The sequence below is a fragment of the Chionomys nivalis genome, chromosome 2, assembly GCF_950005125.1.
Source record: "Chionomys nivalis chromosome 2, mChiNiv1.1, whole genome shotgun sequence".
NCBI lineage: Eukaryota > Metazoa > Chordata > Mammalia > Rodentia > Cricetidae > Chionomys > Chionomys nivalis.
This window is the reverse complement of record NC_080087.1, coordinates 86,448,111-86,502,681: the sequence shown is the minus strand read 5'-3', so window position 1 is coordinate 86,502,681 and position 54,571 is coordinate 86,448,111. Positions and strand designations below refer to the sequence as shown.

The 54,571-nt window shown below is 47.6% G+C and overlaps 1 protein-coding gene and 1 non-coding gene across 2 annotated transcripts; both read left to right on the top strand.

The window, feature by feature from the left end:
- Positions 1–650: 650 nt before the first annotated feature.
- Positions 651–34,313, top strand: Wdr88 (WD repeat domain 88). The gene is made up of 12 exons (XM_057761233.1): positions 651–812; positions 894–1,244; positions 6,231–6,341; positions 9,865–9,953; positions 12,733–12,796; positions 16,730–16,868; positions 18,298–18,427; positions 23,053–23,240; positions 24,782–24,864; positions 26,991–27,059; positions 32,074–32,166; positions 34,023–34,313. Exons 1-12 carry the CDS (start codon positions 651–653, stop codon positions 34,167–34,169), a joined length of 1,626 nt encoding a protein of 541 aa, XP_057617216.1. The 3' UTR covers positions 34,170–34,313.
- Positions 34,314–35,633: 1,320 nt separating this feature from the next.
- On the top strand, positions 35,634–35,707 carry Trnat-agu (transfer RNA threonine (anticodon AGU)). The gene has a single exon. It is a non-coding gene; the product is annotated as a tRNA-Thr (tRNA).
- The last annotated feature ends 18,864 nt before the right edge of the window (positions 35,708–54,571 follow it).

Here is a 54,571-nt window from a genome sequence, read left to right as displayed (position 1 = left end):
AGGACTTTACACAGTGAAACAGAGCAACTTCCAAAGAAGCGAGAAAATCCATGCTTTGTTTAACTACATGAGAATTCTCTCTCTCTCTCTCTCTCTCTCTCTCTCTCTCTCTCTCTGCCTGTAGCTGTCATTGGAATTGTAATGAATCTTTCCCTTGTAAATACACCAATGGTGTGACCCTGTCCCCAGAAGCTGTGTCCTGTTCCATCTAGGTCATTCCATAGCTTATGGACCATTTGCTAGTCACTACCAGACACAAAGTGGGTGTGTTGTGGGTCCCTACACAGGCGAAGGACCGAGATTGACCTGTGGCTGGAAGCCAGGCTCCAGGAGGGCTCAAGGGTAAGGTCCCTGGTTTTGACCTCCAGTCTCCTTCCTCATGTAACTGGAGATCATTTTTTGGAGGTACTCTGCAATGGGAGGCATCTTCTATTCCCGCCCCCAGCCCCCACTTTCCTCCTGGCTTTCCTTCCCTTCTCTCTATCGAGATTGGGTCTTGCTATGTAGCCTGGAAAGGAGCAGTCCTGCCTGAGTCAGGAAAGGAGCAGGTAAATGGCAGAACCCGATGCAGCACGTGAATCCGAAGGTCTCCGCGCGGGTGTGAGCACGCGGTGCCACCGTTCCCCGCTGTGCCTGTGACCGGCTCCAAGATGGCCTCACCACCAGCCCCCCGGAAAACCTCGGGGGATGCCAGGAAAGGTTCTGCAGATAACTGGAAGGGTTCAGCAGAAACTAGAAAGGGTTCTAGAGACAGGAAGAAATCTATTAAGATGAAAAAAGACCCTGGCGAGGCCCAGAAGGGTCCTGGAGAGGCCCAGAAGGATTCTGGCGAGGCCAGGAGGAGTTTTCCACAGAGGGGATACACGGGGTCCAAGAAGTGGAGTTTTGGCGAGGACAGGAGGGGTTCAGTGGATAGTAGGAGGATTTCGGTCGATAGGAGGGTTTCGGTCGATAGCAGGAGGGGCTCTAACGAGAACAGGCGGGGTTCCGGTGAGGGCAGGAGGGGTTCAAGTGAGGACAGGGACAGCTTGTCGTCCATCCCTGCCAGTGTGCGACCCAGCAGGGTGCCATGGGTCACTCTGATGAGAGCCTTGGGTCGCTTCAAGCTGTCACTCCCGGATATCCGTCGGGACTATATGCTGTCCTCTCGCGACCCCCTGGCTGTGGACAAGGAACTTGGGCCACGTGTGAAGTACCACAAGGTGGTGAGGAGGTTTTGGGGCAACCACCAGCCTCTCGCCAAGGTCAGAACCACCCGCCAAGGTCAGAGGACCCAGATGACCTTCCCACCACCTGAGTGCCCCTGGGTCCACTCTGCACCCTCCCACTGCTAGCCTCTGGAGGGCGGAGGTACAGCACCCTTGAGGGCATACGTGAGGCTACCTGTGCCACATGCCACTTTCTCCCTCTGGTAGTGAAACCTGGGGACTCCTGGTAGCCAGTGTCCCACCCTACATTCCCAGCCCTATGCACCCCTTCACATCCCAGAGGCCCCTGCAACTCTGGTGACTTCATCCATCCCCACCTTCCTGGAAGCAGAGAACAAAGCCTTTTGTCTCCTTCCCTCCATTTGTTTGTGCTCCAACAACTCAGCACCCCGAATCCCGGCACACGGGTACCCCATGATTCTTAGCTATGAGAGGAACAGGGTAAGGGGTGGGCTGTTTTCATCTTACTCCCCCTATCTTTGCTTTTCATCTTTATTGTTATAATTCTTGAATCATACAGTCCCACTGAGCAAGACATACACTGAAAAAAAGTCTTTTTTTTTTTTAAACATTTTCACATTGTATAACTGTCACAGCTTTGGAACATTTGTTATAAAAATTTATTTTACATGTACTAGTGTTTACCTGCATATATGTGTGTGCCCCATGTGTGGCAGTGACTGCAGACGCCAGAAGAGGGTGTTATAGACAATTATAGACCCTAGAATGGGAGTTATAGACAGTTGTGAGTTTTCATGTGGGTGATGGGAATTGAACCTGGGTCTTCTGCAAGAGCAGCCAGTCATTTCTCCAGCCCCCACATTTAACTTAAAAAAAAAAAAAGAATTGTCTCTATGTCTACATGTGTGTCTGTATGAATGTATGCCATGTGACTACATACCTGACAAGGCCTGAAAGTCTAGTTGTGAGCCACCTGATGCAGGTGCTGGGAACTGAATTTGGGTCCTCTGCAAGAGCAAGAAGCACTCTTTGTTTTGGTTTTCTCAAGACGGTTTCTGTAGGTGGAGTTTTCCTGTCCCAGGAATGGCTTCCAAATTAAGACAGAGGCTTAATATTATTTATAAATGCTTGGCCAATAGCTCAGAGTTACTACTAGCTAACTCTTACACTTAAGTTAACTCATGTTTCTTATCTATGCTTCACCATGTAGCTCATGGCTTGTTACCTCATTTTCTATATGTCCTGCTCCCTCAGGCCGGCTGGCATCTCTTGATTCTGTCCTTCCTCCTCCCAGAGTCCTTTGTGTCTGACTATCCCACCTATACTTTCTGTCTGACTACTAGCCTGTCAGCTTTTTATTAACCAATGAGAGTAATACATATTCACAGTGTACAGAAGGATTGTTCCACAGCATTTCCCCCTTTTTGTCTAATTAAAAAGGAAAGATTTTTTTTAACATAGTAAAACTATGTATATAACAGAACAGTTATTAAGTAAGAATTACAGTTACAAGCTATCTCAATTGGTAGAGCATGCGACAATCTCAGGGTCATGGGTTCGAGCCCCACATTAGGCACCAATGAAGTGTTATTCTAATTATTATAATTATTCTTTATATATTCTTTATATTCCAAATTATATAATTTGGAAGTCAGATACTGGGGTAGGAGCCTGAAAGAGCAGAGGAGCAGAGAAGCCACCATTGTTCTCTACCTGCTCCATTCCTTCCTCCAAACAGAGAGCCATATCCCCTTTCAGCCTGCCTTACTACTTCTAGCCCCAGTTTTTCAAAACTTCTGTGGTTAATTTTGGTCAGCTAGTGACAGCTCCACCCTCTGACTCCAAGGAACCTTTATTGTCAGAACACAATCAAAATACCACGCAACAGGTCTCTCTGTGCATCCCTGGCTGTCCTGGAACTCACGGTGTAGAGCAGGTTAGCCTCCAAATCACAGAGTTCTACCTGCCACTGCCTCTCTAGTGCTGAGTTTAAAGATCTATGCTACCGTGTCTGGCACAAGAATCCTTCTTAACTGTTGAGATGTCTCTCTGGTCCCCATGTTTAACTTTCTAAAGAACTGTTCAACTGTTTTCTGAAGCGGCTACCCATTTTTACATTCCTACCAGCAATGTGTGTGGCTCTAATTTGTCCACAAACTTGCGGACATTTATTAAGCAATCCTAATGCACATGACATGCTCTCACTCTAGGGCTCGTGTTTGCATTTCCTGGTTGACTAATGATGCTGACAGTCTCACCAATCACTGGGATGCCTTTGGAGAAACATCTATTCAGGTCCTCAGCTCACTTGTTGGTAGAACAAGGGTCTGTCTGCCTGCCACGCTCAAGATGCTGTGTTCAATCCTGAGCATGGCATATGACAGGCACGTGGTACGTGGCAGTAATCTCAGCACTCAGGAGGTCGAGGCAGGAAGGTCGGAAGTTGAAGGTTGTATGTGCAAGACGGTGCAGCAGGTAAAGGCTACCGAGCCTGTTGGCCTGAGTTCAATCCCCAGCCCCACATGATGGGAGGAGAGAATCAGGCTCCTCACTTGTGCTCTGATGGCCGCATGTGTATGGTGCTCCCTCACACATACTAAATAAATGTAATAAATAGAAGAAGGGAATTCAAGGCTATCACTGACTATGTAGCAAGTCCAGGGCTAGCTTCGGTTACATAAGACATCTCAATTAAAAGAGAAAGGAAGGAAGGAAGGAAGGAAGGAAGGAAGGAAGGAAGGAAGGAAGGAAGGAAACTGGGGCTGTGGGGATGACTCAGTAGTTCAAGTGCTTGGAATGCAAACAAGAGGGCTGGAGTCTCGAGCCCTAGAACACATGTGAACCCTGAGAGGGTGTGGTAGCCGAGCTGCAATCTTAGTCTCAGGACACCTAGATCAAGCTGGCTAGCCACACTAGCCCTTCCTGTAAGCTTTGTGTTTGGTGGAAGATCTTTGATTGAGAGGCCTTGCCTCAAAAAAATAGGGTAGAAGGGGCTGGAGAGATGGCTCAGAGGTTAAGAGCACTGACTGCTCTTCCAGAGGTCCTGAGTCCAATTCCCAGCAACCACATGGTGGCTCACAGCCGTCTGTAATGAGATCTGGTGCCCCCTCCTGGCCTGCAGGCATACATACAGACAGAACACTATATAGATAATAAATAAATCTTAAAAAAAAATAGGGTAGAAGATTTCCTGATATCAGCTGGGGTCTCCACACGTACACACACACAGTGCACCTCCACATGGGTGAATTTGTATATACGCTAGTGCACCACACACACACACACACACACACACACAAAGAAGAAAATAATACAATTAGAATTTGTTTGTTCTTAATCATCGAGTTCTGAGTCCTTTAGCGTTTTAAACTCAGGCTCCATAGCAAATATTTAATTTCTTGATGGGCTCCTTTGTAGCACAAGTGTTCTTAATTGAATTGAATTGAATTCATTTATCTTATTGAAATAGGGTTTCAGGTACTTTCGTTTCTGATGTAGAGTTTTAAGACTGGCCACCTCCCTGTTGTTGCTCCCCCTGCCGAGAACACAGGCACAAATGTTTTCCGTTGTGGTGATGTCAGCTCATCTATTTTTGTTGTTGTCCTTTGCACTTTTGGTATCAGATCTAAGAGGCCACCCCTAAGGCAAGAGTGTGAACATTTACACCTTGGCTCTCTCCCAAGAGCCCCGGAGTTTCAGTATGTGGCATTTAAGCCTTTGGTCCAGTTTGATCTTATTTCTGTGCGTGGTGTGAGGTACGTATCCGACTGGTTTTCTTACCAGCTTTCCCAGCAAAAAAAAAAAAAAAAAAAAAAAAAAAAAAAAAAGTGCTTAAAAGGTTTATTCTCTCCTCTTTGTGTGTGCGTGTGCATTCGTGCGCGCGTCTGTGCACGCGTGTGCGTGTGCACGTGCGTATAGGCCAGAGGTCAACCTTAAGTGTCATTCCTCACACCTCATACACCTTGGATTTTTTGTTGTTATTTATTTACTTACTTATTTATTATTAGTGTGTGGAGGAGAAGTGTGCTCATATGAATGCAGAGGACACTTTTGGGGGATTGGGTTCTCTCTTTCCACCGTCTGGGTACTGGTGACTAGGCTCAGGATGGGATCAGTTCTGCCCACTGAGCTGCTCAGCAGTCGCTACCTGGGGGTGTTTTCTGTTTTGTTTTTTTTTTGTTTTGTTTTTTTTTGAGACAAGATTTCCAGCTGGACCTGGGGCTCACCAACTCACCAGTTAGGCTAGGCTGGGTGACCAACGAGTCCCAGGGCTTCACTGTCTGCCATCCGTCTTTGTCCTTCCTTTCTTTCTTTCTTTCTTTCTTTCTTTCTTTCTTTCTTTCTTTCTTTCTTTTTTTTTTTTTTTGGTTTTTCAAGACAGGGTTTCTCTGTGGTTTTGGAGCCTGTCCTGGAACTAGCTCTTGTAGACCAGGCTGGTCTTGAACTCACAGAGATCCGCCTGCCTCTGCCTCCCAAGTGCTGGGATTAAAGGCGTGCGCCACCACCGCCCGGCTCCTTTTTTTTTTTTTTTAAGATTTATTTATTTATATGTATACAGTATTCTGCCTATATATATATATGCTATAGGCCAGTAGAGGGCATCAGATCTCATTAAAGATGGTTGTGCGCCATCATGTGGTTGCTGGGAATTGAACTCAGGACCTCTGGAAGAGCAGTCAGTGCTCTTAACCTCTGAGCCACATCTCCAGCCCCTGTCTTTGGACTTTTTAAAGACTGTTTTGGTAGTTGAGATCATTCTCCCCATTTATTTGTTTATTTGTGTGTGTGTGGCGAGCTACATGGCTTCTCTCTCTCCACCCTTCTTTCTCCCAGCATTCAGCTTAGCCTTCCCCACCTACCTAAGTTCTGCCCTATCAGCAGGCCCAAAGCAGCTTCTTTATTCATTAACTAATAAAAGCAGCACATAGACAGAAGGACCTCCCACACCAGGCTTCCACACATTTTTTTCAGGTCACGTGTTTGGAAGCACTGTTGGTTTTTGCATGTCTTCCTTGAGTCCTGCAACACTGCTGAACTGGCTGTATCCATCCTTGTGTTTAGATCCCGTATAAAATTCTGAGTGGGCACGACCACACCGTGAGCTCCTGCCACTTCTGTATGGATGACACAAGGCTCCTCAGTAGCTCCTATGACTGCTCGGTGAAGCTGTGGGTAGGTGGCCGGGTGACGGGCTCTCCCACCGCAAAGATTTCTCATATGCTCAGGCGCCTCTCTGGAGGATTCTCCAGCACTGAGTCCCCTGATAAGGCCCCCAGGTTTTCCAAGGCTTAGGTGCAAGATAGAGGAGCCCACCCCAGTGTCAAGTCCTCAGAAAGAGCTTAATGCAGGGACAGGCAGCCCGTGGCTTCTGGACACAGTAGGGGAGGGGGTGGAGACTATAAGACTGACAGCCCCCCCCACTTTATATTTTATTTTAGATGTATTTATTGTATACGCATGGGTATTTTGCCTGCCCATCACATGTGTGCAGTACCTACGGGGGCCAGAGGGGGCATTATATTTTCTCCTGGAACTGGAGTTGTGAGCCTCCATGTGGGTGCTGGGAATTGAACTTGGGTCCTCTGGAAGAGCAGCCAGTGCTCTTAACTGCTGAGCCATCTCTCCAGTCCCAAGTTGAAATTTTTTTTTTTTTGGAGGCAGGGTTTTGCTAATGTAACTCAGATTGGCTTTGAACTCATGGTCCTCCTCCCTCCCACACACAGGAATTACAGACCTGTGGCATCCCACCCTTGGGTAGACTGTTACTTCTCTGGGTCTCCTTTGCATCCAGAAAGCTCAGTTTCAGTATGCTGATCTTGTATCCTATGGTCATGCTAAACTGTTTTTGTCTACCCTGTTTTCATTTCATTTTTATTTGTGTGTATGTGTGTGTCTGTATGAGTGCATGCCAAGTGCAGGCAGGTGTTCTCGTTGGCCAGAGAAGGCCCTGGGCTTTCTGGAATCGGAGCTAGAGGTGTTTGTGACCTGCCCAGCGTGGGTGTTGAGAATTGACCTTAGGTCCTCTGGAAGAACAGAGGTGTTTTTAACCATGGAGCAATCTCTTCAGTGTCTTGGTATTTTAGGTCCTATATAAAATTCCTATGGGGCTTAAGCCATTGTGAATTCCTGCTACTTCCGTGATGTCTAGACCTTGGGTGCTCACAGAGGACAGATGGGGTTTCAGGTCTGGGACCTGCCCAAGAGGGATGGATGAGGGAGGCAAGCGTGAGGTAATTGAATGCCTGGCCGCGCAGCAGCAGGCCAAGGGATAAAGGTGATGTTCAGGCAGGGCTACAGAGGGGCAGCCTCTAGACTGCTTCTAGGACTTCCTGTTTGTGCCCGAGCTTGGCTGAAGGGGACTGTGGGGCTGGAGCCGTAGGGAAGGATGCTCCCTTCTGGAGTTTGCTGTCTTCTGGTTTGAGTCGAGAAGAGGGCAGGGTGGAAGACTGTCAAGGCTGGTTCAGCTTCTGGGTTGAGTAACTGGACAAGTTAGATCTCCTGATCCTACAAATGACCGCGGAGGGATATCTTGTCATCTGTGGTTGCTAAGGCTCAGGCCGATCAGATCAGAGTTTGGGACTATTCCAGGTTAGCTCACACCCTACATTGGGGACCCTGGGTGGTTTCTCCGACCTCCCGAGATCTTCTGAATGGCTCCAGACTCAAAGCACCAGCTGTGTGCCGGGACAGTGCCAGGGCTTGCCTCGCCCACCTCCGACCCCATGGGCCCCCACCACGGGCTCCCCACACCCTCTCTGCTGCAGACATCTTTGTCCTCAGAGCCCAGGATGTCACCATTTGCAAAACTGCAGCTTTCTCCGGGTCCCTTAAAGCCTTTCCTAGCCCTCAGCAGTCAGCAGGGGTTCCCAAGGCAAGGGACAGGGGACTGTCACTGTGTACATTTCCTGTTCTCTTCGTCTGTTGACCCAGCAGAGGGATTCGTGGGGCTTCTGCATGTTTGGGCTGAACGGCTCTTGTCTCTCCATCCGTGCGTAACTGCTTGGCTTTTGTTTTTTTGTTACACACACACACACACACACACACACACACACACTGTAAAAGAACCGAGACCACCCAGAAATACTGACGATGAAAGTGTACTAAATTTTGACTCCATCAATTTGTCACCGCCCGCCCTCCCCGCAACAAAAACTTCCTAGAAAATTAACCAGAACCTGGTCAGTATTTGCCCTTCAAACTATCTCACTTTGGAAGCTTGGCTTTTCCGAAAGCCAAGTGGGAAGAGAGCCTGTTGGAGCCTCATCCGTGGCTGCTGTTCCGGCTTTTGACCACACGGGGGCACTATTGAATACCTAATCAGCTCAACCTCATAAGGCCTTGAAGCTTAGAATTCCTTGGGTATTTTGTTTTCCCGTAGAGAAACACACCAGCCCGGGAGACTAGATCCCAGGTGGTTAGTACTAACTCTTCTTCCCGAGCCCAGGACACCAGCCTGAGTGCCCTGCTCCGCTGAGTTCCATTTGGGGAACTCAGGGCGGCCCTTATCTTTCACTGAGTTTGGAAAAGGGCCTATCGGGATTGCCTGAATGCGACCATGCACCCTGTGGCACAGGCGTGGGGGCTGGGTGTGTGCAGAGGACCATTCATAGCTGTCCTGGGGCCACCTGGTTTGTAGAAGTCACCGGTAAGCCAGCTTGTGAAAACCACCTTCCTGGAACTGGTGCGCTAATTACGCAGTCCGTGGGACTGGTCTCCCTTCCCCCACGCTCTCAAGTTCTGGGCTCTGGCACACACCTTTCTGGCAGACACCATTTCACATGCGTTGCTGCAGGCTATTGCTGGAGAGGCCGATCCCCAAGCTTGCCCATGAGAAGACTGGTCCGGCATCCTCTGGACTTTGGCCCCGGAACCTTATTTTTTTGCTGCTCTTTACTGTCACTGTTAGCGCAAGGGACTTGAGGGTTTTGCTTGCATGAACGTATGCGTGTCATGTGCATGCCTGGGCCTACAGAGGCCAGAAGAGGGAGTCAGGGCCCTGGAATTGGAGTTAGAGATAACAACGGGGCTGGGAACTGACCTGGGTCCTCTGGGCAGGAGTGCTGAAAACCACTGAGCCGTCTCTCCAGTCCTACATAAATCTTTACTTTAAAAAAGTTACATTTTGTGTGTGTGTGTGTGTGTGTACAAGTGTGAGTGTGTCAAGTATGTGTATGTTAAGTTGGAGGACAAATTTCTGGAGTGGGTGCTCTCCTTTCACCACGTGAGTCCCATGGACTGAACAGGTCCTCAGGTTTGGTGGCAAGTGCCTTTACCCTCTGAGCCATCTCACGGCCTGTATACTTACATGTCTTTAACCACAAATCTGGTTATTATTTCCTTAGGAGGGACCCTTCGGAGTAGAATTACTGGGTCAAAGGGCATGGAATTATATGTAAAATTCTTGAGGGTACTGACAGTGTGGAGCCTCTTTGGCCAGTACAAAATGAGAAAATGATCACAAGTTGACTCCCAGCATGGCCAGGGTCCATCAGTGCCTGTGGAACTGTGTGTGTGTGTGGGGGGGGCGGGTATTTATTGAGGATACTGTGGGTAATGGAGTGTCCCTCACACTTGGGATGTGGGAAAGCCCCAGAGCTCTGCTACAGGCTAGCTAGGAACTCCGGCTGACCCAAGTTCATGACTTTCACACCTGAGCCTTGACCCTGTCTCTCCTCTCTCCCCCGACTCACTGGAGGACTCTGAGGATGGAACGGTGATGTGGGACTTTCAGCCACGCCCCAAAGCTCCTGTTTTAGAATGCAGTATCACGGCAGACAACAGAAGGTGACATCCGGTCTCTTTTACACTGGTAGGGAAAAGTGAGAGTCAGCGGGCAGGCCAAGGTACCTGCAGAGCAGTGGCAGGTTTCTGTTTGTTTGTTTAAGCAAATACACCAACCACATTTCCAGATGTGGGCCTCAGTGTTTCCGTGGTGTCTGAACAACAAGTGTGTGTAACAAGATAGCAACATTATAGAATACTTGCTGTAGTTAAGTACCCAGGCTTCCTTTCCTTTCCTTCCGTTTTCTCCTTACGCTCCTCCCCCTTCTCCCCTATCCCCTCCTCCTCGTTCTCCCTCTCCTCCTCAACCCCTTCTTCTGCTTCTTTGAGACAGGGCCTCCTCACTCTACAGAACAGCCAAGCCTGAAACTCACTATGTAACCCAGCCTGCCTCAAACTTGGAGCAGTCCTCCTGCCTCAGCCCCTCCAGGTGCTGGGATGACAGGCATGGCCCATGAAACTTTGCTTGAATTTCCCTCACAAAAGGGTCTTTTCTATGGTCACACAAAGCCCGTGGTGGCTACACCAGAGTTCCTTGGTCTAGCCTGGGCCCTTGTCTTAGTCAGAAGCACTATTGCTATTATGAGACACTATGACCAAAAAGCAAGTTGGGGAGGGGAGGGTTTATTGGGCTTACACATTGCAGCCCATCATTGAAGGAGATTGGGACAGGAACTCAAACAGGTCAGGAACCTGAGGCAGGAGCTGATGTAGAGGCCATGGCGGGGTGGGGGGAGCTGCTTACTGGCTTGCTCTTCATGGCTTGTTCAGCCTGCTTTCTTACAGCACCCAGGGATGGAACCACCTACAATGGGCTGGGCCCTACAACCCAAACTTATCAAGGTGTTTTCTCAATTGAGGTTCCTCCTTTCAGATTACTCTAGCTTGTGACAAGTTGGTATAAAATTAGCCTTGTTTTTTGGTTTGGATTTATTTATTTTTACTTTATGTGTATGTGTGTTTTGCCTGCATGTATTTAAGTGCAGGTGGATGCCCACACTGCTGTCTGGGACAGCTCAGGACTTGGGAGGCAGTGCACACACTTCGGGCTGGGCTTATTTTAGTTAATCCTTAAGTCCATTCACACAGGTGGGAGATGGGACTGTAAAGTGGATTCACTGAGCTGGAGGGATGGCTCAGAACCTGCCCGGTGTCTCTCACAACCTCCTGGAACTCCAGCTCCAAGGGTCTCTGACTCCTCTGGCTTCTGCAGCCACCTGAACTCACGTGCACACGCCTGTACACAGACACACACCTATGCGCAATTCTTTAGACAATGCATCTTAAAGGTTAGTGTGGCACATTCAGACTTTATGGGGATCTTTTTCTTTTCCTGAGACAGGGTTTCTCTGTGTAGTCTTGGCTGTCCTGGAACTTGCTCTGTAGACCAGGCTAGCCTCGAACTCACAGAGAGTCCACCTGCCTCTGCCCCCTGAGTGCTGGGATTAAAGGCATGTGCCACCACCAGCCAGTTGGAGTTTTTTGTTTTGTTTTTAGATTTATTTATAATGTATAGTGGTCTGCCTGCATGTACGCCTGCACACCAGAAGAGGGCACCAGACCTTTGGTTGTGAGCCACCATGTGGCTGCTGGGAATTGAACTCAGGACCTCTGGAAGAACAACCAATGTTCTTAACCTCTGAGCCATCTCTTTAGCCCCCTGGAGACCTTTATAAGAGGAAAATCTTGGCCATGTGCCACAGATTAGACAATGGTACGCATGCTAGACAGAATTTTTGTCACTGGAACAAATCCTGAGACAAAAAATACCTTAGGAAAGAAAGGTTTGTTCGAGCCCATGATTTTACAGGGGACACCACCGTTTGACCAGAGGTAGAGCGTGATGTCACAGCAGGAGGACCCAGTGTGGCAAAGGCCCTCACTTCACAGCAGGCCAGGAGCAGAGACACAGAACTAAGCCAGGGACAAGATCTGCCCTTCCAAAATATGACCCCAGTGGTCACTTCCTGTAAACCTGTCCCACACCCTAGTTCACACCACCTCCCAATAATGCCGCCAAAATATGAACCCATCTGTGGATTAACCCTGAGTAAAGACAGACACCCTCCCCCCCAGCCGCACCACCAGCTGGCCACCAGGCCTTCCACTCTTGGAAGGCAGCTCCTCCCATCCAAAACCCGACAGGACATTTATGTGCATGTCTCTGACTGTGTGAGAGAATTTCAGAACATAGCAAGCTGTCCTGGACAGCATCTTCCTGTACAAAGACATACGTGAGCAGAGGGGGATCTGTGCGATCCTTACGAGCTGGAAAGATGACCTTAAAGGAAAATAGCAAATGACAGGAGAAATTTTGTACCTATCCATATATTTTTTTGTTTTAAAGGTTTGTGGGTACGTGTGTGTTGCCTGCGGTGTGTCATGTGTGTGGTGCCTGTGGAGGTCAGAAGCGAGTGTTGGCTCTCCAGTCAGATGCTGTGAGCCACCATGGAGGTGCTGGGAATTGAACCCAGGCCCTCTGGAAGAGCAGCCAGTGCTCTTACCAACTGAGCCGTCTCTCCAGCCCCTAAAATGTTATTTTTATAACCCTAAATATAGAAGACTATTTTGGAGTGTCTGGAAGGTAAGGAAGATAATGGTGCCAGACTGTCTTTGGTGCTATTAGGTACCATTTTTCAGAGGGGATGCACAAGTCCCCAGTGTAGTTTGAAAAGAAAGATCAATTTTGCTCCTAAATCATAAAAGGGGGAAAGAGCCCTCATAAGAACCACAGGCTCTAGTGTGCTCTTGTTAAGGTGTCATGTGTGTTTGATTTTTCCAGGATCGTCGCATCGTCGTATGATAAAAGCGTGAGGGTTTGGGACGTCGAGACGGGTCAGCTTCTGGTACGTATGCCCTGCCTCAGTGAGGGTGCCACAGTACAAGATCATGACTGGGCTTTGGGGGCTGTGGGCTGGACCTAGGATCGGGAGCAATGACAGAAGCCCCAGCTTCCGGGAGGACACATTCTCATCTGCAGGGTTAGAGGATGCACTGGCAGAAGGGTGGGTATTGGGCAAGAACGGTTTCCACCCCAGGCAGGTCAAGGGCTGCTCTCAGAACTGCAGGAAGACACCAAGAGTGGGTTGGCCATGGCACCCCAAGTTCCCCTGTGAGTCATTTGGAGCAGGAAGTGGGGCTGAGGCCACAGAGCAAAGGCTAGGCAGCTGATGTGCCAAAGCTCTAGGCTTGTTTCCAGTCTCTTCTCTATGTGTCACAGATGGGGCCACTACCCACCTCTCCCCACAGTCCTCTCTCCCGCTCTCCACAGCGCTGGACTGTCTCAGCCCTGCTCAGGGGTCCTCTGGTACCTCCTGTCCCACACCTCACTTCCCCTGCTTCTCTCTCAGTCAGTCTTCATTGCCTCCCTCTCTCTCTCTCCAATTTTTTTTTTAAGACGACCTTTCTAGCCAGGTAGTGGTGGCGCACACCTTTAATCCCAGCACTCAGGAGTCAGAGGCAGGTGAACCTCTGTGAGTTCAAGGCCAGCCTCGTCTACAGAGTGAGACCTTCTCTCCAAAACAGACACACAGGTTTCTACATTGGTGCAGTGGTGGTATACACCTATAATCCCAGCACTGGCAAGACAGAAGCAGGAGGAACCCATTTTCAAGACTAGCCTGGGCTGCATAGAAAAACTGAGTAATAGTGTATTGGAGGAAGGCCGCCCAGAACCAAAAGAACCACACAGAAACTGTATTAATTAAATCACTGCTTGGCCCATTAGCTCTAGCTTTTTATTGGCTAACTCTTAATTTAACCCATTTCTATTAATCTATGTATTGCCACAAGGCTGTGGCTTACTGGCTAAAGTTCTGGCAACTGTCTCCGGCAGGGCTACATGGCTTCTCTCTGACTTCGCCCTTCTTTCTACCAGCATTCAGTTTAGTCTTCCCCGCCTATCTAAGTTCTGCCCTATCAACAGGCCCAGAGCAGCTTCTTCATTAGTCAGTGGTATTCACAGCATATCGAGGGGGATCCCACATCACTAGAGGACTGGAGAAATGGTACTTATGACTCTTTCAGAGGACCCAGATTTGGTTCTTAGCACCCACACGGTGACTCACAGCTTCCTATAGCTCCAGTTCCAGGAGATGTGGCGCCCTCTTCTGAACTTCACAGGTACTGCACACATGTGGTGCGTATGCACACATGCAGGCAAACCACTCAAACACAATAAATAAATAAAGCTTAAGAAGGAGAAGGAGGAACAAAACCCTGAATATTCAACTTTTCCCCATTGTGAAAATTTAAGTATTATTCATGGACTAAACATCTTGGTGTGTCTTTTTCTGTACACATTTCTGCTTTTGTTTGTTTTTGACTTGCTATGCAGCCCAGGCTAGCCTAGAACTCTTGATCTTTCTGCCTCGGCCTTCGAGGGCTGGGATTCCAACATGACCACCATGGCTGACTTCTGTCGCCCTTTCTGATCAATGCACAGGACTTAGTATAGATGGGGTAGGCCCTGCCTCTCTGTCCCCTACAATAAGGAGTGTGTGTGTGTGTGTGTGTGTGCATGTGCCTGTGCGCATGCCATGGCATATAGATGGAGGTCATAGGACAGCTTGTCAAAGTTGGTTCTCTCCTGCCACCATGTAGGTTCTGAGAATTCGAATTAGGTTTCCTGGCTTGTCAGCCTTTCCCTCCTGAGCCGCTGCTCCTGCCTGGCTGACGCAACTACTGCTAAGCAAAGTAGGCATGCATTTATTATTATTGTTGTTGTTATTTTAACAACAATTTTTATTTTAAATCTGTGTGTGTGTGTGTTTTGTGTGTCTGCACACACGCACGTGCTCGTGTGTGAGCACATGCATGCCAAGCTACACTTGTGCAGTCAGAGGAAAACACTGGGTGTTGGTCCTTATGTTCCACCATTCTTGACACAAGGTTGGTCTCTCTCTCTCTCTCTCTCTCTCTCTCTCTCTCTCTCTCTCTCTCTCAATACACCAGGATAGCTTCTCTTAAGCCTCTGGGATTCCTGTCTCTGCCCCCATCTCCCTGTTGAAGAGCTGGGATTACAGAGGCCTCTGGTCCTCACATTTTCCTGGAATATGCCTTACCTCCTGAGCCATCTCCCTAGCTCTGCCTAGATAGATACACACATATGTATGGATATGACTGATTGATTATATGTGTAGGCATCTGTACCCTAGTGTATATATGTGCACCCCATGAGTACAAGTACCTCTAACAGCCAGAAGAGGGCAGTATATTCCCTGGAGCTGAAGTTATAGGAAATTGTAATCTGCTTGATATGGATGCTGAAACTGAACCCAGTCCCCTGTAAAAGTAGCAGGTGTGCATAACTGCTGAGCCATCTCCCCAGCCCTGCATATGTATGTATGTATTGTGTGTGTGTGTGTGTATAATCTCTTCAGGTATATATGACTAGATTTCATTGCTAATGTAAGCAATATAGAAACACAAACCTTAGTTTATTCTTTCCAGACAGCTGTGCCAACTCACAGTCTAGGCATTCAAAAAGGGGGTACTCTCTCCCATCCCACAAGCCAGGTGTCATAAACTTCAAAGAATTAGCCAATGTGGTAGGTTAAAAAAAACAAACAAAGTTTTATGTATTATTCCTGACTTTGAGCATTTTTTCAAGTGTCTATGTTTTTCTGCTGTGATTTTCCCGCTGCCGTCTTTGGCTAACATTTCTATTTCAAGCACCTTTCTTTTTAAAAAGTCCTTTTATTTATTTTTATTGCACAAATCACCCGTGACCCTGGCCAGCATTTGGGATGACTTAGTGAGCGAAGGCTGCTTGACAAATGGCTCCAAAACTTGGTTGCCTTAAACAGCCAACATTTCTTTTTTTCCAGTCTCACACAGTTTCTGGAAATCTAGAAGCAGCTTACCGGGGTGGTTCTGGCTTCAGTCCCTTCCTAAGTCCCAGTGATGGTGTCATCTGGGGCTACAGTTGCACTAAGTCCCCACTGGGACAGAAGGATCCCCTTCCAAGATAGCTCATCCCACAGCTGTTGGCAAGAGTCCTCTGCTCATATCCTTGTGGGTCCCCAGGGCCACGTGGAGCTGTGTGTGTGTCTTTAGGACATGACAGTTAATGCTCATGGAGCGTGTGATCCAAGAAAGAACAAAGAACAAGCCACAAGTATCCTCGCCCTCTCTCCTTTCCCTACCCTGCTCTCTCTTTCCTTCTGAGATTCAGGTTGGCCTTGAACTCAGAATCCTCCTGCCTTAGTCTGCCACGTCCTGGGATTATAGGCATACTGCACCATGCCCAACTTCTTTTTATTTTATTTTTCCTTTTTTTGGATGCTGGGAATATAATCCAGAGCCCCAAGATGCTAAACACACACCATACCATACCACGGAACTACCCCACAGCTCTACAGCACTCTAATCTCCCACTCTGTCTGTCTGTCTGTCTGTCTGTCTCTATCTCTGTCTTTCTTCATTCATTCCCCTTCTCCTTTCTTCCCCTCTCCTTTCCTCCCTTCCTGTCTCTTTGAGATAGGATCTCACTTGTAGCCCAGGTTGGCTTTGAAGTTGCCATCCTCCCGCTTCAGCCTCCCAAAGCTGGGATTACAGATGTGCTCCAACACACCCAGCGTCACTGATTTCTTTCTTAATGTAGTGCCACGTGGTCCCTTCTGCCATATTCTGTCCAGCAGAAGTGAGCTCTGGGTCTGGCCCCATTTAATAAGGGCACGGCTGGGCTCAGTCCATTGAAAGATCTCTGAGAGCATCCCCTTGAAGCTGGAGATGGCTGAGCAGCTGCGCTGTCCTCTTTGGGCTCTGCCTCATTGCAGTGGAAAGTCAGGCATGACACCTTCGTAGTGTGCTGTAAATTCTCTCCCGACGGAAAGTACGTGCTCTCAGCCCTGGATGTGGATCGCGGCATCTGCTTGATGGATCCAGAAAACATCACCACCGTGATCCAGATCAAAGGTGAGGTGGTCGGGTTCCCTACACACAGCAGCAAGGATCTTCAGCCGGTTCTTACACCGAGACTGCCAGGGCTGAGGGCCACGCTATGAGCCACGGACGCATATAAAAAATTGCACCACGTGGAGGCAGGAAGGTGAGGAGTTCGAGATGATTTCTTAAAACGACACTTACATCTTTTTTTTTAAAAATATTTATTCATTTATTATTTATACAGTATTCTGTCTGTGCGTATGTCTGCAGGCCAGAAGAGGGCACCAGACCTCATTACAGATGGTTGTGAGCCACCATGTGGTTGCTGGGAATTGAACTCAGGACCTTTGGAAGAGCAGGCAATGCTCTTAACCACTGAGCCATCTCTCCGGCCCCCACACTTACATCTTTAAGATATAAAAACAACGGTCACCACGCATCATTTTCCTGGGTGACACCATGCTATTGTGGTGTAGGATGTAACTATGGGGGGAAGCATGCAGGATTTCTCTATGTTATTTCTTATATTTATATGGTAACTTTGCAGTTGTCTCAAAATGAAAATTAAGAAAACCCTTCATTGTTTAAAAAAAACAAAACCAAAAATCAGTAAGTAAAAGGTGGCAGAACCTGTTTTGTATTCTTCTTGGTAGTATTTATTGCTGTTTAGTATGTATGTGTTGAGGGGATGGAATCAGGGTTTGGCACATCCCAAGCAAGTGCTCTACCACTGAGCCACACCCCAGCCCCTCACTGGGGGATTCTAGGCAGGTGCTCTACCACTGAACCACACCCCAGCCCCTCACTGGGGGATTCTAGGCAGGGGCTCTACCACTGAGCCACACCCCAGCCCCTCACTGGGGGATTCTAGGCAGGGGCTCTACCACTGAGCCACACCCCAGCCCCTCACTGGGGGATTCTAGGCAGGGGCTTTACCACTGAGCCACACCCCAGCCCAGAGGTATTATTAATAGTGCATTGCTAGGTGACCTTTCTGACTTGTGTGTGTGTATCTCCCATACATCTTTGATTTTTATCGTATTACCTTTCAGCATTTTGCACTTTCCTATTAATGGATCCCTTCCTAGCCTCGCCTGCCTTCACACTCCCAAGTCCTAGTTACACACCCACCTTCTTTACAGGCCACCCCATCTCCAGAAATAACACCGTGGATGACTTAGAGGTTCCTTCCAGCCAGGAACTACCACGCACTCCTCTCGTGGGCCTTGGCACGCAGCCGGTCACACCAAGGGGTTTCTCTCCCATTGAACTGGGAGCTGTGTGGTTGCCTGTAGCAGGTCAGCTGGGCTGAAAGCCCGGCACACAGTAGGCCAGCAGGAAATGCTCGCGCAGGTGGACAGTCCCTTGTGAAAACTGGGATTGTTCCTATAGCATCCCCGGGTGGTAGAGTTCCCCGGGTCGTTCCCTTGAGGTCATATGTCACTTTGCTTGTGTGTAGATCATCACAAAAGGTCCATCACAGCATGCTGCTTTGACCCTGACAGCCAGAAGGTGGCCTCTGTCTCCATGGACAGGTGCATCAAGATCTGGGATATCACATCCCAAGCCACGCTGTTTACCATACCCAAGTGAGAAGGGTCCCGGTGGGCGGGGCGGGAGGTGTTGGTGTGGGCAGCAGTATTCTGCAGCAGGAAGGTGGGAGAGATGTCTCTCTGCATTCCTTCCTGGATTCCACATACAAGCCGGTGTCCCAATAGAGGCATTTTCAGGATGGTCCCAAGATGGGGGAGAGGGGTCCCAGGAGACCAGAGAGAAGCCATCACTGTAGCTTAGGGGCTGAGCCAGGCAGGGTCTCAGATGCATTTGTTCCTGTGTGAACTCTTACTAGTAAGCATGCCCAGGGTCTCCATGAAAATACGAAGCTCGGGGCCAGGGGCGGTGATGCACGTCTCTAATGGCAGTGCCGAGGGCGCAGAGGCAGGCAGATTCCTGCGAGTTTGAGAGTTTAGCTTGGTCTACATCCCGACAGCCAGAGCTACACAGTGAAAACACTGTCTCCAAACAACAACACAGTGGAGTTCAGCCGGGCAGTGTGGCACTATCTCTGATTCCATCACTAGAGACGGGGAGGCAGAAGACTGAAGATTCAAGTCCAGTCTAGACTCCACAGTGAGACTCGGATCCGGGTGACCCTTGCTGGTGGCCGCTGTCTAGCGGGGGAGCCCTCTGTAGTGGGTGCTGGTGTCAAGATCGCATACCGTGTACACACCTGTCACCCTGTCTGCCCCGCTCAGCTCCTCCTTCCCGGGTCAGCGACTGTGAGCATGGACCCGGGTTTCCTCACCTTTTGAAATGAGCAGAGGTACGGCAGAGGAAGAACGGTCCTCGGCGTGTGCCGCATCGCATGGACGTTTAGAGGGACACGGAGGCAGGAGGCTGTGCTCCCCTCTTCCACTGCTCCTTAGAGCCACTCTGTGCTGGCATCAAAGAAATGGGGTAGCAGAGGCTGCCCCAGCACAGGCTGTGGGCGGAAGCCCCGATCCATTTTGCTCAGTTGCGCTAATGAACCCAACCGAGGCAGCAGGTAGTTTAAAGCCAGGTTAAATGCAGGCCTGGAAGTGTAGCTTTTAGCAGGCAAAAGGAGAGGTGAGGGAGGGTCTCAGAATCTCAGCGCTGGGGTTTGCTTTCCGGGATGAGGCCTCTGGGGTCATGCAAGAGACTATGCTTCATTTCACGTGTTGCTGTTGACGTAGCTAAATTCCTAGCAACTTTTGACAAGAGCAGGTGGCTTTTTTAAATGTATAAATGTATGAGAATGTGAGACAGAACACAGCATGTTTGGAAGGTACAAGGGAAGAAGCTGCGTGGTGAAGAACATCTCTGGTCTTGTAGGCGTTCAGTTTCCTTCCCCAGCAGTTACTACCTCACCCCCTCCTTACCTGTCTGTCACACTATACCACCCATCCATTTAGGGGTCAGTGAAATGGTTCAGCTGCTGGAGGGGCTTGCTGCCAACACCAATAATTTGCGTTCGATTCCTAGGACCCACAAGTAAAAGGAGAAGACCGAGTCCTGTAAGTTGATCTCTGATCAGCAACACTCATTGGGTTACACATGCACACCCTCACACACACACACACACACACACACACACACACACACACTAAATAATAAATGTAACAAAAAACAAAAATTAACCAAGCAGTTTGGGGGAAATGGCGTTTTCATTATTTATGATGAAATGCGTGCAACATAAATTTTGACCATTCTTTTGGTGCACAGTACAGCGGATGAATTACATTCGCAGTGTTTTGCAACCTTCAATATCTATTTCCAAAATGTTTCGCCACACCAAAGGGAAACTGTATCCGTTAAGCAATGACTTCCCGCTCCCTGAAGCCCCTGGGAGCCCTTATTCCACTTTCTGCCTTTATGAATTTGCCTAGTTTAGATATTTATATAAATGAAATCATATTTGTCCTCAAGTAACTGACTCCTTTCTCTTAAGGTCTTCAAGGTTCATCCCTGCAGTAGCACACGGCAGAACTTCATTTCTTGCTAACTGCGTATTACTCCATTATATATATATGAATATGCATACATACACACACATATTGGTATTAATATATACCTTTTGTTTATTGGTTTGTTGATGGTTACTTGCTTTATATATAAATATATAAAAATATATCATAATTCTTTATTAATGGGAATTTCACATCATGCACCTGAATCCTGCTCACCTTCCAGTCCCTCCATATCTGCCTCCCCCCTTCTGTATCCTCCATTAAAAGAAAATCCCCCCAAGTTAATTGAAAACAAAACAGAACAAACAAACCACCTCACTCCTCTATCCTTCCCATCCCTGGACACCTCTTCATTGGTCCTGGTGGCACTGGGAGCTGTGGTGTGTCACATAGTATAGGCTTTTGTCCAATCAGCCCCATCAGCTGTGGGCCCTCACAGAAACGCCTCTCAGATATCCTGCTATGGGCATTAGTTTTTTGTGCATCTGTTTGAGCCCCTGTTTTCAGCTCTGCTGGAAGAGAGTTAACAGTGGGAATGGTGGGTCAAATGGCAGTACTATGCTGCTACGTTTAGCTCTTTTAATCTTTTAAAAATTTTACTTACTATTTTATGTGAATGGATGTTTGATTTGCACTTCTGTCTGTGCGCCCCAAGTGTGTGGTGCCTGTGGAGGCCATAAGAGGGCGCTGGACCCTCTGGAACCATCACTAGAAAATTCAAGGCAAGGGAAATCTGGATTTGTGTGTCACTTCTTCCGTGTCTAGCTTCTTGTCTTATGTTCTAAGTTCTCCTTGTTCATTAGTCCTTTCTACTTAGAAAACAACTTTTGAGGGGCTAGAGAAATGACTCAGGTTTAGAGCAGCACTGGCTGCTCTTCCAGGGGACCAGAGTTTGATTCCCAGCAACAATATGGTGGCTCACAACCATCTGTAATAAGATCTGGTGCCCTCTTCTGGCGTGCAAGCAGACATACAGGCAGAACACTGTATACATCATAAAAAAAAGAAAAAAAAAAGAAAAAGACTCTTGAGCGTTTTATTTATTTTTCCTTTTTTTTCCCCCAACAGTGTTTCTCTGTGTAGCAGGCTGTCCTGGAACTCACTCTGTAGACCAGGTTGGCCTTGAACTCAGAGATCCATCACTACCAATCGGCTTCTCTTGAGCCATTTAAAAACAAAAACATTTTTAAAAACAATTATTTATCTTAGTGCAAGAGAGAGAGAGAGAGAGAGAGAGAGAGGAGAGAGGGGGAAAGAGAGAAAGGGAGGGAGGAACACACACACACATGTACACACACACACACACACACAGAGTTGTGTATTCCTGTGCCACATGCATGCCACAGTGAGGACGAACTACAGAAGCTGGTTCTCTCCTCCCTCCATGTGAGTCCTGGGAACCAAACTCAGGTCACGGGCTGTTGGAGTTTGGCTGCACCTTCAGAGGCTGAGCCACAACCTCCATCATGGCTGCACCTTCAGAGGCTGAGCCACAGCCTCCACCATGGCTGCACCTTCAGAGGCTGAGCCATAGCCTGCTCATGAGTATCTTGCTGGCCCATCACTATTTTGAGAGCAATAAATTCTTAAGACCTTCTATCGTGGGGGGCTAGGTGGCTCCCATCTTTCATCCCAGCAGTCAGGAGGCAGAGGTAGGAGGATCTTCAAGGCAACTCTGGTGTGCACAGCAAATCCCAGGACCGTCAGAGCTACACAGTGAGGCCGTGTGGGGAGAACTTTCATCTGACAAAGCCTCGATGTGTCTTTCACTTCTGAAGTGTACCTGGCTGGGTGTTTTCTTGGTTGACATTCCTTTCCCCTCCCCCTCACCCCCTTTTTAAAAGTCTCACTGTGTTGTCCCATGCTGACTCTGAGCTCACAGACCAGTCTGGCTTCAAAGTCTCAGTGCCGCTGCCTCCTGCCTCTGCCTCTTGGAGACTGGGATTGCAGGCATGGGGCATCACACTGCGCTGATGGTGCTTTTCTGTAGTAAACTGTTGGGTCACTTTCTTCCGGCTCCAGGATTTCTTCTTCTTTTTAAAATTTGGTTCATAAAGACCTGTAACTAGCTTTGTAGACCAGGCCTGGCCTCAAACTCACAAAGATCCACCCACCTCTGCCTCCCAATTGCTGGGATTAAAGGCATACGCCACCACCACCCAGCAATATTTTTTAAAATTATTTTATGTGGGGGCTGGAGAGATGGCTCAGTGGTTAAGAGCATTGCCTGCTCTTCCAAAGGTCCTGAGTTCAATTCCCAGCAACCACATGGTGGCTCACAACCATCTGTAATGAGGTCTGGTGTCCTCTTCTGACCTGCAGACATACACACAGATAGAATATTGTATACATAATAAATAAATACATATTTTAAAAAATTATTTTATGTGTGCACCATGTGCTTGGCACCTATGGGGGGATAGGAAAAGGTGTCAGGGTCTCTGGAAAGGAGTTTTGCATCACCATGTGGGTGCTGGGAATTGAACCCATGTCTTTTGGAAGTACAGCCAACACTCTTAACCACTGGGGTCAGCTTCCCAGCCCCTCCAGGGTTTTGATGAGAAATTGGTCATTGCAAGTGCCTTTCTGCAGAATCATTTATCTCCTGCTGTTTTCAAGAGGTTTTCTTTGGGAGGTGGCATTCCCCTCTCCACCCAGAGTTTCATCAGGAGTGTTCTTGGGTCTCCTGGCATGGCATGCTAGCATGCACCCCACCTTTGTTTCAGGGCGCACACCAATACCATCTCAGACTGCTGCTTCACCTTCAGTGGCCACTTCCTTTGCACCAGCTCCTGGGATAAAAACATAAAAATATGGAATATCCACACGGGGGAGTTTCGAAACCGTGGCGCCTGTGTGACTCTGATGAGGGGCCACGAGGGCTGCGTGAGTTCCTGCTGCATTGCCAGAGACAGTAAGTGACCAGCACGCAGGGTTCCTGGTGCAGAAAAGAGGTGACTTCCCAGGTTTCTAGCAGGAAGGGTGGTGCTCCCCTCATCCCTCCCCAAGCACCCCAAGCCAGGGGAGGAATTCATGGATACATGCTTTCCAGTGGCAGGAACCCCAGCCCAAAGTGGCTTAAACCACAAAAGAAACCTTTAATGTTTTGAGTATATATAAACTATTATACAGATTGCCGTAAAGTGGTGTTTCTCGAAGTGTGGTTGGTCTTTAAATAATTTGCTTGCTGAAATACAGTTATCTGACTCCCAAACCAGAGGAACAGAATTCCAGTCTTTGGGGAGGGGCTGCAAGATTCTGCATTTTAATAAGCTCCCCCAGGTGTATTATAAATAACAAGAGCCATTGCCTTAAAGGAAACACTTGTCAATGTCTGCGATTCCGTCAGGTTTTAATCCTGAGTACGGAATATCCTCTATGGGAAGGATGCTTCCTACCACGGTCTCGCACACCAGTCTTCTTCCTCCGGCCCCTTCTGCTTCTCCCTTCTTCAGCTTTTCCCTTCCGGGGGTGGGGGGTTGGGGGGGGGAGGATGGCCTCGCGGGTTTCCAAGCCACATTGGTTCTGGCCACCGGCATTCCTCAAGAAGCGCTTTTCTGCCTGATGATGTCAACACCAAGTCCCAGGGAAGGCTTGCATTGGCTCAGCTTGGGACACACCCATCTCTGAGCCAATCACATAGCAGTGGATGACAGGCTCTGATTGGCCAGAATTGGTCTGCCTCCAGAGTTAGAGGTGGGGGTTAGTACCCTGTAAACCAGAGGTACTGAGAACAAGAGGGGGGCTCTTTCTTTACAGGAATTTGAGGTGTTGCTGCTGGGTGAAGTGACATGGGGGTGAAGGGGAACAATGACAAGAAGCCGTCTTCAGTAATGAAGGTGCAGCCAGGGCCCTTTGAGGGAAGCAGCTGTTTAGCTTTTCCCCTTGGATTTTGGTTTGTTTTTAAAATAAGGTCTTGGGGTATTTGAGATGGCTTCATGGGTAAAGTCACTTATTGCCAGGTCTGATGACCTGAGTTCAATCCCTGGGCCCCATATGATGAGAGAGAGAAGGAGTCTCAAAAATCGTCTTTTGGTACTGTGTAAACATGTGCACACACACACACACACACACACACGTAATAATTAATGAAACAAAGCAAGGCCAGTTCTGTAGCCCAGGTTGGCCTCAGACCCCCTCATCCCAACTCCAAGTACTGGAATTGTAAGCACTCACCACCATATCTAACATGAGCACACACTGACAGGAAGGAACTTAAGCCTGCATGGCTCCTACAAGCAGGGGCGCTCAGTGGCTGGCTGATTCTCAGGGGTTGGCTGACTACCCTGAGTAACAAAGGAAGGGCTATAGCTGACTGGGCGTCACCGAGTAGCACCAGGAAAGGGCCCCAATGTTTTCAGCATGAGCCATGGCAGTGCCACCGGGGCCTGCTTTAGCCTTACCACAGCATGGAGGAAGACAGCTCTGTTCCCACTCCCTCCTTTTGTATTGCAGGCTCTTTTCTCGTTTCTGGTGGATTTGACAATACTGTGGCTATTTGGGATGTAGGAGATGGCTACCGGAAGCTGTCACTGAAGGTACCGTGCCTGCACAACGCGATGAATCTGGCTTTCTTTCTCCCTTCCTTCCTCCCTCCCTTCCTTCCTTCCTTCCTTCCTTCCTTCCTTCCTTCCTTCCTTCCTTCCTTCATCGATTTTTTTTTTTTTTTTGGTTTTTCGAGACAGGGTTTCTCTGTAGCTTTGGTGCCCGTCCTGGAACTAGCTCTTGTAGACCAGGCTGGCCTCGAACTCACAGAGATCCACCTGCCTCTGCCTCCCGAGTGCTGGGATTAAAGGCGTGCGCCACCACCGCCCGGCTTCATCGATTTTTGAGACAGGGTTTCTCTGTAGCTTTGGAGCCTGTCCTGGAACTCACTTTGTTGACCAGGCTGGCCTTGAACTCAGAGATCCGCCTGCCTCTGCCTCCTGAGTGTGAGGATTAAAGGCCTGCACCACCACTGCTCAGGTCTAACTTTCTTTTTTGGTGGGGGAAAGGAGGGGGGAAGGGGTAAGATCTTGCTATGTAGCCCAGGTTAACCTCAAACTTATGATCTGTCTCAGCCTCCCTGATGCTGGGATTATGGGTGTGGTCTGTCACTCCTGGTAGTGAGGCTAAGGCAATGGAACAGACCTAGACACTCCCCCAGTGTCCTGACACCTTTGTGAGGAAGGACAAAGACATCAGCAAATTAACCACCAATGGTGATGGGTGGGGAGAAATAATGGAGCCATGTGACAGAAAGGGACTCAGGCACTGACCCGCAGTGGGTGAGGGGCAGGCTACGTAGAGGAAGCTCATGATTTCAGATCTGGACGGCAATAGAGAGACCTGGGGGAAAGACACTGGATAGGTAGGGAAGAACCGGAGACCCTGTGTAGAGACTCAGAGGCCACCGTGAGGACTTGCCACAGCCAGTGGTCTTCTGCATCCAGTGTTCTCCACAGTAAGCAGGGTGTTATCCAACCCAGCAAGAATCTAGTGCTGGAGTTCTTACCCTTGATACCGTCACCCAGTCATCTTTAACTTTCAGCCTCCGAGTCTCCAGGGACCCTATGTCTGTACTTCTTGAGTAGCCCACGTTCATCCCACCCCTACCCCATACACCCGAGGCTAGGCCGTCTATGCCGAGGTCTCGAGAATGCCAGGACAAAGGGAGTTTCCATGTTCGCAAACAAACAGCTCCATGCTGAACGCTAGCCCTACTGGGCTTAAAACGCCATTGTCCCCATCTGGATTGTTCCAGACTCTCTTCTCTGCTTTCTATCCTCCCACCCCTATCGAGTTCATCATCGCGTGCACCCGCGGAGTGTGTGAAGACACACCCACGGCACGGTGCGCACGTGGAGGTCCAAGGAGAGCTTTGTTGGGCGAGCTCTCTCCTACTTTTACATACGTTGCAGGAATCTAACTTGGATCCCCTGGCTTGTGTGGTAAGCGCTCTACCCACTAAGTCAGCTCCCTTGCCCTTTTGCTGAGCACAGCAACCCAACCTCTCCTGCTCCTTTCCTTCTTATGCGGATCTGCTGCCTCACAGAGACAGAAAGATGCTGAGGGAGAGCCAGACATCACAGATGTCACAGAGCAGTGGCTCCTGTCCCTTCTGGTTTTATTTATGATTATTAGGGTGATAACGACGCTTTTTCAAAACAGGGTTTTTCTGTGTTGCCCTGGCTGTCCTGAAGCTCACTCTGTAAATCGACCAGACTGGTCTCCAACTCACAGAGATCCACCTGCCTCTGCCTCCCAAGTGCTAGGATCAAAGGTGTGTGCCAACACCGCCACCAACACCAGCTCGACTCAGGCTTTATTTTGACCTGAGGAACACAGCCCCTCATTTGCTTAAGTAGCTGTGGATGATCCTACATGGTAGAGCCTTCAAGAGGCACTTTCTCGAGCAACACGGGCAAGCAAAGACCTGGGACAGAGGAGAATATAGTCTTTTATTTCCTTCTTCTTCTGAGCCCTGTGGTATGATTTAAAACAAAACAAAACACGTTTACAGTAACCTGATAGAGGCACGTAGGCCCCCATCTTCATGGCTTGTATTCCGCCTTCAGTGTTGATGGAACCAAGTTATGATAAGCAAAGGCTTGCTGACTTTTTGTTTCTGTTGTTTTTATAAAGCATTTCTCCTAGGTCTTTGTTAAACTGTTTTTGTGTTCAGGGCCATGATGACTGGGTGACGGATGTTGCCGTTAGCAACAACAAGAAATGGATCCTCTCTGCTTCAAAGGTAAAAGCGAGCAAGCTTTGGCAGACTTAAAATGTTGATCGTGTTTGTTGGGACTTGAGATAGGGCATAGCGGTGCACATCTTTAATCCTACACTCAGGAGGCAGAGATTGGCAGGTTTCTGTGAGTTCAAGGACAGCCTGGGCTAGTAGAGAGACCCTGCCTTAAAACAAATCCTGAGGGCTGGGAGTAAAGGTATGCGCCACCACTGCCTGACCACACACACACACGCACACACACACATGCACAGACACACACGCATGCACACACATGCACACATATATGCACAAATATAACTGTATCTATACCTGACACATTCACGCACACACCCACACATGCATGCACACACATGCACAGATACACACGCATGCACACACATGCACACATATATAACTGTATCTATACCTGACACATTCACGCACACACCCACACATGCATGCACACACATGCACAGATACACACGCATGCACACACATGCACACATATATAACTGTATCTATACCTGACACATCCACGCACACACCCACACACGCACGCACACACACATAACTGTATCTATACCCGACACACACAGACCTTGTTTCCTAAACAATAGTCTAACATCCACTTTCAGCCTCTTACGCATTATATGCAACTTAGAGATGATGTAAAGAATACAGGAGTGTGGATGTAAATTGCATGCAACTATGACACCGTTTATGCAGGGGACCGGAGCATTTTCTGTTGTTCATTGTTGTTGTGTCCTTCATGGTAGGAGGTCTGGGAACAATTCCTCATGGACACTGAGGGACCACTGTACAAAATAAAGGAAATGTTGGCCAGAAACTGCATGACTGAGTTTGCAGTGAGTTCAGGAGTATGGCAACAAAAGCACAGGGAAACATGCACTTGGAGAGATGGCTCAGTGGTTAAAGCATTGGCTGCTCTTCCAGAGGTCCTGAGTTCAAATGCCAGCACTAACACCATCTGTAATTCCAGTTCTAGGGCACCTTGTGCCCCCCATAGGCTTCTGCAGGCACACGATGCATATAAACTGACAAGCACACACATGTTTATGTAAGAATAACTAAAAATATTTAAAGCAAGGAAACAATTAAAGATAGAAAATAGGATTTATCAAAACTAATAACTTCTTTTGTGTCAAGAGGCTAGGCACAAGGGGCACAGTGGGACATACCTGTAATCCCAGGTCCTGGGAGGCCCAGGCAAAATGGAGAGATTCAGACCAGCCTGGGCTGCACAGGGAGACCTTGTTTCAAAAAACAAGCGAGATGACACTAGTTTTGGGGTAAACAGTACATAAATTGGTGTTATTTTTCATTTTGTCTGCTTTGCTTTTTAAAGACAGACTCTCATATATGCCACTTGGTCTCAAATTTAGTATGTAGCCCGGGATAACCTAGAACTCCTGCTTCTCCGACCTCTGCCTCCCGAGTGCTGGGATTACAGGCGTGTGTTGCCACACTCAGCTGTATTGCTCATTTTCTAGCCTCATCCTCAATACATTATAAAGTTAGGGATGCTCTTGTCCCATACCTTAGAAAATATAAATTTCTGACAAGCTAACATTTAGCATCATTTCAAAGGCCAGAAATGATAGCGAGCTTATAGACACATGTTTTTTTTTTTTTTTTTTGGTTTTCGAGACAGGGTTTCTCTGTGGTTTTGGAGCCTGTCCTGGAACCAGCTCTTGTAAACCAGGCTGGTCTCGAACTCACAGAGATCCGCCTGCCTCTGCCTCCCGAGTGCTGGGATTAAAGGCATGCGCCACCACCACCCGGCTTTATAGACACATGTTTAAGGAAGATGTCACCTTCCATTTCCAGAGCAAAAATTCATCAAGGAACTAGAGAGACGGCCCAGTCCACAAAACATAAAGCTGCCAAGCATGAGGGCCCAGGTTCAGATCCCAGAACCCACATAAAAGCAAGGTGCTATGTCTGTAACCCCAGCTCTGGGATGTCAAAGTGGCGGCCCCCATTCAACTTTTCATTTGCTTTGATAAAAAAGTTGATAGAGTGCATGGAATTTGTCAAAATGTACATCTGTGCTGTGTGTTGAATGTGCAGATGAGTTAGAAAAGTCCGATTTGAAGCTGGAAGTGCTGGCCCACACCTTTGATCCTAGCACTCAGGAGCCAGAGGCAGGTGGATCTCTGTGAGTTCGAGGCCAGCCTGGTCTACAGAGTGAGTTCCAGAGCAGCCAGGGTTTCACAGTGAAACCCTGTCTCAAAAAGAAAAACAAAACAAAACAAAAACCCCAACCCAACAAGAACAAGAAGAAAGTCTGGATTGAATTAGGTAGTTCCCAGTAAGCATTTGCTTTATGTCTCCTGCATTTTTATTAAAATCTTCACAGGAAGCCAGAAAAGGATTTGAAACTCCAGTGTGCTAGTCAAAGTACCTAAACGCTGAAGGGCTGAGGGCTGACACATATATAATCTGTGTGTGTGCACGCACGAGCGGGCATCACATATATGCCCTCCCCCAGAGGCCAGAAAGGGGAATTATCTGTGGTGACAGGTTCCACGTGGGTGCTGGAAAGTGAACTCCAGTCCTCTGCAAGAGTAGCCAGTGCTCTTAACCAACGAGCCATCTCTGCAGCCCTGAAGTTTGCTTGTGTTTGGTTTTCTGAGAGGTCTCAGGACTGGCCATGTTGCCAGGACTTCCTGATGCATGGTAGGAACTATTGGTAAAGCCTGTGGCTTTCTCCTGTGTAGTGACCAGTATGACTGTTTCCCAAGTTTCAGCTTCTGACTCTCATAAGACATGTAGTCTCAACTGCCTAATTAGGAAATGGAACACAACATACTCCATACGATTTTTAGAGCTGCTTTAATAAATGGACACAGTCGGGAGGTGGTGGCACACGCCTTTAATCCTAGCACTTAGAGGCAGGTGGATCTCTGTGAGTTCGAGGTCAGCCTGGTTCACAGAGTGAGTTCCAGAACAGGCTCCAAAGCTACAGAGAAATCCTGTCTCAAAAAAAAAAAAAAAAAAAAAAGCTAATAAATGAATAAATGGACACAATGTACAAATATAAATTCAGTACCTTATCATTCCAAAGGATGGCAGTCCAAGAAAGTGAATCTTGCTGGGGTAAAATCAAGGAAATTGCATTTCTTTCTGGAATTTTATTTTATTTATTATTTATGGGGGAAATCAAATCATGTGGAGCTGGAGTTACAGGCAGTTGCGAGCTGCCTGATGTGGGCACTGGGAACTGAACTCAGGTCCTCTGCAAGAACAGCATGTGCTCTTAACCACTGAGCCATCTCTCCAGCCTGGGATTTATTTTTGTTAGGAAAAAAAAATTGTCCAGAGCTCACAATGTTATGTTCTCTTCTCCCCACCTCAGACTTGCTATCTCTCAGCCAGGTTGGCCGGAAGCTTGTAAGTCTCCTGCCTCAGCCTCCTGGGTGCTGGGGTTAGTGTGTATCACCTTGGGTTTTTGTTGTTGTTGTTATTTTGTACATTCTCTGAGATTAGTCGAATACATGTCGTCGTTACAGCAGCCTACAGAACTAACTGTAGAGTTTTACTGCCTGAAAGCCCCTTATGCTCTGCTCACTCAGCCCCTTCAACCCCAGAATCCCTGTCAGTGCTGTTTCTTCTTTACTGTCTGATATCACACACATGCACACACACCAAACAACAAGTACAACATAAAACATACCACACACACAACACACAGCACACACAACACACAGAACACATACCATACATACATATCACATGATCACACATCACACAGAACACATACTACACATGCTACACACAATATAATACACAACACACAATGCCCACAACACGCACATACTACACATCACACACAATACAGGACACATACCACACAACAACACATACATATCACACATCACAAAGAATACATATCACACACACTTATCACCTATATCACACATCACACAGAACACACACTACTCTATACAACTCAGACTATACACAAAACACGCAACATACAACACTTACAACATGCACATATTACACATCACATACAACACACAGAACACATACTACAACACAGCACACATATCACACAGAACACACTATGCATAGTACACACAACATGCACAACACACAACATGCACAACACACAACACACACTCAAATGTAACTCTCATCTCAAACTCCCATCAGATCGTTTATTCTGAAGTCAAACATGAGTGCCTGTGGCACAGGAGCACAGATTCAGGTCAGCACACATTCTATGCTCTACCGTGGCAACAGTTTCCATAATAACAGAACAAAGTCAAGTCCAAATAAATGGGTGGAAGGTCACAGATACCCGGGGACAGCTCGTCTCCAGACCTCAGGTACTATCTTAGCCTTTCGGTCCACAGAAGTGAGGGGTCTGTCTGTACATCCCAAAGGACTTATTTCACAGTCACAGCGACCTTAGATGACAGCAGAGGTGGGTCATGAAGGAATGTTAAAGTTGCTAGGAGAGCTGGCTTGTGACACTCTGGCTTTGGACTTGCAACATTCCAGACTCTCTGCGTCCTTTGAGCTCTAGTCTGTTCAGGAGCCTTGCAGCAGGCTTAGTGGAGGGTGCTGTGGTTTTTGCTTTGTTTTCCTCCTGGAACTTGCGTTCATACTCAATCGATATAATTGTTTTCCTAGAATGCTGGAGAGATGAAATTTGCAGCCTGTATGTAGCCTCTTCAGACTGGCTTCTTTCACTCCACAAAATGTGTTTTTGCATTTTCCATCTCTATGTCTTTTGCGGGGGCGGGGGGTTGACAGCTCATTTATTCTGAACACAGAATGCTATCCCACTGCATGGCTGTACCACAGGTCCTAGTGTAGCCCAGGCTGGCCTGAACTCCTGATCCTCCTGCCTCGGCTTCCCATGTGCTGGGATTACAGGGGCCATCACAGCTGTTTTATGTACCGCTGAAGACTGAGCTATAGCCGTAGCCTCCATGGTGGTTTTGCTTGCTTGTCTGTTTGCTTGTTTGTTTTCGTGACCCCTGGCCTGCTGTTTGACTTGTTCTAGGATAACTCCTTGAGACTGTGGAATATTGAAGAGATTGACACAATCCCTTTGGTCACTGAGAACAAGAGGACTATGGGCTGCAATGTCCAGCAGGTTGGTATCAGGTAAAATTAAGGCCAGTGAAGTCATCCGTTAAGCTTCACCAATTCAGTTTCTTCCCTGACCAAACATTTCCTGGACCCCTGGCGACACAACCATAGACAAACAGTGGAATCCCAGCCTCGCGGGTGCTTAAATCTCCAAAGGTGAGCCAGGAGTACAGACCCAAGGGAAATACCTGACGACATGGTAAGCAGTACCTTTCAGAAAAAGTAACGCAGGAGGGAAGGGGTGTGTGTTGGGGCGTTTATTTATTTATTTATTTATTTATATTCATTTGGTTTTCTGAGACACATGCTTGATATATATCCTAGGCTAGCCTGGAACTCTTGATTCTTTTCCCTTACTCTTCTAAATACTGGGTTATAAGTGTACCCACAGCTTGTGATTTGTTTGTTTATTTGTTGGGCTAGGGTTAGAGACCAGAGCCTTTCATGGCATGGGCTAAGTGAGCACTCTGCCATTGAAATGAAACACTATCATCATCATCATCATCATCATCATCATCATCATCATCATCATCATCATTGTTTTGAGATATCTCACTGCAACCCTGCAATATAGACCAGGCTGACCTTGATCTTACAGAGATTCCCTGCTTCAGTCTCCTGAACTCTACTATTGAAAGTGTGGTCCCTGGTTTTTCTGTGTGTGTGTGTGTGTGTGTGTGCGTGCGTGCACACACACAAGTGCATTGGAATACTGGGATCCCCTGAGAGTCCTCTGATGTAGGCTGAGAGTCCCTGCCTCAATCGCTGGCTTGATGATGGTGGGTAGCAAATGAGACAGGTGAGCCTCTGTACCTGCAAGGCAGTGTTTTGGCTAGAAAGAGAATCAGTGTGGAGGAGAAGCCTCAGCTTCCACTTCAGTTGGTTGAAACCCTTGTCTGGAGCTGGGTGAGGTGGCTGCCTCTTGTAAGCCCAATGCTTAGGAGTCTGAGGCAGGAAGATCTCTAGTTGTTGGAGGTCAGCCTATGAGACTTAGTGAGGCATTGTCTCCAAATGAACTAAACAATAAACAGGGAGTAGAGTGGTGACCTAGTGACTCAGAGCACCTGCCGCTCCTACAGAAGACCCAGATTCGATTCTGTCACCCACGTGGTGGTTCAGTTCCAGGGGACCTGATGCCCTTTACAAACAAACAAATAGATCAAAGCCCTATTTAGTTTGGAAATCTCTAATGCCAGCCAGGTGGGATGTACCTATAACACTAGCTCTTTAGAAGGCTGAGGCAGGAGGATTTATGTTTAAGGCCTGCCTGAGATATATATTGAGGCCCCATCTCAAAATTAAACATAAACACACACACACACACACACACACACACACACACACACATGGCGGGGGTGGGGCTGGGAACGTAGCTTAGTGGCCTAGCACACACAAGGCCCTGGGTTTATTTCTTCCTGTCAGAAAACAAGCAAAAACAAATCCTTACGCGGTTGCCTTGCTTCCTCCTAACTCTGTTCTGCAAGTCAGCATCTCTGGCATACCATGGAGTCAGACCACTCCTTGGGTCCCACAGTTCCTCTCTGGACCACTTTGGGCAGGGAGCACTGGACAAGCACTGGACACAACCCTGTCTTCCTCTTCCTAAGCATGCGGCTGTGTGAGGGCCAGCCCTTGCTGCCCTCCCAGCTTTGGAGGAAAGGCTGGGCAGAAACCTATGTCTGGTCTTCTGCTCCCAGCCTGTCCCCGGTAGTTTGTAGGGTGAGAGACTCCGGAAATGGCAGGCCTTGCCTTGGCTCAGCCCAGGCTAGCTGGGTGGTGGGATGTGAGACTCTGCCCTCACAGCTTCCTCTGCTCTGACCTGCACAACGTTTTTGTTTTCTGGAAAATATTCCCCTGCAGTGCAAAAGTTGTGACCAGATTTTCCCCGCCTTTGAAAGTGACATCTCCTCTAAACTACACAGCCGGTGTCCGTTCTGCCGGAGAAACGAGAAGAACTTAGGGCAGTTTTCTTCGTCGTCATCGCTGGAGGAGATTAAGGAGAGCTGATGGTTGCTCGCGCACAAAACACCTGCTAAGAAGATGGTGGCATTCTGCGGGGACCTGAGTCCCCCTCCCAGCTGAGTGCACCCATCAAACTGAGGCAGGGGCCAGGCCCTCACTAGACTCTCAGCATGGTGCTGCCTCTTTGACCCCGCCCCACCCCAGAACCCTTTAACAGTGAGCACTTCGGTTTGAATATAGAATAAATCTAGATTCCTTTGGAAAACAAGTGTGTGGGGAAATCGGAGAAGCAGTTGGCTACTTCCGAGCTCTAAATCCCACTGTCCAGCCATCTCATTCTTGGAACACCTTATGGGCTAATATTCTGGAGTCTGGAGCCGCTCCATAACGTGGCCCTGGGACTCGAACATGTCAGGTGGCTATGATGTGTGGGGCCCGCTCTGTGGACGAGGATGACAAGGCACTGTGATTGTTTTGGTTTGGGTATGGTTTCTCCCTTCCAGGTTCAAGAACTAGGGGCTTGGTTGTCTGTGTAATGGTGTCAAGGGGTCAGTGGGACTTCTCAGGTAGTAGTTTCTCTCCTTGTGTGTATGGGTGTTTTGCCTGTACGTATGTATGTGCCTCATATGTATTCAGTGCCCACAGAGCCCAAAAGACGGGGTAGATTCCCTGGAAAAGACGGTTGTGAGCTACCTTGTGGGTTCTGGGAATTGAACCTGGGTCCTCCTGGGCACTGAGCTCTCTCTCCAGCCCACCTCCAGATAGTTTTGACGTTGCTTTCATCTTGAAAACCACAATGAGTGTATTCATCATGTTAGCCTGGAGTTGATTAGAACGCTCGCACCCACACCATCCCCAACGATGGGCACCTAGGTTATTACAAACAACGCTAGCCAAGTGTTTCTGGGCACATTGCATTCACTTTTGCATAGACCAGGTCAGCGAACGAACCTCCCACTGTTGTGAGGCCAGAAGGGATGCATCAGCAGTGCTTGGTTTTGTTGCCAACGGTAAGACTGGCATGGAGACCCCAGACCGTGAAGCATGCATGGGGAAGGCCTTGACTTGGTCATACAACTGAAACTCCCACACACATCGTGTGTGGACTTCGAATAACCCGGAGTCAGCTCAGGATCCTGTGTCTGGCTCCAGGAGAAGCGGTCCAGAAGTTATGGATGGCCGCAGCTCACTTGACATCCAAGGAACTAAGCAGCCCGTCCTGGGGTTTCTCTGGGGCAGTTGCGGGCTCCGCTGAGATTCCCAGGAAACGATCCGCAGAAGACAGAGCACAAAAAGGGATGCTACTGTGACCGACCCGGAAACTAGGCTCGCCCCTTCCTGCTCGCTCCGTGAAGCTAATTACAATTTTCCCAGTTCCTTCAGCTGGCCAAAAAACGAAGAGCCTCAAGGCGCATGCGCGCCACTGCCAGCCCAGGAATGCGTACGCATGCGCGAAGCTCGTGAGGTCACTAGAAATGGGAACCGGTTTCTCGCACTGCTCGTGCGGGTGGCGCCGTGGCTTAGTTGGTTAAAGCGCCTGTCTAGTAAACAGGAGATCCTGGGTTCGAATCCCAGCGGTGCCTCAACAGAGCTTGTACGCTCCACTTTTGTGTCTCACCTTTCAGTTTTGTAAGACTCCTCACGGGACCGCTTCTCTGTCAGCGAAAGAAAGTCTGGAAAGACTTTTAGCTGAAGACGTCGTCGTGTTGCCTGCTAGCCCCTCCCTCTTGAGGAGGTCGCCAGATAGCTGTCCACGGAGTGCTCCCACAGGGGGGTGGCCATCCTCCGCAGTCTTTGGCTTCTCAGCCTTGCAAAGAATGCTGGTTTCCTCTTCCTGCAGCCGCACAGTGGGTACCAGCGCTCTTCTTACTAAGGACAGTTTGGTGAGACCAAGTGAGTCCCCGGAGTGGCCCTTGTGGCATCAGATCCGACCAGTCGATCTGCATCTGCAGAACACATCAAAACAAAACAAAACAACTACGGGTGGAGGATGGTCCCGAACGTCTCTGGGTCCTAGTGTGGGGCCTGACCCTAAGGCCTGGGCTGTGATTGCCAAATACCAGGATGCCACAGGCACATGGAACTTCTTTGAGAGCCTTTGCGACCAGAGCTTTGGAGGTTGGGGAGACTTTGAAATTTAAAGAATGTTCACGGGGGATACACTTAAGTCCAAACAAACCCAAGCATGATAGGCCCAGCGAACTTTAGAAAATGCAAGTGTGACCTGATGCTATTCCAACGCGGATACTCTTTCTTTGACAATTGAGGTTACAACCCCATAAATCATTTTAAACCGTCTTAAGGACTGGTCTGGTGAGATGACTCAGTGGGTAAAGATGCTTTGCTGCTCACCCTGATTCCCCAAGTTCAATCTCTGGGTCTAATGGGGTGAAAGGCGAGAACTGACCCCTGAAAATTGTCTTCTGGTCTGTGAGTCCACGCGCATGCTGCAGCTCATGTGTACCCCCCACAACAAATAAATTAATAGGGAAAAAAATGTCTTAAGTTAAAAAGCGACAAAGTAATTGCGTTAACTCACACATAACAAAAGCGCATGGGCCTTTGCTTGGATGAAAACACACAATGCCCAGAAAAATATGTCAGTGCTGCTGCGTAGGACTCCTGGGAGGGGATCGTGGGACATCTCTGTAGCTGGGGAAAAGACTGAGATTTAAAAACAAGTTTTGACTTGAGCACTATGGTCAAGTTGACAATACTGAGTTGAATTATGGGATGAACAAGAAAATTCACGTGTCCCAGAGGCAATTGTCTCTGCTTCCCCACAGGTCTGGGTTTATTGTGTGATTTTATGTTTATTTGTATGTTTGTTTCGGTCAGTTCCTGCCCTTTGCAACTTCGTTGTTTTGGCTGGTCATTGCCAAGGAAAGTGTGGCTGGTCATTGCCAAGGAAAGTGTGGGGGATATGTCCAAACTTGGCAGAGCTAACAGGGGCGTTCAGCTGAATCCAATTAGTGAAGGGTTTACTGGACTGACTTAGTTTCTAGGTTCCTAGGTTTCTAGGGCTGACTTAGTTCTAGCTCATCTGTGGGTCCTGGGGTTTGGGGTGCTTCCTTTTTTTTTTTCAAAGATTTATTTATTTATTATGTATACAACATTCTGCCTCAATGTATGCCCGCACACCAGAAGAGGGCGCCAGATCTCATTACAGATGGTTGTGAGCCATCTCTTAACCTCTGAGCCATCTCTTAACCTCTGAGCCATCTCTCCAGCCCCCTGGGGTGCTTCCTTTTAGATGCTGTTACTCTTTGAATAACAAATGTCTGTCACGGAATCATGTGACCATCATGCTCCACTCTGGTGGTGCTGTTTGGGAGGCTGCAGAGACTTTGGGAGGTGAGGCCCAACAGAAGGGTGGGGGTCGGTTGAGGGGATGATGTCAGTTCCTCAGAAGTGACCTTATCCATATCTCTCCCTCTCTCTTCTCCTCCCTGTCTCCCTGCCAACCATGGACTGAAATGGCTGAAATTGTGTCCCTAATCCTCTTTTTAAGTAATTACAGGTGTTTTTCTACAGTGGTGCAAAGCTAGCTAATTCAGGGGACCAAACAGAAATACTAGCTGGCTTGTGAGTCTGGGGCTTAGGAGGGGGCTCTCAGAAGGGGCTCTCAGCTCCAAGGAAATGCATTTGTGAGTTGGAAGCCATCTGATTGGGCGAGCTTCCCCAAGCCAGAAGAGAAACAGGCCTGCTTTAACCAATCTGTTTCTGTCCCTTTAAAACTACTGAGGCGTCCCCTGCCTCAGGGTCTCTGCATTTAGAGTGGTGGGAGGTGGGGTTGGGAAGCTGTTTCCAGGGTCCTCCATGGGAAAAGTCCACGTCATCAGTGAGCCTTCAGGTAGTGTGTCATCTCTCCCCCAGCCCCACCTCTCTCTTTGTTCTTGTTTTTTGATTTTTCAAGACAGGGTTTCTCTGTGTATCTCTGGCTGTTCCAGAACTTTCTCTGTAGACCAGGCTGGCCTCGAACTCACAGAGACCTGATGGCCTCTGCCTCCTGAGTGCTGGGATTAAAGGCATGTGCTGCCGCCAGTGTGGCATCTCTAAGGGAGAGTGCCTGGCACCATCCTTGGCCCAGCCTCTACCAGGCTCCCATTGCTTCTTCCTTTTACAGGATCTCTTCATATTCATCACCCAAAATAACACAGCACAGCACACTGAGTGGGAACAGCTATTGACAGTCCTTCCTTGAGACCATGTAAATGACGTTTTTTTCTTCACACTGAGCTTTGTTTTATGTTGTAAATAGTTTTGTAAAAGTGCCATTTGTGTCAACATGTAATTGGCAAATCACCATTATTTTTTAAAGCAATAGATATTTTTCCTCAGATTTATCTTCTAGTGCTTTCAATGTTGAGATTATATATATATATACTGCACACATACACACATACAAGATCTAAATGAAATAAACAGTAACTTGGAGCCCTCAGTACTTTAAAAAAAATCTTAAAATTTCTTTTATGTATGTTCCTATTATGTTTGTGCACCATGTGTATGCAGTACCCATGGAGGCCAGAAGATGGCACCAGTTCCCTGGAACTGGAATTAATAAATGGTTGTGAACTGACCTGTGGGTGGTGAAAACAGAACCCTGATCCCCTCCAGAGGCAGGAGCTGCTCTTAACTACTGAGCCCTATTTCCAGCACCCCCTCAGAAAACGTTAAGACTTGCAATACAACATTTGAGAATCACTCTTTAGATGTAAAGGCTTAAAAAAATGGATTTATTGCATTTGTGTGTGTGTGTGTGTGTGTATTCACATGCTCACCACTCTGCCAGTGTGTAGCAAATGCCTTTACTTATGGAACCACCTCATAGGGTCTTTTTTTTTTTTTTTTTTTTTTTTTTTTTGATTTTTCGAGACAGGGTTTCTCCGTAGCTTTTTGGTTCCTGTCCTGGAACTAGCTCTTGTAGACCAGGCTGGCCTCGAACTCACAGAAATCTGCCTGCCTCTGCCTCCCGAGTGCTGGGATTAAAGGTGTGCGCCACTACCGCCCGGCTCCTCATAGGGTCTTAAGAGAAGCAGCTAAGTAAAGGTACTGGAGGCATGTGGGGATTGCGGTGAGAACGTTGAATTAGTGTGACCGTGGACTGTCTGTGAGACCAACTGTTCTGATTGGTTGATAATCCTTTTGATATGGTTGAGGGAATTTTCTCGATTAGACCATAGACTTATTACAAATAAAGTCTCAAGACTTTATAATCATTTCAGAACATCCTCAAGATGACGTCAGGACCAGGATAGAGGAAGCAGTCCTACAGCATGATGGCCCATGAGATCCGGGAGCTGTGGAGGTCGAACACATGGAAACCAGCGGGCACATCTCTCAGCCACCCTTTAAGAACTAGAATTTTAGATTTTTTTTTTTTTGTGTGTGTGTGTGTATGTGTGTGTGTGTGGTAAAAGACATATAACATGAAATTTACTATTTTAACCATCATTTTCCACTTTGTCCTTGCTGGGAATCAAATGCTAGATAAGAAGCCACAGAAACACACCATCACTGGGCCATTATAGCTCTCTCGCTGACTCACACCCCAGCCCCTCACTGGGGGATTCTAGGCAGGGGCTCTACCACTGAACCACACCTTCAGCCCCTCAATGGGGATTCTAGGCAGGTCTAGACACCATGACCATGGTAACACTTATAAAAGAAAACATTTAATTGGGAGCTTATAGTCTCAGAAAGTTAGACCCCTATCATCAGAGAACATGGAGACATGGAGGCATGGTGCTGGAGAAGTAGCTGAGAGCTACATTCTGCTCCACAGGCAGCAGGGAGAGAGTGTGTGTGTGTGTAAGGGAGACAGACAGACAGACAGACAGACAGACAGAGATAAAGAAAGAATGGGTGGGCCTCTCACCCTCTACTCTTGGTCGTGTTCTGCTGAAACCTAAGGCCCATGTCAGCGCCTCTGAGGATGGACAGGGTACTTGCTTCTCTCCTTCCCAACCCAGAATTTCTCATTAAGTTCCTTTACACCTATTAACCACATCTTCCTTTTGCTCTCTCTGGAGTGAGTCGAGTTGACATGTGGAACCCAGGACCTGTTTAACAGCCCTCGCCTGCAGCCCTCTGTACCTGTATGTACAGGGGCTGAGCCAAGTTCTACAGATGTACTCAAAAGAAGACTGGCTGGGGGTGTGACTCAGGGGTAGAGCCCCTGCCTAGAATCCCCCAGTGAGGGGCTGGAGTGTGGCTCAGGGGTAGAGCCCCTGCCTAGAATCCCCCAGTGAGGGGCTGGGGTGTGGCTCAGTGGTAGAGCCCCTGCCTAGAATCCCCCAGTGAGGGGCTGGAGTGTGGCTCAGGGGTAGAGCCCCTGCCTAGAATCCCCCAGTGAGGGGCTGGGGTGTGGCTCAGTAGTACAGCATTTACTGAGTATGTTCCTATAAGGTCCTGGGTTTCATCTATAACCAGTACAGACTACAGGGTTAAAATCTCTCTCAATCTCTCTCTCTCTCTCTCTCTCTCTCTCTCTCTCTCTCTCTCTCTCTCTCTCTCTCTCTCTCTGTGTGTGTGTGTGTGTGTCTGTATGTCTGTGTGTGTCTGTATGTCTGTGTGTGCCTATAGGGAATCTATTACTTTCTCATATTTTGGGGAAAACAAATATCTACCAGCAGATATCAACGACTGAAGTCAGTAATGAAACAGGCTCCAGATGCAGCTGAGAATCCCAGCTAGGAGTACCGGGGCTCGACTCTTCTTTCTGGGTGTGAGCACTCCTGAGGTTGACCCCTGATTGCTGCCCTGGATGCCACAGATAGCATCTTGTTGCTGCTCACATACCCTGGCCTGCGGAGCTGAGCTCACTTGTGCCCTCTTCTGGACACAGGCTGCCAGGTGCATGTTGAAGCAGAGGCTCCCCCACTCAGGCTGATGGCACTTTTGTGGAGGTTCAAGGCAGCATAGGCCCTGTTACAGATGGCTGTGAGCCACCATGTAGTTGCCAGGAATTGAACTCAGGACCTTTGGAAGAGCAGGCAATGCTCTTAACCACTGAGGCATTTCTCCAGCCCTTTGGGAGGCTTTTTATCAGAATGTTAAATTATTAGTTCAGAAAAATACTGATTACATGTTGAAATGATACTATTTTGATACTATTTTAAGTGTATCATTAAGTCTAATTGATTAATTTTGTAAAGATTTATTAAGTCTAAGCATGTGTGTGAGTGTATGGAAGTGTGTACAGGTGCCCACAGAGGCCAAAAGAGAATGTCAGATCCCCTGGAGCTGGAGATGAAGTGATTGTGAACCTTCCAATGTGGTTGCTGGGTCCTGACCTCAGGTCCCCACTCTTATCAGATGGGCCTTCTCTCCAGTCCCAATTCCTTTATTGTTTTTGTTTGTTTGTTTGTTTGTTTTGGTATTTGTGTTCAAATGTAGGGTCTCACACATGCTAAGCACATACTGTGCCCCAGGACTACACCCAGCCCTGCTTTTGCTTTAAATGTTTCTCCGAGGCCTCCCATGAGGTTCCCATGCCACCTATGAGATAGTCCTGGCTGGAGAAGACATTAACGGGGCTGACGTGCAGTGTGTCTACCAGGACTGTGCGAGTTGCCTGGTTATTTACCACTACTATGTTGCTCTTCTGTTTCTTGACTGTGAGCTTGGCTGTTCTGTGTAGCGAATACGCACTGTGTAAGAAGCAAAAATAACGACAATGCAAATGTAGACCACCGTGAGAATTTCAGAGCAGACTCCTTCCTCAACACTCCAAGAGGCTCAGCAAGGCTCATGCTCAGCCCCCTCGGAACAGGCGGGCTTGGAAGCTGATTTATTTAGTTGCAATTATCATTAGTTGTGTACATGTGTGTTTGTCCATTTATAGAGACATGCATATGACTGTGGATGGCAGACAGAGGTGTCAGATGCCCTGGTGTTAGCTAGAGTTACAGGTGGTTGTGAGCTATGTGACATGGGTGTCGGGGACTGGACTCTGGTCCTCTGCAAGAATAGGAAGTGCTGTTAACTGCTAAGCTACCCGTCCACCTCACCCCACCTGCTTCTTCTCATGTCTTTTTCTTTTCCTCCTTCCTTCCTTCCTTTCTTCTTTCCTTTCTTTTTTCTCTCATTCTTTCTCTTTTAGTACAGGGTTTCATGTAGTTCAGGCTGGTCTCAAAGCTGTAGTCATAGCCAAGGCTGGCCTTGAACACCTGATTCTCCTGCCTTCACTTCTAAAGGGCTGGGATTACAGGTGTGAGTCACTATGCCCAGTCCAGCATCTCATTTTTTTTTTTATAAGCTACCTGTCCCTTGCATGCAAAATTTGAACCACAGCCTAGGTAGGCCTGTACTGACCACCCCATTAGAATCCCATCACCTGGCCCCGTCTGACTCACCTGGGTGTGGACACTCCTGATTCTATCACTCAGGAGGCTGAAACAGTCTGGCTAGTGAGTTCTAGGCTAGCCTGGGCTACAAAGTGAGACTGTGTCACAACAAACAGCGGTGACATGTGACACGGAAGAAAGGCAGATTTCTTTAAAGATGAATTTCTAAAGAAAACATGAATTTTCCCAAGCAGGAGCGTGATTCCAGGTCCTGTTGCAACAGGCCCCCAGACCTTAACACAACTGACTCCATTCAGGCCATAGCACTCAGCGTGTAGACAGCACCACCTGCCAAAACCTAAGCCATCAAAGTCCATAGTTCTAGGAAAGTCTCTAAATGGGCTAATCTTGCTTTTTGGCTTTTGTTGCTCTGCTCCTGGGTAACCGTTCTTGTTAACTGAAGTGCCAACCCAGGACATGGTTATGTGTTTAGAAGTTCATCCTGGGAAAGGGCCAGTGTTACACTGGGGTCCTAAACACCCAGTGGAGTGGCCAGCCAGCTCATGAAGACTATCTATTGGCTTAACCTAGTGTCTGCGTGGTCTTCTCTTGTGGATACCCCACAACACTGTCTAGTAGGTAATCGATACCAACCGTTGAAGCCATTGTGGCCAGGGCAACCCACGCTGTCCTCACTGTGGTCTTTGATGGGTGAGGGGAACTGTAAAGTAAAAAGGTCTGAGCCAACTCTGAGGTTTGAAAACCTACCAAAACCCACCAATCCCTGGGCTTGCCTTGAAATCTCACCACCCTGGAAATTTCCCCTGGAAGCTCCTCTCCCAAGAAACTCTGTATAAACCTGTCTCCCGCTCAGTTCCCTGCTGCTTCTCACTTGAGCAGAAGCAGCCCCCCTCTGTGTCTTTCCCGATAAATCTCTTGTGTGAGGATTGTTGTATGATGTGACTTTGTGGTCTTCCTTGACTCCCAACTGCCAGGATGCGGTTCCCTTCAGAGCCGTAACACTGGCATAAGGGAAACCGTAAGGGGCCTCGGAGTTGGCACAGAGCACAGCCAGACACCAAATTCTTGGCACAAGGGAGATTTATTAACCAACCAGGAGGGACAAGCAGGGTGGGAATTGGGGGTGGGGGTGGGGGTGGGGCTGCCTCTGGAACTGACAAGGGCAGCAACAGGTGTATCTGAAGAAGTGGATTTTAAGAAGGAAGGGGAGTCAGTGTGAGGATGAGTTGGTATATTTTGGTTGGACCTGTTAGCCAGTGAATCTTGATTGCCGGACCTTGGTGTTTTGATAGGTGGACTTTGGAATTTTAGTCAGACACAATGAAGTGGCCAAATAAGGGGGTAGACCTTAGCGGCTAGCTTTAGGAATGTAATCTAATGGTTTAGCAAGAAAGAGGGAAGGGGAAAGAGGCAGGCTTCCAATGGTGTGTTTGCCATGCTTAGGCCTATAGAGCATTTTAGATACCTTTGCCCTCAGAGCCCTAAGGCTTATGGGAATTCTCTTTGATTTCACCAGTGTAAGAATCTCACCTGGGCAGGTGCTCGGACAACAGGCACAGTGATGGCATAAGAGCAGACACAAGACTCCAGAGAGCGTCTGAATTTGGGGTTTTATATATATATATATATATATGTGTGTGTGTGTGTGTGTGTGTGTGTGTGTGTATCAGAGTCAGTGAGCCTTCTCAGGATCAGGAAAATGAACTGTTAGCCCCCTATCCCCCTTCCGCTTGGACCTCGAGAGCTCACAATTGTTCCTGGTGGGCTCATTTTCTGCCCATCACGTGAATTTTACAGCTTCATGGCCACCTTGGGCCACAGATCACACACAATCGAATTAAACGTTGGCTCTTGCCAACAAAATTAAGGTAAATGGGATTACTTCTCTTTGGTGATTAAAAACCTTAAAGAAAAATACAGGGAACTCTCTTTGCTTTGTAAACAGCACAGGATGCTGTCTAAATACGAATCGAATGAATGAATGTTGGAGATGAGTGTGTCCAAGGCCTGTTGTCTGGAGTTGAGGTGGGTGGGCTATAACACATCAAAACTTTCCCTGGGGGAGATGCAACATACATCTATTCAGCCCAGATAGGGAGCCATGAGAGACCAAAGTGTGGATACCACCAAAGTCCAGCTTGGGGAATCAATGGGTTGTACTGAGGTTACTTGCAGGAATATAAGTGAGAGGTTACTTACAGGAGCAGAAATGACTCAAAGACAGTTGTATCGCCAAATCCTAGCCAGCACACAAAAGCTGGGAACCTGGAGCACACTGCCCAGCCTGCAGGCAGCTCAAAAGGCCGGAGGGTGTCCTTTCCAGATACCTCAGCTGGCTGAGACTCTTCCAGGCAGTTGGACTGGTTTCTGCTTCTTCAGGGCAGCAGGTGTAATCTCAGAGTCTTCTTTGTAGTTTGGTTTGTTTACTCTTGGGAAGGGGGGGGGGCTGGCGGCACCTAGAGAATCTGGTCAGCTTCAGGGACTTCCTGAAGTTACTTGAGTTGTTTAAGGAGCTTCCCAGCAGAATGTAATGTTTCAATCTTGAAGAAAATGGATACACAATTACTCTCCCTTCAATTTTTTTTTTTTTTTTTGGAGGCAAGGTCTCTCTATGTAGTCCTGACTGCTAGAACTGATTATGTCGACTAGACTAGTTTCGAACTCATGGAGATCCATCTGCCTCTGCCTCCAGAACGCGGGGATTAAAGGAGTGAACCACCATGCCTGGCTTACTCCCTTGTTGTTGTTGGGATTTTTGTTTGTTTATTTTTAACTCATGAAAAATAGAAGGATTCAAGTGTGGAGGAAGGAAGTCCACACTTAGTGGGTGGACTGGGTGACCGCAGCCTGCACTTTGTCCCCTCAGGGCCAACAGTGCTACAACACCAGGGCCTTGGCACAAGCTGTCTATGGGAATGTAAATTTGCCTCTCCATTGAGGAATACCTTTCCTTTTTTTTTTTTTTTTTTTTTTTTTTTTTTTTTTTTTTTTTTGTTATTTTAGATTTAGGAGCTGGAAGGACACCAAGAAGCTTTCTGGCATGATTATTTCAGCTGCTGTGATATTAATGATTCACTAATTGAAAAAAAATAAAATACCCTGGAAGCCCTTTGCTGCGGGAGTGAGTCAAGCCTGGGGACAAACGTGCTATTCCAAGACACCTAAGGAGGCACAACATCTTTCTGTTTCCATGGGGGTTTGTTATTGTTGTGGTTTGTTTGTTTTTGAGGCATTATTCTGCTATGCAGACCTGACTGTCAGGGAACTTTCTATACAGACCAAGCTGGCCTCAAATTCATAGAGACCAACCTGCTTTCTGCCCCCTAGATCCCGGGGTTAAAGGTACACGTGTGCCCCCATGCTCTGTTCTCTTCCAGTTTCTAAAGATTTGTTTCTTCCCCAAACCACACTGAAAGGCAAATGGAAATATGTGGAAATGTGCCCAATCAAGTACATGCAAATTGAACCAGCTTTTTTTTTTTTTTTGTCACATAAGCCACCAGCCTTGTAGTCCCTGCCCTTTCTATCCATTTTCCCCACACTGTGCTTTGTAGATGACCGTGGTCTTTCCAAGTTGAAGGTCTGTGTAACCTGGCAGCGAGGAATTTTATTAGGACCATGTTCCCAATGGCGCATATGGTCTGTGGCGGCAATAAAGTGATGTTTGGTTAAGGCGTGCACCTTGGATTTTCAACATCTACTGTTCTTGCAGTTACTACAACACAGTCTCGTGCCAGAAAGCCTGTGTGACTCGCCTTGTCGTGATACCTGTTTCAGTGCGCCGGTCGGCAATGGAGCTTGAAGTTTCTTGCAGTGATGCTGGTATCGTATGAAGACAAGCTAAACCTGGAGTCACTGAGAGAGCGAGACTGCTTTGAGTTCCGAGCAGGGGGCGGGGGTGGGGGTGGGAATAGGCCCACCCTCTAAGCGCATCCCCTCAAAGGAAACCTCTAGGGACAGGTTGGGTCCATGAATGCATTGCTGTCTGTGCGGGGCAGAAGCTAAAAATTGAGGCTACCGACTTTTATATGGGAATGTGGAGGGGTACTGCAAAAATATCAAGTCATGGAACTGCTTCCTGTGAGTCCATTTCTGTAAATAATATGTTTATGAGCATTTTCAAAAGCAATCGGGCCAGTCCCAGAAGGGCAGATGCCACATGATTCCAGTTAGATGAGCTACGGGCACTGGGATGGCACATGCCAGGGGCTAAGGGGAAGTGGGGTGAGGGATAACTTGTTTAAAAGAAGTTTAAAGAAGATGGGGAAAGTTCTGGAGGCAGATGGTGGTGAGACGTCTCATAACGTGGTCAAATTTCTAAAAATAATTTTTATTATTTTCAATTATGTGTATGTGTGTACATGTTGATACATGCCTGTGAATGCAGGTGCTTGAGAAGGCCAGAGACATCAGATCCTATGGGGCTAGAGTTACAGACAGTGTGAGCCACTTGACATGGAAGCTGGGGCCCGAACTAAGTATTCTTAACTACTAAGCCATTTCTCCAGTCCTGTGATTTAAAAAGATGTATTTATTTTTATTTTATAGGCATGAGTGTTTGCATGCATGTATGTATGCACGTGTATGTATGTGACCATATGCACACAGTGCCCAAGGAGGCCAGAGGATGGCGTCAGATCCTCTGAGCCTGGTCCACCATGACAGCAGATGAACCATCTTGCCAGTACCTATGTGTGTTTCAGGTGAAGCATGAAGGTAGACAGAGGGACTGAGTGGGGGACAGAAAGAGGTCTAGAGGGGGAGGAAAACAGAATAAGATGATGTGATGGGAGAAAAGGAAAAACACACGTGGCGTGTTTTCTCATATACACACTCTCTCTCTGCAATATACGTATATATGTACATACATACATATATGTATATATACATATCTACACACATATACAGTGTTGTTTGGGAGAGGATGGGGATCAGTGAGAGGTGGGGGCAGGAGACAAACACTAGATGGCGGCTATGAACAGAGTACAGGGGCACACACACATGGAAATGTCATGATGTAACCCATCAGTTTGTATACCAACTAAAAAATTAGAAATCGGGATGAAAACTCATCTAAATAGGAGAGAGGAAAGATTGCTGAAATAACAAAAAGAGGACTGCTGAAGTTAGCGAAAATAACAGCGTTGCTCTTGGGTGGTCCTTTTGTTTACTTTACAACAAGCATATGTCACTTCTATATCCAGTGAGCTCATTCTGGCCAGTCTGTGAGCCTTAGAATCAGTGGGTTTCCCGTCCCCATTTAAAATTCAAAAACCGGTGTCTTCTCGGTTTGGAACCTGCCTCCCAGATGCTGCCAAGCATTTCTGTCTGGCAAGTGTAACTTAGAAGCAAATGTCTAATCCCTATCCTTTCCCTGTCCCTTACTCCTGTAGATTCTAACTTCCCAAGCGACTGGAGGCCGTTTCTACCCACGGTGATGCCACTGACCAGCAGGGGACGTATGTGCGCATTTGGGGGAGAAGAGCGAGGCTCTGCGGTGGTGAATGGAAGCCTTTACTGCAAAACAGGCACCAGCTGGGCATTGGCAAGGACTGGGACACCTCAGCTCCCTGCAGCTGCTTCTCACCTTTGCATTCCCATCTTTTCGGCTCCACCTCCAAAGTGAGGCACGGATGGCGCAGGCGCCGCCTGCTGGAGCAGGGACTGGCAGACCCTTTACCTCTCAGCGGGAGCAGGGCTCTCTACCGAGGGCTTTTTACAGCCGGAGTGGGGAGGTTGCGGGGTGGTGGTGGCGGGGGAGGGGACAAACTCCCACATCTTTAGTTTTATTTTCTCCGGTGCACTTTCTCTGTGCCCATGGTGTGCTTGTTTGCTAGAGCCCCGGTCCTCTCCTCCAGGGCTCTATCACTAGACCGCAGAAAGCGTCTGACCAGCAGAGGGTTCCAATAGCATGAAGTGTAAAGAAGAATGAGTAAAGACTCGAGTAGAGTCATGAGCTAAGGCTCCTCTGAGACTGGGGATGTGACCAAGGAAAAGCTCAGTATTCAACACTGGGGAATAGAGAGAACCAACCTGATGTGTTTGAGTGCATCCGTGTATAGACAAGTTGCCTACCACTGCACACCAAACAAAGCACTCCCATGCTTAGTGCCTTAAAAAAATAGCAGTAACGGATGGGGTTGGAGAGGTGGCTTAGTCTTTAAAAGCGTTGGCTGCTCTTGAAGAGGACCTGAGTTCAGTTCCCAGCATCCATGCACAGCGGCTCACAGCTGCTTGAAACTCCAGCTCCAAGGGGTCTGACACCCTCTTCTGGCCTTGCAGACACACACATACACACACACACACACACACACACACACACACACACGAAGGGGGGAGACACACAGACAAACAGGTAGCCAGGCAGGCAGGCAGAGACAGAGAGACTTGGGACAGTTTGCAATGTGACTTTCCTCAGGGTGAGCAAGAAGAGAGCAAGAGAGGGCAATCTAAGATGGAAGACTCATACATGGGTATACATGCTTTTTTTTTTTTCCAGTACTGAGAATTAAACCCAAGTAACAAACAGCCCCTGCTAAGCCCCACTTTGCCACTGAGCCACGCTCCCAGTCCCTTGCTGATGGGCTCTAGGTGGGTGCGCTACCATTAAGCTATGCCAAAGGGTCCTATTCAGGAGGCGGAGGAGCCTTTCCCCACAGGTCTCTTATCCATCTTGCCAGTCTCAGCTCCCCAGGATCTTTACTTGTGTCCTTGCCTCCACACACAATTTTCATTCCCATGGAGACAGCAGGGTTAACTCATCTTGGGGATTCTTCTCCATTAATCCAGGTACACTGGATTTGGATGGACTCCCCTGCCTCAAGTCAGCATCTCAGCGACCAGTGTTTCAACACACTTCCCAGTGCTCCAGCAAGCGCAGCGGGAGGTTCTCGATTGAAGTCTGGAGCTGCACTCAGAAGGCTACACAGCCCAAGGTGCGCTGGTGCCTACATTCTATGACAATAAAGGCCTCTGTGTGTGTGTGTCTGTGTGTGTGCATGTGTGTGCATATGCATGCATATGTGTTCATGCATGCATGTGTGTGCGTGTGTGTGTCTCTGAAATGATGCTTTTATAACATACTTCCTCTCATTAGCCAAGCCTATTTTTAAAAATTACTGCTTAGTATTGAAGGAAAACTGATTTTATTGCTTCTGGTCTATAGTAGTGAGTATTGTAGAATACTAGTTGAAGATGTGTTACATTTGTTTATGCTGTGAAATATTTGTTTAATGATGCAAAGAATGATTGCATTCTTTTATATTGCATTTGTTTAACTCTGTGAAGCTGTGTTACTTTGCCTGTCTAAAACACCTGATTGGTCTAATAAAGAGCTGAACAATAGCAAGGCTGGAATGCCGTCAGCCATGTCAGAGGAGTGGCGAGTGGCAATTGGAGTTCAGGTGTCAGCCCACCAGAAGGGAATCCTCCGATGGGCCAATCTCTTTTAGGCAAGGCCACGGGGCTACAAACCTCGGAATATCTTTTGCTTCTGCTGTGCCTTTACATGTTTGCTGCGGCTCCCTTTCTCTGGTCTCTAGCATGGTGTGAGTGGACGCGGGGAGATCTCCACTGCCTGTAATGTAGTTTGTTTATCTCTTGGAAACATCCCGTTCTACTGGCATTTTTACCTGTGGATTGTCAAGATGACCCCTCCCTAAGCTGTACTGTCTAATTTGATAATAATAATGACAGCCTATGCAGAATTTTGATGAATAAAAATAAATACAAGGATAAATTTCACAGCCAGGGCCTGTGAGTCTCAGCTAAGGATTGTAGCTCAAGTTAATGACTAACAATTGAGTCCCAATAGCCCAGCTAGTTTAAATTCTTTTTTCCCCTTATCTTTTATTGTTTTTGTAAATCCATTTTAATACATCAAGCAAATTTGATGTTTTTTTTTTGAAAAAAATAATTTCTGCCTCCTCCCTGCCTCCCATTTCCCTCCCCTTCCCCCACTCCTCTCCCCCTCCTCCCACTCCTCTCCCCTCCCCCCACTCCTCTCCCCCTCCCCCTACTCCTTTCCCCCCTCCCTCTCCAGTCCGAAGAGCAGTCAGGGTGCCCGGCCCTGTGGGAAGTCCAAGGTCTTCCCCCCTCCATCCAGGTCTAGGAAGGTGAGCATCCAAACAGACTAGGCTCCCACAAAGCCAGTTCATGCAGTAGGATCAAAACCCAGTGCCACCCAGCACTCGGGAGGCAGAGACAGGCGGATCTCTGTGAGTTTGAGACCAGCCTGGTCTACAAGAGCTAGTTCCAGGACAGGCTCCAAAACCACAGAGAAACCCTGTCTCAAAAAACCAAAAAAAAAAAAAACAAAAAAAAAACAAAAAAAAAAAACCCAGTGCCATTGTCCTTGGCCTCTCATCAGCCCTCATTGTCCACCATGTTCAGAGAGTCCAGTTTTATCCCATGCTTTTTCAGTCCCAGTCCAGCTGGCCTTGGTGAGCTCCCAATAGTTCTTTTAACCTTAATATTCACAGGTCTCAGAGTTCATCACAGCTGAAACAAAATTTTGAAAATAACGAAGTTAGACTAAGACGTTTTTGTTAAATAACTTTGAGGTGAAAAACCCAAGAAGACAATCTAAAGTTGTAGAAAGGCACACAGTTGGATGTGGGACTCTTTAGGGTCCGGGAACAAGAACAAAGCAGCCCAATTATTACTGGCTGATGGACTCTCCTTGCTAAATTTGGTTGATGACCAAAGATGATTAGTTCCTTATACCCATTTATGCCCTCAATCTCCTGATATAAAAAACTATTAATGAATGGATATGTACCCTAAAGGTTTAATGTAGAGCTTTTTCATGTATAAAAGTTTAGGTTTATGATTTCTTTAAGATTTCTTATAAGATTATCTCTCAAGATACATAATAAAGTAATTGGCCCTTTCTTTGTAACTGCAAAATGTACCTTGCCAGTAAAAGATCTGACAAGAACACCTTGTTTGCTCACATGGTTAATCTATAACAAGTTGCTTGGGTATGAATGTGTGTGGGTTCCTGGGATAATTTGTTTTACACATGCAATACATAAAATGTTTAATCATGTGAGGGAGATAAAAAACATATTTTACCTATAATCATTCGCTTAAAACATAGAATGCAACTGTTCTGACTTTTGCACTGCCTGGAGAGAGAGAAAATAAAGAGAAGAATAAGGAAGGAAACCATCAAGAGAGTTTGTGAGTGTCTTTCCCCTAACCTCCCTCAGATAGAGAAGATTAGCTTCCCCAACTCCGTGGATTCCTGTCAAAGCCCTGTGCTGCTGGAGGCTGCCCCCAGACAGCGGTGCAGGGGAAAGGATAGGCAGGGCTCTGGTGGGCAGAGAGAATAAATAGAAGAAGAAAGAGAGGGGCTGGAGAGATGGCTCAGAGGTTAAGAGCACTGACTGCTCTTCCAGAGCTCCTGAGTTCAATTCCCAACAACCACATGGTGGCTCACAGTCATCTATAATGAGACCTGGTGCCCCCTTCTGGCTTGCAGGCACACATGGAAGGAATGCTGTACACATAATAAATAAATAAGTATTTAAAAAAAAGAAGAAGAAAGAGAGAGAAAAGGGGATCAAGGAACGAGAAAAAGAGGAGAGTATCCAGGGGCCAGCCATCCAGCTACATAGCTAAACATGGAATAAGAAGGAAAGAAAAGATGTACAGAAATAGAGAAAGGTACAAGCCCAGAGGCTAAGGAGAGATGGGGTAAGTTAGGAAAGCTGGCTAAGAGCAAGGCAAGCTAAGGCCGGACATTTATAAGAAAGAGTGAGCCTCTGTGTGGGATTTATTTGGGAGCTGGGTGGCGGGTCCCCGAAAAGAGTAAAGAGTAAAAAGCAACCAACTACAAATGGTGCCTGGGGAGACAGCTCCTTGGGTAAAGGTGCTCACCAAGAGACTGATGACCCACACGGTTGTCCTCTGACCCCAACACGCACACCACAACGTGCACACAAAATATACAGATGTGCTAAAAATGTAAACAGATGGCAATGGCTTTAAGAGTGTGGCTAGACACACTGGGCTATGGATGTTCCTGCAGAGGAGCAGGGCTCGATAGGTGACCACGGCCTGGGCACCTCCCATGCTGACCACAACTGTGTTCTGAGCCTTGCCCTCCCCACCCTGCAAGACCAAGGCTCTTAGACGACAGAGACACTGGGAACCTGTCCTAAGTCATCAACAGCCACCCAGGAGGCTACCCTACTCCTAGAGTTCACATGTAACTCATATTGTTAATATTTTTATACCAATTAAAGAGATTTACATTGTATTTAATCACCTTTCCACAAGGAAAACATACAGGATGATTTACTAAACTTTTCTTTAAAAGATTTACTTATTTATTATATATACAGTGCCCTGCCCACATGCATGCCTGCACGCCAGAAGAGGGCACCCACCAGATCTCATTACAGATGGTGGTGAGCCACCATGTGGTTGCTGGGAATTTAACTCAGAACCTCTGGAAGAACAGCCAGTGCTCTCAACCTCTGAGCCATCTCTCCAGCCATAACTCATATTGTTACAACCAAGTAAGTACCCTGATAGTTTGCTTTTAGTAAATTTACTTTTGTAATGGTGATAAGAGACACATAATACATTTGACATCTTTTCTTTTTTAAAAAATATTTATTTATTTACTATGTATACAATATTCTGTCTACATGTATTCCTGCAGGCCAGAAGAGGGCACCAGACCTTACTTATTACAGATGGTTGTGAGCCACCATGTGGTTGTTGGGAATTGAACTCAAGACCTTTGGAAGAGCAGGCAATGCTCTTAACCGCTGAGCCATCTCACCAGCCCCCTACATTTGCTATCTTAAACTCCTTTTATTTATTTATTTATTTATTTATTTACTTACTTACTTATTTATTTATTTATTATGTATACAATATTCTGTCTGTGTATATGCCTGAAGGCCAGAAGAGGGCGCCAGACCTCTTTACAGATGGTTGTGAGCCACCATGTGGTTGCTGGGAATTGAACTCAGGACCTTTGGAAGAGCAGGCAATGCTCTTAACCACTGAGCCATCTCTCCAGCCCCCTTAAACTCCTTTTTTACAAAGTATTGGTGATCAAGTCCAGGGTTACATATGCTAGGCAGGGGTTCCACCACTGAGCCACGCCCCAGTCCCTCACTGGGGGATTCTAGGCAGGGGCTCTACCACTGAGCCATTCCCCCAGCCCCTCACTGGGGGATTCTAGGCAGGGACTCTACCACTGAACTGTAGCCCCATAGCTCCATTAACCATTTAAAAACCACAAAACAGACTGTGTAGATGGATTCATACTGTCACACAGCCACCGTCTCTGTCCATTTATAGACCTCTTGATTTTCCCAAACCGAAATGCTGCCTCGGGTAAAGAGGTTTTTTTCTTCCTCCCAGCCACTGCTCTGCTTTCAGTCCGTATGATTTCGACTACTCCAGGCTCCCCATTTGAGTGGAGTCATATACCGTCTGTCCTTTCGTGATTGATTTGTTTTACTTACATAACGCTCTCAAGGTTCATCTGTGAGGCACCTTAGGTCAGAATGTCCGTCTCTCTAAAGTCCCATCACACAGTTATGTGCGCCACATCCCATCTGCTCATTCGTCTGCCAATGGATACTTGGGTTGCGTCCATGTTTTAGCTACTGTTAATAACTCAGTTATCAGAAATGGTGTACAGGTCTCTACTCAAGCCTCTCATTTAAACGCTTTTCAGCATGTACCCAGAAACGGAATTCCTGGGTTCCATGGTAGTTTCATTAAGTCTTTTGAGGATCCACACCATACTGTTTGCTCTCAGGGATGGTGCAGGACCTGACCTCAAACGTACAGAGATTCCCTCTGCCTCTTCCCGGATCACGGGATTGAAGAACATGCAGAGCTGGCATGTGCCACCAAGGATTTTGCCTGCACATGTCTATGTGTGCTACGCATGTACTTGGTGCCCAAGGAAGCTGGAAAAGGGTCTCAGATCCCCTGTGATTGAGTTGTGAACCAATGTGGGTGCTGGGAACCCAACCACAGTCATCTGGAAGTTCAACAAGCGCTCTTAACCACGGAGCTGTCTCTCCAACATTGCTTCATTATCAGATTTTTAAACCCTTTAACACTCCCTGAAGAAGTCTGTTTTGGAACAATTACAAAAGA

Coding starts and splice junctions, on each gene's coding strand:
- Wdr88 (XM_057761233.1), top strand. CDS start 651: ATGGCCTCACCACCAGCCCCCCGGAAAACCTCGGGGGATGCCAGGAAA. Junction 1,245..6,230: donor ACCACCAGCCTCTCGCCAAG/GTCAGAACCACC, acceptor CCTTGTGTTTAG/ATCCCGTATAAAATTCTGAG. Junction 18,428..23,052: donor ACGCTGTTTACCATACCCAA/GTGAGAAGGGTC, acceptor CCTTTGTTTCAG/GGCGCACACCAATACCATCT.